The sequence below is a fragment of the Manis pentadactyla genome, chromosome 5, assembly GCF_030020395.1.
Source record: "Manis pentadactyla isolate mManPen7 chromosome 5, mManPen7.hap1, whole genome shotgun sequence".
NCBI lineage: Eukaryota > Metazoa > Chordata > Mammalia > Pholidota > Manidae > Manis > Manis pentadactyla.
Window position 1 is genome coordinate 160,742,976 of NC_080023.1, and position 72,089 is coordinate 160,815,064.

Genomic DNA, 72,089 nt, shown 5'->3' on the forward strand with positions numbered 1-72,089 from the left:
TCTTCCCCTTCCAAATAATTAAAGTATAATATTTTATGGCCTGATAAAATTTACTGGGACCCTTGGCACGTAATTATAGTGCTTCTTTAAAGGAGACCCCATAAAAGATGCATGATTAGAAAGTTAAGGATCTGGATAGAATTACAACGATGTGACAAATAATTTACAAGTGATAAACTGTCCAAGGGGGAAAAAATTCCAATAAGCTCTGATGAAGGCTAACAATTAAAATAATAAATTCCCCAAGAGCAAGGGTAAACCTTTTTTCTTGGTCAAAGGCTTACACTCCAGGAGCCACAAAGAAGAACAAGCCTTCTGGTCAAAGTCAAGTTCTGGTTTTCTGGGGTATCTATTCTTTGCATAGCTATGTATTTATTTTTGAACTTACATGCTTACTTATTTAATCTTTTTAGTAATTCATTCATCCACCAGTTTATCCTTTTTTATCTCTAGCCTTTCTTTCATTCCATCATCAATTCTATTCCTTCTTCCTTTCACCCACCCCATCTACCCATCCTTCTGTTCATTCATCTATCCATTCATCTGTGTCCATCTGCTCATGTATCCATTTATTAATTTATGCATCTACCCATTCATTTAGTTTCATTTTTCCTTCATCTGTCCATCTGTGCTAAGAAGGTTCCTCGACTGTCCAATAGAACTATACAGTGAGCCCTTAACTAATTTTACATTTTTGAATAGCCCCATTAAAAAATCCAAAATAAACATATGAAACCAATTTAAATTATAAACACACTAGTTAACAACTGTTTTTTATGAGACAATATCAGTGTTTTACTATATTTCATATACTTTTAACATAAAATATAAATACCATGCATCAATTTTTCAGTGACTGTATTTAACTCATTATATCCAAAATATTCTCATTTGAACGTGTAATCAATATGAAAGTACTAACCAGTTATTTTCCATTCTTCTTTTCATCTTAAGTCTTCAAAACCCAGTGTGTATTTAACCCTTGCACCTCAGCCCAATCAAACTGGCCACATTTCAAGTGCTCAACAGCCTCTTGTGTTTCTTGGCTACCATGCTGGACAGCCTGGTTCTAGGTCTTCAAAGATGAATCAGAGGGAGCTTCGCCTCTGAAGAGTTCATGCTCAGGTGAGGACAGAGAACTAATTCATTGACCAAAAGATTCAGTGCACATCTCATGGGCTATCTCACTTACTCTTCACATCTAAGCTAAACCATACTCCCATCTTATACTTGGAGAAGCTTAGACTCAGTGAGAAGGGATTGAAAAGTCCTAGAATGAAATAAATCGAGCATTTGAGACCACTGTGTCAAAAGGTCAGGGCAGGCAAGGATGAGCAACTCTGGCAAGTTAAAAGGGGGCTGTCCAGCACCACCCGTTCCTGGCGAGGCCAGAAATCAGGCGCCGGGCCCGCCGGGAGGTAAAGAAGGAGTCACACAACAGAAGGGTCTTCCCGGACAAAGCAGACGAACAGAAAGGAAGGGAAGAACTAGCACTCTGTTATGCCAAGGCACGCCCCTGAGTGCTTCAAATATCTCAGGACAGAGACCCAAGCAAAACACATTTAGGAGAATAAAAAAGTTTACAGACATCATAACCTTGCACCAAACATCATCCTATCCTATCACGCACAGCAAAGAGGATTCTACGACCAATTCACTGTGTGGTGCCCGAGTCTGAGGAGTGAATGATATTGCTGATGGTGACGGACGCTGGTAGCAAGCTTAACAGTATCTCTCACTGCAGAACATCTGCTCCAGTGGGCTAGCGCGGCACCTGCCCGGTTTACTGATGCCCTTGTTTTAGAGACGAGGAAAGTGAGGCACTTTTCCAAAGCATATCAGGGGTCCTCTGCCCTGTGTTACTTGCACAGACCCTCTAGAAGCATTTCATGGGAAACGGGCTTGGCCAGACAGGATACCTGCTGGCCACGGTGGGTGTGAAAGTGAGGACCCTATGATCACTGTTTCCACCGAGGTCATGTCCAGTGGGAAGAGGCACCTGTAGGCCAGTAAAGTCCCTCAGAGTTCCCAGTGCTGTTCTAGATATCCCGAGCAGGGTAAAGCGCAGGCAGAGAGGGTGAACTGCCGCTGCTAGACGGTATGGGAGGTGGCCAGGAAGGCTTCGCAGCAGAGGTGACACACTTGGCAGCATGAAGTGTGTCTCTGACTCCCCAAGAAAAAATAATCTCTTTCCTTTCCACAAATTAGCCCCTTTGTCAGGCCCGTGGAGCCCAGGCTCCGGCGGCACCCCCACCACGGCCATTTCTGCCCCCTCCTCCTCGTCCCCCCGCACAGCCGCTCACTCTGATTCCCCCACAGGCACCGGGGACGCCTGACACTTACTCAACGCCATAACGGATCAATGGAGAAATGCAATCACTTGGATTTCTGAGAATGTATGTATTTGTTTAAGAACCCCTGTCTCTCTGAGGTACAGACAAAACCCTGCCGCTTAACACCTCCCAGCAAGGCACCGTGGGAATGACGTGGAGACTTGGGCTGTCAGTAGCGATATCGATCAGACAGGCTTCCCAGCGGGAACAGGAGAGACACGGGGCAGAGGGGCGAAAAGGGGAGAGCATGGAGCCACAGCCAGGCAGAGACCGAGAGGGAGAGGGAGAGACCAAGGCTCTAGGGACACAGGAGGGAGACAGGAAAACGGCCAAGGCTGAGGGAGGGTGGTGCAGAGTTGGCGGGGGCGGGAAGCCGACAGAGCCGGCAGCAGCAGCAGGAGAAGAGAGCGGGGACAGAGACGCGCCAGGCTCAAGACTAAGTAAATCAAGAACCAGAACAGGATAGAGACCAGATGACCAATGAGATTGGGGGAGAGAGAGAGAGAGAGACAAGATAAAGGACAGGGAGAAGGGCAGGCTGGGATGTCCAGCATGCCCCCAGCACCCCGTGCCTGCTGCCCCCGGCCTTTGCTCTGCTCTTCCTTACGCCTAGAGGACTCTTGGCCCAGCTTTCCGCCCTTGGCTGAACCGATACCTCCTCGGCAGAGTCTCCAGTGGTCACCCCATGCAATGAAGGTCTGTCTTGCACCAGCCCATTGTTCTCCATCAGAAAAAGACACCTAGCTGATTTCTTTTACAGAATTTCTTAGCTTTTTATTATTCACTTGTCTATTATCCCTTCCCAGAGCCGCCATTGTCTTACCGTATCCTCAGGGCCTAGAATAGTGTCTGGCTTAGAGTATGTGGGACTTAACAACTAAGGAACAGATGAATGAATGAATGAATGAATGAATGAATGAATGAATGAGTGAGTGAATGGCAAGAAGAGCAAATCATTTCCAAGAACTCCTCTCTGGCTACTCAGGTTACCCAGGTGGAAAGATCATGACTTTGTTGCAGGGTTGGGTGTCAGTTGGCAACGCAAGCCTGTTCTCAGCACCTGTGGTGGAGACCAGGGTGGCAGCAATGGGCAGGCGTCTGTATCCAAGGCCCACGGGCATCAGGCAGACCAAACAGGACCCTGGGAAGAGTGTGGCTGGGGAACTGAGCATTTTCCGCCCTGCTCTAAGCATCCCCCACCCACCCCAGTCTTCCTTGCAGACAGAAACGGTACCATCCATGATTTTGCTTTGTCTTAAGTTGGGAATGGTCCTGTGAGCCAAAGTGCATGATACCCATGTGTGCTCCTCAGGCAACAAGAGTCCCTAACTCAGTGGGGCTCCCATCACCCCATTAGGACGAACATAGCCTCCCTCCTGCGCAAGTCTCCTTGTCTCTATGGAAAGTGCTCTCAAGAGCCATTTTGCAAGACTAGCCATTGGAAGGCACTCTGGGGGAATCTTCCAGACCAGAGCAGAGTGGTTGGGCCTCCCAGAGTGCTGGTGAAGGTCAGTCAGCTTTCTGGAGCCAGACCAGAGGCCATTACATGTACCTGTTCCTTGAGGCTGGCATGGAGGCTGTAATGGAGATCTCTGGGGTGGCCTGGCTGAAAGGGAATGCAGAGAAATGCTGGACAGCTGGGTGGGAAGGACACTGGGTTTGAAATCCCAAAGTCAGGGGACTTTCCCAGTCACTTATAGGGTGACCCAGGAATATGACTCAATCGGACAATAGCATTGGAGGCAATCCACAGCGCCCCACCACCACAACTCTCTCTTTTTTTCCTTTGACCTTCCTGCCCTCTCTCACATTTATGCATAGTAGCATTTATAGAGTAAATTTACAGTTCCAAATTTAAAGTAATTGCACTCACAGTATAAATGCCAGGTCACATTCTGCTTTCCAGGTAATTGTGTAATACACATCTTCTGTTTCTTTGAGAACTTTGTCATTGACATTGTTAACAATTACATTGATGACCAGGATTTGACTTACCAGTCTCCTACAAATGTTCTTTCAAGGGTTAACCAGATTTTTGTAGTGAGAGATACTGATACCATAAACATCTCTGCTTATACCTAGTCCTTCTTGAAGATTATTTTCTCAGGATAAGTAGCAGGGTGTGACAATAGATTAGCATATTATCCCAAAAGTTTTTTTTGGATGGTCACAAGGAACGTTTGTGTGTATGATTTTTCAACCCAACCCCACCAGCATTAGACATTAAATATGATTTTTTTTCCTTAGTTGGTTGATAGAATTCATTTTAATTCCTTTTGGACGGAATTAAGAACAAACATTTTTTTAAATGCATGTGTACTCTTCCCATTACTTTATATGTGAGTTTTGGTTTAGGAATTTGCTCAGCTCATCTCCTAATCCCTCCTCTGCACCTGTAGATCTGGGTACAAGTCACCACCCTCTGTAGAAGGTGGAATGATATATTCAGGGAACTGAGTTACAAATCATGGGCAGAAACAGGCACATGAAAAGATGTTAATCATCAGAGAAATGCAAATTAAAATCACAATGAGATATCACCTCACACCAGTTAGGATGGCCACCATCTACAAGGCAAACAACAACAAATGCTGGTGAGGATGTGGAGAAAGGGGAACCCTCCTAAACTGCTTGTGGGAATGTAAGCTAGTTCAACTATTGAGGAAAGCAATATGGAGGCTCCTCAAAAAGCTCAAAATAGAAATACCATTTGGCCAAGAAATTCTACTCCTAGGAATTTACCCTAAGAATACAGGATCCCAGATTCAAAAAGACATATACACCCCTATGTTTATCGCAGCACTATTTACAATAGCCAAGAAATGGAAGCAACCTAAGTGTCCATCAGTAGATGAGTGGATAAAGAAGCTGTGGTACATATACACAATGGAATATTTTTCAGCCATAAGAAGAAAACAAATCCTACCATTTGCAACAACATGGATGGAGCTGGAGGGTATTATGCTCAGTGAAATAAGCCAGGCGGAGAAAGACAAGTACCAAATGATTTCACTCATCTGTGGAGTATAACAATAAAGAAAAAACTGAAGGAACAAAACAGCAGCAGACTCACAGAACCCAAGAATGGACTAACAGTTACCAAAGGGAAAGGGACTGGGGAGGGTGGGTGGGAAGGGAGGGATAAGAGGATTAAGGGGCATTATGATTAGCACACATAATATGGGGGGGCACAGGGAAGGAAGTACAACACACAGAAGACAAGTAGTAACTCTATAGCATCTTACTACGCTGATGGACAGTGACCATAATGGGGTATATGATGGGCACTTGATAATAGGGGGAATCTAGTAACTTCAATGTTGCTCATGCGAAATCTGAGCATAAAATTGTATATCAATGATACCTTAATAAATAAATAATAATAATAATAATTAATAAATAAATAAAATAGAAAATGAATCATGGGCAGATTTAGAGCTTCAAATCAGACCCTCACAATGGGATTAGGGCAGCCACAAGGCCCTGTGGTATAGATGGGGACACTGAGCCTCAATAGAGGTAAGTGACTTGTCCAAGGTCTTAGGTCCCAGTTGGTACCTTTTCCCCACTTTCCCCAGCCAGTCATCTGCTGAGCCTGGCTGGGCTAGACTAGGTGGGTAATGATATTAACATGCTCTTGTGCCTCAGTCCCTGTGCTCAGCCCAAAACGTAAGTATTTCTCTTAATCCCTACAACAACACAGAGAAACAGACATTAGAGTCACCATTTTACAGGTGGAACTAAGAGAAATCAACATTACCCAGACCATTCAGGATTCAAACCCAGATCTATGGGTCCATAAAGCTCATGGTGTAACCACTACAGTAATCTCTGGATGGGAAAACATGATTGAAGGGTCAGGTAGTCAGGGAGCCATGGGGGCACAGTGAGAACCCCTTGCTGTGGAGCTGAGGAAGGCTTCCTGGAGGAGGTGCCGTGCAGATTCAAGAGCTGAGAGCTGGGTCCCACAGAGAGCATGTGCCTGCAGGAAGAGGGGGCTTGTGGGTAACTGCAGAGGCTCGGTTTTGGAACCAGATAGACCTGGTTTTGATCCTTACCTCCTCTTGCTAGCTATGTGGTTAGATAGTGATTTCACTTTATGCGCTTCAGTGTGCCCACCTGCAAAACAAAGATAATTGCTTCACCAGTTGTTGAAGGGAGTAAGGAGCACAAAACTATGAAGTGCTTAATCTAGCACCTGGCAGAGAAGTGCTCAGAAATAGTACATATTATCCTTGCTGCCAGCTCAGAACACCACCCACTTTTCCTCCCTGTCCTTCCCCTTCCACCAGCAAACCTGAGAGTGTGACCAACCAGAAGTGCTCACATACCTGTAAGCACATGCCTTTCTAACCAAAGGAAGCAACTAGAGTGCAATGGAAGCCATCAGGGCTTTGGATTTAGCCACACCTAGTTTCAAACCCCATTTCATCCACTTATCAGCTGGGACCTTAGACCTTGGACAAGTCACTTACCTCTATTGAGGTTCAATGTCCCCATCTATACCACAGGGCCAGCAATCCCTGCCTTGTAAGTTATCCTGATGCCTGAGCACATGCTGTGGACAGAATATGCATTACTCAGGGTTCATTGGAAGCCCCCAAAAGTCCCCGCTCCTCACCATCAGCACACAGGCACTGGCTGTGGTGGTCTAAGCAGATGTCCGTGGTTGTGTTAATCTACATCTGAGAGCGGCAGCCGCATCAGGGACTTCCCTGCGGGTCCCTGGGGCCCATCACCCTTCAGGGCACCCAGCCTAGCAGGGCCTATGGGCAGTAGCCTCTACCCCAGAGCCCAGCTCCTCCACATCCTCCCCCAGCTATTGCGGGAAGAAGCATGACTCATCGAGGGAAGAGGGTTGGCATCATCCCCCCCCACACATGGGGCCAGCCAGCAGGCTTGTGGTTAAAGGGCCTGCCTGGGTTGCAAAACAAGCCAGTTTGCTATGCTCTGGGATCACGTGACGATGCAGGAGCTGGGGATGGCCTTTTCTTCCCTCACCCACTGACTCCGGGCAGCTCGCTTGCAGTCACATGTGCTGCCTGGGCCTCAGTTCCCCCTGATTGCTCCTAGCTGCTGAACTCGCTTAGAGACCGAAATTGGAAGAACTACTTCCTTTTTCCTTTTTTTTTTTATTGCACCATGCATGTGTAAATATATTCTCATTACAAAAAAATGTAAAGACTATGAAATATAGCAAACTAGAAATCAGAAACCACTCTACAGCCCTCACCGCACACCCTCTGTGGCAGTAAATTTGGCCAGTGTTTTCCTGAGTACCTTCCAGGACCCTGTCTTCTTTTTGTATTAATTTTAAGTCACATAAGAAGTGTGCTAATGCTTTCTTCTTTTAAAAAATATTAGAATATTACAGAGAAGGTAAGGGTCCCCACTGACAGCTATCACCTAACAATCCTGGTCCCCTTCCAGAGACAACCACCCTAACCAGTTAAGGATTTCTCTGGCAAACCTCTGTTCTTTGTATGGTATGTATATATATTACACCCAAGTTCATAGCAAAGCCTGGGTGTGGGGAGGGGAGACATTTCCATACTTACTTTCAGACTGTATGTATCTTTTAAGTTGGCCCCAGGTTGTTCAGTTTATAAACAATATTAAAATGATTATCTGCCTACACTCCTCCTTTGCCCACATGCAGGTAGTTCCTGAAGGTTGATGCCAAGTGATAGAATCTCTACATCACAGGCACCTGTGTTTGGCTTTAATGGTTATCACCGAGTGGCCCTCCCGAGATTGCCTTTCTTATCTCTTTTCCAAGTATTTACAGATAGGCGCCCATATGCACGGAACTCATTTTCCGAGGGTTGGTGTGAAATGATACAAGAGAAAGACAAAAATTTCCTTTGCCACAATACTGAGTGTCCTGTTGAGAGGCAGCATAGAGGGTGAGGAAGGGTGACAGAGTATATGCACTAGATGGAAATGACCGACCACTGAGTCCAAACTCACCGTAGAGAGGGGGAGACTGAAGCCTGGCAAGCGGACCTGGCTTGCCTATGAGTCCCCAGGCCTTTCTTGCCAAGCTTATTCTCAGCAGCTGGGAGGAAACACATCCTCCTACACAGGAGTTAGGGGACTTTCTTCCAAATGCAAATACAATCATGTCCCCTCCTTTGCCTAAGATATTTCATTGACTTCCTATGCTTCATCTTCAAGACACCACCCAGCCTTTTGCTCTCTGCTCTTCAGAGAACACCAGGACCTCTTCTGCCCCAGGGCCTTTGCATATGCTTTTGATGCTCTCTGGAATATTTCATGTCCCTCCCCTTCCACACTCACACTACTTTGCTAACTCCCACTCTTGTCTGAGATCTCAGCTGAAGCATTCCTTTCTCAAGGGAAGCTACCTTGGCCTCCTTGACCATGCTAGAGCCCTCTTAGAATACCTTTTAGTGCCTCTATTTCTCCTTGAGAGCACTGTTCACACATGCAATTACATTTATTTGTGTAATACTTGAAAAACATCTGACTCACCTTCTGGAGTCTCTAAGTCAAGGGCTGGGTTTCTTTCTGCTGGATCCCCAGCATTTAGACCAGAGTAGATGTTAAGTATTATCTGAACAAAGAAACTACTTTACTCTTCCCCTGTTGCCCCACAGCTTTTTGGTCACATACCCTCCACATCTTTCCCTGGGTCTTCCCCTTCCAATACCAATGGGAGGCCATCCTGGACAACACACACCTTTCTGATCCCAGGAGGCAGAGGGCTGTCTGAAAACCACCTGCACTTCAGATTCACCACACCTCATTTCAAACCCTGTTTCAGCAACTTGGACTTGGACACGTCACTGCTGTTGATGGAGACTCAGTTTCCTCACCTGTAATATAGGGCAGCAACCTCTGCCTTGCAGGAATGCACGGGACTTGAACACAGGGCCTAGCCCAGCACCCTGCACACTGTGGAGGTTCAGTGTTGGGGGGAAGCCCTTGAACCCCTCTTTCTCATAGATACCCCATTCTCCATGGTCTGAAGCAGGTTTCCACACTTCTGTTGCCACACAGTGTTGACCATCTGCACACTTTCAGATCCTAGCCCTGAATCTAGCAAGGAGAGTTCAGCTCCACCATCAGTAAAACCAACCCCTGACACCACCAGATGCGGGCATTTAAGGCCCTTGTGGGGTTAGGAAGGCCCCAGCGTTCCCGGCAAGTCTCTCAAACCTGCAGCGCTCAGGTAATGGAGAGCAAGTTGGTTACTCTAAACCCCACAGCTTTCTCCCTTCAGAGAGAACAACCCTGTTTTCCTTGGGTGCTCCTGCAAGGCTCCCTATGCAGCCAAGAGATTTTTCCAGATCCCTGGAAGAAGAGTTGGTTCTTAAAGGAGGAGGAGAGCATTGGCTGAGCGGCAACCTCAGCGTTAGCCTTAGGGAGACTAGAAGTGATATTCTGCAGCCCCTGTAGGGGCATCTGCAGCCTCAGAGCCGGGACCAGGACCAAGACTCTGGAACATCCCAGAACTTTGGCCACCACCCCTTTCTTGCCTCTGGATGCGGGCCTGTGCCCTAAATCAGCATTGTCCCCGGGCTTCATCACTCAACCAATATTCATTAGCCAATATTCATTAGGTCAACATTGTGTGGCAACAGAAGTGTGGAAACCTGCTTCAGACCATGGAGAATGGGGTATCTATGAGAAAGAGGAGTTCAAGGGCTTCCCCCCAACACTGAACCTCCACAGTGTGCAGGGTGCTGGGCTAGGCCCTGTGTTCAAGCCCCGTGCATTCCTGCAAGGCAGAGGTTGCTGCCATATATTACAGGTGAGGAAACTGAGTCTCCATCAACAGCAGTGACATGTCCAAGTCCAAGTCATCATCACCCTGCCAGAAACTGGAGGTGCCTGGCTGAGCAAGGCGACTGTGGCCTGCTCCCCCAGAGCCCAGGGGCCGGTCCTGGGGCTTCTGCAGCAGCACACAAGGCCAGCTGGGGGACTCCTTTGCCAGGTCTGGGCTTCTTGGGTCTTTGGAACAACAGGACATGAAGGGTAATAAAGGTAGAAAGGAGGTTCTGACCATGCCTGACCTGCAGCCAGCCTGCTATGGGGGCTTCTCTCGGGTCATCTGGGGGCCTGGCAGCTCTCAGCAGCTCCCCTTCTCCTGTTACTGGGGTACAAGCACCCAGCCACCTGCAGTCAAAAGTTGTAATTAAGTAATTAACAGCAGACCTGTTTTGTTCTTCTTATATACCCTAGGATGTAGCACAGAGCTTGCCCTGGTAAATACTTGGAAGGAAGACAGAAGTAAGGGAGGGAGAGAAGAAGGGAGGAAGGAGATGCGGTGGAAGAAGGGAAAGAAGAAAGCAGTGCATGTCCTGCATTCTTATTTATCTACTATTTACTGGCCACTTAGGAGCCAGACGCTGTACTAGACTCCAGAGATAGGAATAAAACAGGTGAGATGCTTGCAGTCACGGAGCATCACCCTTAGTATCCTTGCAGTGCATCCTGTAGAACAACAGTCCCACAAAACACCCAGCATACTGCTCCTCTGTCAGAGAAGCCTGAGTCTGCTACAGTCCTGCCAGCCGGTCTCGGACTGTCACAGGAAAGCTTCTGAGAAGGTCTGCAATTACAAAAAATCCCGATTAACCAGGTCCGTCCCAAACTCTTTCGGCCTGAAAGCTGTTTCTTCTCAGAATTACAGCCCACGATCCTAAAGGAAGCAGGCGAGGTTGTCTCCCTCCTGCTGGGCCACGTTCCTCCTCACTCTGAGCTTATTCCCGACAGCACACCCCGCAGGCGGTCCTGCCGCCCCCACTTCGGTTGCTTGGGCTTCCTGGCACCTCTGACAGCACTCCAGGAAACCGTGCTGCTTCTCCCACATGGGACAAGGCTGCGGAGACCCCTCCTGCTGTTCTGTCCTCGGGGCTCAGGGGTAAGGAGCAGCAGCAAGAGAAGCCACAAGAGGCAGGGACTCTGAGTTGAGCGGCAGGAAGGCGGGAGGCCTGGCCTGACCCGAAGGTCCGCGCTGTTATGCTAGACCTCCAGGTTTTGGCAGAGCCCGAATCCTGCTTGCCAAGGCAACTTGGGGACTGCCAAACCCCTGTGCAGATGAAGACAAACATCAACCTCGTGTTTCTGATTCACTGACGTTCAGCCCATCAAGCTGCTGTTTAGTGAAAGCTGCCTACCTTTCAACAAAGGGGAGCACTTCCTTCGGAAATGTGGTTTAGCTTTGTCCAAAGATCTCTTCACCAGGGTGGGAGGAGGTAGGGCCTGCCTCTTGTGCCGCTTGCTGCTGCCACTTCAGAAGGAATTACAGCCACTAGGTACACCTAGAGAAACGGACTTCACCTTTCTGAGCCTCAGTTTCCTCACCCATAAAATGGGAGTGGTACTGACCCCACAGAATTGTTGAGCGATTAAATTCCTGAATGCACTGTGTAAGCCCCTGGACTGAGTAACATATAAAATGGTATACGTTATTAATAAGAGTATTAGGATTATTTCAGCATCTTCTTCATCCATATTCTAAGTTACAGGGAACCCACAGTTATAAATCTTTGAAATGCTGCAGAGCTGTGGAGGTATATCCTCACAGCAGTGACCCCCAACGAGTCCCCCTTCTCAGAATCCACACTGTGTCATCTGTGCACCCACACTGACTCAGAGATTGGACATGTGATTTGTTTTGGTCAATGAGACTTGGCAGAATCTGGACAGAAGAACTGCCTTTTTGAATAAGCACACCCACCATCTCAGAGAGACCTAGGTTTCATCCTACCCAGCATTCTCCAGAGGACACGTCAGCAAGCCACAAGCCCATCTTTTCCCTGACCCATCCCTCAAAAAGCCTGCCAAAAACCTGGCCATAAAAAGCCTCTTAGCCTGTAAGAGACACCTTCTTTGTTCTGCTCACCAGAACAGAGGGGTCCCTCTCAGGTTTAGCAATAAAAATGCTTGGACTGTTGAGTTCGCATCCCCTCTTCTCCTTTCAAGACTGCTTTGCCGGGCGGAAGGTCAGGAAGACCTAGGTCTTGGAGAGATGCCCAGGAAGCCCTGCTGAACCCTGGCCCGAGCTGAGCCCTGGCCCCAGCTGAAACAGAGCCACAGGAACCCAAGGACCAGCAGGAAAGCTTGCCAGTCATGTACATGGGTGCTCTAAGGCACTAAATCGGGGGCGGTACTTCACACAGCAGCAGATAGCTGATGGGATGGATTCGTTGGTGTTGATCCATCTTCCTGCCCACTGCATTCCTCTCTCACTATCACTCTTGCTTAATTCTTCTTGTTCAACTAGACTCTTTGGATGGGAGAAATGTTGAGCCCAAAGCCTGGTTAGGAGGACTCATAAGCGTATCATCTTAATTTGCATCAGGCACCACCCCAGGACTTCAAACTACAGAGGAACGTGTCCCCACTCCCATCTCAGAGCCCAACAGCCTGGCATTCAGACCAAAATGCAAGTGAGTTCGGGTGATTCCAGACATTCCATTAATTCAAGCTAATGGAAAGCCAGACCAGTCAGAATAAGGAAAAGTGAATTGCATCTTTTTGTAAATGGACTGCAGTTTTATTGCTCCAGAACACAAACCATAACTCAAACTAAATACTGAAGTGCTACCAACAACTAGTCCCCCCAGACAGCTCCGAGGAGGGGAATAGCTCTGTTTGCAATTGACATATTAATTGTTTGAATGCAAATAAGTTCCTCCAAAGAATCTGAAACTACCTGTGAGGAGTTGAATCTCTTAAGTGCTTTGACATTAACCTTGCAAATATTTACCCTGTAGGCAGGAGCAATCACGGAGGAAAAGAAATCTCTCATCTCTGCCTTCAGCCCAGGTCTCCCTCCTGGACTTCAGACCTATAATAGCCATGTGTTTGTTGAAATGTATCAGAACATATTTAACCAACAGTGATAGAGCTGGCACGTGCCCATCACAGCCCTAAATTGTTACTCATTTCATCCTCACAGTCACCCTATGAGGGAGGTACTGCTCACATCACCTCTTTACAGAAGAAACAGAAGGTCAGGGGTAAGCGACTTGCCCAAGGTCATACAACTTGTGGTTGAAGTTCCACGCCTTGACCTCAGTGGGCTCCAGACCTTCTCCCCTGCCAGAGTTCTTCTTTCTGTGACTGTGTCCACCCATCGGTTCATCTAAGACACAATCAAACCATCCAAAAGATCCGAAGATCTCTCAAAGCTAGCCACCTCTTTTCACCCACTCTGCTGCTACCCCACACTTGGATGAGGGCAATGTCCTCTCACTAGTCTCTCACCCTCCATGCTGTCTTCCTCCGGTCATTCTCTTTACAACCGGGGTCTTTCTATCCAAGCCTGAGAGCTGTAGCTAGTAACTCACACAGTAGAAAACTCACATAAAGTTTTCCTAAGAAGAACATAAAGGTGGCTGCTTGAGAAACTAGAAAAGCAGGAGACATGTAGGCAGGGACAGGCATCTGCGGGAGGAGAACCAGAGTTAGAATTAAGGGGACACCCAGAAATCACTTTCTTTGTGAAGGCAAAGCACAGGAGAAAGTCAGTCAACCATCTTTGCTCCTCCTCTGCAATAATTTACCTCTGAAATTGACCTCGCTCTCTAGAGGAGGATTATGCAATAAAAAAAAACACAAGTAAACAAAAACATAGTGGACAAGAACCTGAAGAATCTGAACCCTACAGTCTAGAAGACCTCCCAGTCAGATTCTTGCACACATGTCCTCCTTTACAAACACCCTTAAGTCAGTCTAAATGTCTTGTGGATCCCCAAGTGCCCCATGCTTTCTCCCACCCCAGGGCCTTTGCACATACAGTTTCCAGAGCTTGGAATACTTCTCTTTCTCGTGAGTCTCTTTACCAGCTAATTCCTACTCCTCTTTCAGGTTTCAACTTATGTATCACTTTCTCCTTAAATTCTTGCCTGAACCCCAGATCCCAGGTAAGTACACTCAAAAAATATCTCCCTAGTTAACTTATTTCTCATTTACTGTCAGCTTGTTCTTATTCTTATTTCTCTTGATGGTGGTGCTCAATTAACTATTTAGGAATGAATGAAGTATTTGTCAACACCAATTTGGCCTTGCCCATTCTATCGAGTATGGGTAAAAGAGGGGCCAAATGCCATGTGCCCCAAGGCATGCCACATAGACAGCCGTCTGTCTGGGGAATATTCTCTGATCTTAAGATCAAATAGCAGCTTGTGTTCAAGAGGAGGTCTTTAGCCTCTTGGACTCAGCCGTGGTGCGGGCTGGAAACAGAGCAGTGAAGGGAGACATGAGGAGACGCGGCTGGGAGGAGAAGCTGGGGAAACTGGAAATGGTCAGGAGCAGAGCGTGGGGAACTGCTTCCATCTTCAGCAAGTCAGCGAGGCAGGCAGCATTTGGTTCAACTCCTATGTCCTGCTAGAACAGCACTAGTTGAGGAGAACCACAGGTTGTCTTTCGATTTCACAAACACACCAAGCTCCTTCCTGCCTCATGGCCTTTGTACCTGCTGTTCCCTGTGCATAGAACGCCCTCCCCCAGGTCCTTGAAAGGCTGACACCTCATCACTCAGATCTCATTTCAAGTGTCCTGTCCTCAGACTCAGAGAGGTATATCCTAACGCCCCACCCCCAGACACACACACACACACGCACGCACACAATCATTGTATACATTACAACCCTGCTTTGTTTTCTTCATAGCACTTGCCAATGTTGAAAGTAATCCTATGTATGGATTTGTCTGCTTAGCTTATTCTGAGCCTCTCCTGCTGTAAAGTAATATTCAAAAGGTTGTGATCATATCTGCCTGTTTGCTCTTCCATCTCAAGTGCTGAACTCACACCCAAACTTGATTAGTAGGTATTGTACAGGTGAATGAATGATTTGAACAAATTTAATGTATCAAAGAACCCAGAGTGAAGTCCCAGCCTTTGAGAACTGGGGGTAAAGTACAGTAAGAGCAGAAATCTAGTAATAATACAAAGACCCAAAGTAACATGGATATCATGCTAAGGAGCAGGACTCACTCCAGACCCACCTGTGGTTTCCTAGTACACAGCCTACCTGTCAGATAGGAAGTGTCCTAAGCCAGCTTTTGAGCAGAGAAGGGCAGTGCCTCTTGCTTCTGCCTCTTGGGCTCAGAGATTGGCTGCTAGCATCCTGGCTCCCAAAACTACCCAAAGGCCTCACCCATTCCCTCACCTCCCCTGCTCAGCCTCTTCAGCCTGATGAGTCGATCTAACCCATGAGCTCTTGAGAAGGGTGGGAAGACAGCCTGGTTTTGCAAGGAAAGATTGATAATACTGCATATAAGCTTTGGGAAAACAATGTCCCGTTCATCAGCCTCAAAGGTGTGACAGTGATAACACGCCTTCAGGTTGATGTGAAATGGAAACGTCCAGGCAGCTGGAAATTACGTGACAGTTACATTAAGCATCAGACCCTGTTGTACACCCATGTTCATAGCAGCACTACTCACAACAGCTAATGTGTGGAAACAACCCAGGTGTCCATGGACAGATGAACAGATCAGCAAAATGTGTTCTCTTCATCAAATGGAATATTATCCAGCCTTAAAAAGGAAGGAATCCTGACACATGCTACGAGATGGATGAGCCTTGAGGACATTTTGCTAAGTGAAATAAGCCAAACACAAAAAGACAAATGCTGTATGATTCCACTTATATGAAGTACTTAAAGAAATTCATAGAGAAAGAAAGTAGAGTGGTGGTTGCTAGGAGCTAAGGGAGAAGAAAACAGGAAATTAGTGTTTAAAGCACACAGATTTTCAGTTTGGGGAGGTGAAGAAGGTTCTGGAGATGGGAGGTGGTGATGGCTGCACGCAAGTGTGAATGTACTCAATGCCACTGAGCTATAAACTTAAAAATGGTTAAGATGGTAAATTTTATGTCCATGTGTATCTTACCTTTCCAAGATGTAAGGAATCCTATGTATGACTTTTTTTTAATGGTTAATAAAAATAATTTTTTTAAGTAGAAAAATAATTAAATTTTTTTTTAATGAGGGCAATTCCTGGAATCAGACACACCTGATTTCACTCCCAGTCACACCACTTGCTAGCCTGTGGTTTTGGGCAAGTTTCCTATCTCCTGCATATCATCCAGGATGCGGTCCCAAATACAGAGATCCAGGCAACTCAGGCAGAAAGGGGTTTAATTCAGGGAGCAGGGGGTTTACAAAACCTTTGGAAGTCAGAGGAGAGAGAGTGAGAGTTTGCCATAGAGTTTAGATTCACTGTATGTCTGTGGTCCAAAGTCAGTAATTTGCTCCAGCTGCAGAGATCAGGAGGTTACAGGAAACCACTGCTGGCCGTCCCTGCTGCCCTCTGTGCAGGTCTGGGGCAGTTAATGGGCCCAGAGGCTCACATGTCTGCCATCATTGCTTGAAAGGAAGAATGGCTTTCTGGGGCCCTCCAGCCTTCTGCATCTTGCCTGAGTCCACATCACAGAGAAAACAAAGTCCCCACACAGACAACTCTGGAGCTAGGGAATCTGCGCAGTGTCGTTGCTGGAGTTCTCATCCCTGAGACCCAGGGAAAGCGTAGAAGGAGATAGGAATAAATCTTGACGACGACATGCATCCCATATATCTCCCTGACTCTGGGTTTTCCTGTCTTTGCCAGGGGGTAGTAACAGCACTCACCTCCTGGAGCTTTATTTGGAGCAAATGAAATAATAACACGGACTCCTAGCAGAGTTCTCAAATACTCCTAAGTCTTTCCCACCCCAGGATTTTTCCCCGTGCTGTTCCTTCTACCTAGAACACTCTTTCTTCATCGCTGACTGCTTTTACTCATCCTTCATGTCTTAGGTGAGCTGTCATTTCCTTGGGGATTCCTTTTATATTAAACCTCAATCTAGGCTGAGTCACCCAGTTATAATAATTTATAGAATCTCATGTTTTTCCTTCATGGTACCCAACATGGTTCGAACTTGCATAATGGGTGTGATTATGTGTTTAAGATCTGTTTCCCTCAACCATGAGCTCCAAGGCCAGAGCCACTGGGCCCCCTCTCCCTCCCCACCAGCAGGGAGAGCTCACCTGCGGGAAGCAGGCTCAGACCTGGACAACAGACCTACACGACCACTTCTTCCCGCTGCATCTGGAAAGACTGCGGCCCATAAAGGAGAAGGGACACATTGATGGCCACACAGACCTTGCATGGCCCAAATCATGGTCAGACCAGGTCAGAGGACAGTGAGAGGCCAGGGGGAGGGAGAAGAACCAGGGAAGGGGCACTCGACCACCCCTTCTGCCTCCCCCACCAGGCTACAGGGCCGCACAACAGGAGCCCTAAGCTGGCCACACTCTGGCCTGGGCCGCGAGTCAGAGCATCAGAACCCTCCCGTGGGAGAAAGCGTTTCTCTGCTTTTCCAGCCAAAAGAGGCATGGGTGTCACCACACCCTCCCCTGCCCCCAACACACACACGTGACCACCAGGGCATGGCAGATCTCTATTTTATAGCTAAGATTATATCAGAGATGCCAAGACACTTGCCTGAAGTGACTCAGCTAAGTGGCAAAACTGGAACTCTTCTTCCCTGATGTCCCCTAGTCCTTACGAGTCTCTGCATAACCAGGGCAGAGTGAAGGAAGGGAGAGAAGAAGGAAGAGAGGTACCTGAGGATCTCTGCTTCCCCAGAAGAATGATGTCTGTGAAAATATACACTATGGTTTCCTTCCTGCCCGTCTTCCCCCTTCCCTCCCTACTTCCTTCTGCGTCTCCCTATTTCTCATTCTGACTCTCTGTGCCTCCCTCTGCCTGTGGGTCTCTGTAAGTCTCTGCCTCTCTCTGTCTCCATACAGCTCATCGGTTGGCTGACAGTCAGCCTCTAGCCCCTGGGAGTCATGAGAAATCCCAGTGAGGAGTGATTTCTGGTCCACACCACTATCTGGGTCTTGGGAGGCCTATACTCTCTGAAAACAACCATCTAGCTTTGGAAGAAAAGCAAACTTTTACTTGTACTCAGAGCAAGGGAGACCAGAGCCTTGTCTGGGTGTGAAAGGGCCCAGACCCCAGGCACACCCTTTGCCCCAGCTTCTAGGACCAAGTGGTGTTGGCCGGATAGGCTGGGTATCTGCAGGCCAGCTGTTCCCATGCAGAGCAGAGACTCAGCCAGGTGTGGTAGGAGAAAGAGCAGGAGGTGGGTGTCCAGACCAAATGGTGTCATTAATGCCAATTAGGAAAATGTTCCATTATCACCAACTAGTCATCACCATCACAGGTGTGGCCCCTCGACACCCACCAGGACGCAACCATTAAATGCCCACCCCTCCTCCTCCTCTTCTTTCTCCATCCTCTGGGGATAAGGACTGCTCCTCTGGCTTCACCTTTACTCAGATAAAGCTCCCTGAGACAAAGAGCTGCCTTGAGAGGTGGTGAGCATCCCATCTTGGGGGATATTCAAGAGAGTGATGACTTCCTAAGTCTGGGGTAGAGAGGATCATTACTGAACCACCTTCCAAAGCCGTACCTGAGAATCTTCAGGAAAGACAGCAGTTTTTAGTATTTTATATACATATATATGTATATGTATACACACACACACAAGTATACCCACAATTCCCACCTTAAGAGAAGTACGCACCTTAATTCGGACAGATTAAAAGGCAAAGGCACGCCGTTTGAGGTCTCAGAGTCATGTCACTGTGACTCCAAAGATACTTCTGTTTTTCCAGACTTCATTCGAAGGAGACAAATGGATGCTTGGGGAGCAAGAGTTCAGGCTGGGAGACACAGACCTGGATTCAGATCTGCCACCCACCACCTGTGCACCCTTGAACAAGTCACTTCTCCCTGTAAGCCTCGGATTCCAAATGCAGACAGGAGCCCACCTCACATGGTGAAGAACAAATGAGATTACAACTAGCAGGTTACCAAACAGGCTCTTGGCCCATAGTGAACACTCAATAAATGGGTTACTGTGTGATTTGTAGTACATCAGAAATGAGGGATTTAGGAGTGACAATGGCAAACGACAGTCCCACCACCACATGACCTAGATGATACAAGAATTTTTGGCGTTAGCCTGAGCAGACAGTGCCGGAACCCCTGCCCCTACCCCCTAGGATACAATGTACCTTCCCTGGTCTGAACCCCTGGCGTCCCTGCCCTGCACCAACGATTCCCAAGATTCCCAAAGTGTTCAAGATTTGACATGAATCCCTTAACCATTAAGCACTGAACATCATGTTTTCCATCCTCAGAGGTTTCTAAACAGTAATTAGGCAGTGGAACACCCTGCTAGGGTGGTGAGAGTAAATATCATTAGTGTAGGAGGGGGTGTGGGGTAAGTGGAGGCGCTTGGAGGCTTGGCACACTGCAGGGTCTGGGCTGGCACCAGGGAGGCTAAGCCCAAACCTTACCCAGCCCCTAGCTGCCTAGCACTCTCTCTTGGGGGCCAAAATCTCTGAAGCTACAAGGTGATATAATAGAGTTCACTGGCTTTGGTATAAGAAAATCCTGACTGAATCCATCCTGCCATTGTGAATTTGGACAAAGTATCTAACCACTGTACGTTCATTTCCTCATCTACAAAATGGAAATTACTGTATCAGTCTCATGTAATCATGGTAAGAATTTAATGAGATACTGTGTGTGTGAAGCACCAAGCACTGTGCTTCAGCAATCAGGTTCTATAAACGGCACCTGCTGCTACTCAAGTGGAGCCTCCAGATTCTAAAGTTACAGCATAAAGGGACCATCATGAGGAGCCAAAAATCCCCTTTAACATATGTCTCAATCAGGATCATTGGGTGATGCTGGTGTAACAAGCAAGCCCCCAAATATCAGATAAAGCCCAAAGGTTTCTCTCTCATTCAGTACCACCTGTTTCTCACAGACAGGCAGGGAGGTTCCATTTGTCATAGTCACTCAGGATCCTAGGCTTACAAAGCCACCACCTGGGAAAGAGACAACTCTGGAGGTTCTTGCCATGGCAATTACATATTTTGACCCAGTAGTAACACCCATCACTCATTAGTTAGAACCTGTCACCTGGCCCCACCCAAACACAAAATTGTTCAGACTTACGTGTACCCATAAGGAGAAAAGAACTAGGTCTGGCACCCACCATTAATCCCTGACATCGGATGCATACTGGGGACTCACAGACCTTCCTTCAATCTACCCACAAAGCCAGATTTTTTTCTCCAATATTAACAAATCACCATCATTTCTTCCCTTGAGCACTAAAAGATAACACAGATGTGCACTCAGGAAAATGTTGCACAAAAACATTCAAATCTTTCACCACCAGAATCACAGTTGGTGCTGCAAGGCATTCAGGCACTGTGTGCGGAAGCGGACACCCACCTAGCAGATTAACCTCTCCCCACCCAGGCTCACTCTGTGCCTATACTCACTGCGCAGATACATGGTTAAAATCATCTGTGTATTTAAATTTTTGTTTTCCTCTCTTCTTTTTTTTTCAAGGCAGAATTGTATAAGTTAAATGCCTGTAAGATCTAAAACCCTTTCCTAATACAACCTCGGAGGGTTCAGTTGGCCCTCGTGGCAGAGGGGAAAGCGTCCCCAAGGCCACCTTCATTCCATTCAGTCCCCAGGCTGATGGCTGTGCCGTTGAGGGCTGTAGAGGCTCCCATTGAAGGGTGGGGTGTGGCTCTTTCCCGCTCCCCTGCTCTTCTTCCTGGACAGTACAACAGACTTTCCACAGAGGAGTTTGGTCCCAGCTCCTCCTAAGACCATGGTGAGCCATGTTATGATGAGCTGGGAAGAAGGAGGCTTATGAAGAGCCTGCTGTTGAGGGGACCAGTGGCTCTAGCCAAGAGGAGAGCAGATAGTTATGATGCTCAGAGACACAAACTTTCTGTGGCAGCCCTTAGAATCCAACATCCAAGGCCCTTGGTCAACTGAAGTGCTATGTGTCATCATCCTGGGGATACCTAGGTTCTGGAAGTTCTTTAGAACTGTCAAAATCCAGCTTGAAGTGAGGCAATTTTCCAACTATAAGACACTACAAACCATATTCCATAGCTAGTGTTTGCTTGACAGATAGATAGATGATGATAGATAGATAGATAGATAGATAGATAGATGATAAAGATAGATGTAGATATTCTCTGAGCCTCAATGTCCTCGTCTACAATAAGAATGGGCATTTTAACAGTTACCATAGTTACTTTTCCACTTGAAAATGACTTGGAGCATTTATTGAGCACCCACTATGTGCCAAGCACACAGCTAAGGGTTTTATCTCATAATTTCACCACCTTTTAAGAGAGGCACACTTTTCTATTTTATGTATAAAGAACTGAAGCTCTCAGAGGTAAACTGACTCTCAAGCCTGGTGGATTCTGGACTTGAGTCCTAATACGTCTGCCTCTGAAGGCCATGTCTCTTCCTCCCCACTCTCTTGGATGTGCCCTGGGAAAGAAGTCCTATGGCCTCCACTTAAATTTCAAGCCAAGCAGGGAGGAGCAGTGGATTGGGAAAGAGGGTAGTACTGCCAGGTTGGTCCTTGAGGACCAGTCGGTGTTGGAAGTGGCCAGGAAAACTGGAAATGGGGATAAGCCCCACCCAAATGCTTGCTCTGAATCCACTGGTCCATTTCGTCAGAAAGAGGCTCCTATGCCTGGACTTGTTTTAATTGCAGGTGCAATCACCCTACTGTGCACACAGATTGGGTGTTGAGGCACAGAGCATCCATGCATGCTGTGCTTGATACCTTCTTCCACAAGCAGCTTGACAAATGAGTGAATGCTGGTGAGCTTGTGCAGCCGTTGCCCCTGCCCATTCCATCTTGAAATCCTTTCCCTCCTTCCCGTCTCAGGGTCGCACCAATGTAGGTCTTACTGCCCAGTCATTTACAAGTTTCCTGACAGGTTTTCTGGCTACTGGCCTCTCCTCACATCCAACCCAACCTTACTAAAAGCCACCACGATCATCTTCTTAGAATGCAAAATTGATTCCATCTTATCCAAATTTAAAACAAACAGAAAACCTTTAGTGAATTCCATTACTCTTGGGTCAAGTCCAGACTCCTAGTCATCAGCTTCAAAGTCATTCATAATCCAGCTCCTTTTAACCTCTCCAGCCTTATCTCTCTCCTACTTCCTCATGAGCATTCCCAGCTCTGTTCACACCCAAGTGCAGTGTTTTCTTTTAGGCTTCCAAGACTTTATACAAGGTCTCCCTTTGCCAGGGCGCCCTTTTCCTCCGTTACCACCTTAGTGAAGCCCCATTCAACTGCAGGAATAGAAATCATTAAAATATGAGTACGCAGGATCTTCACCCCTCCCTACTTCCTTAGGAAACAGAATCAGGGAAATATCCTTCACTGAAATGCCTATAGGATGTAGACATAGGTAATATGGGGGAGAAATATTTTTTAAAAATACAGGAATACTGACAGTAGGGGAAGCTCATGGTATTGAGAGTTGAGATTGGAAAACAGAGGGATTTTGCAGGAGTCTCCATGTAAAAGATACTGAGTAGGGACAATAAAAGGAGAGACATTTGTAAGAACAGCCCTCTCCATTTACCACTTCCTCCAGAAACTAATTAGACAAAAGGCTTAAAATACTTTCAAAACTGATGTTTACTTTTTTCACCATCTCTTGTGTTACACCACCAAAATCAGACTGAGCCATGTGGGATGTCAAGATTTATCCAGGTTACACACTTCTTCGAGTTTAAATGAAGCTCTTGAAGCTTGCCCCCAACACCTTCCCTAACCTAGAACTATTCATTCCTCTCTGTTTAAAGACATGCAATTTTACTATAAAGCCTTGCTTTAAGTCTTCATATTGGGATACCTTATTTGATTATGTATTCTTTTTGGCTTCAGTTCTGATGGTCCTGAGACATCAGGGATGGCCATGTCTTCACCATCTTTGAATCTCCATTTCCCAGAACAATTTCCATTTTCCTGGCATATAAAAAGTGCCCATCCATTCTTGTTGAATATGCTACGACATTTGGGCTGTCACCAGCTGAGCCAGCACCCAAGTCTCACCCTGGCCAGTCTGAGGTGGGACGCTCTGCCACGGAGAGGTCAGCCTCACTCCTGGCTGCCAGCACTTTCAGTTCTGACCACTTCTGGCTGAAAATGGTAAACAGAAGTTAAAAAGAAAAATGAACATTCGGAAACACAGAGGAGTTATCCTGTTTGCTTCTAAACATGTGCCTTTGCGCCTCTTGTTCTCACAGCCCAAGTTCAACCAGGCCCAGTAAAAATTTGTCCAACCCTCACTCTGCCTGGAAGATCAAATCCCAGCAGGGCACATTTGCCATAGGCACACATGCAAGCATCTCTAGAGCGTATGGGAAAAAAAAATAACTTCCAACACCAAGTACCCTTCTAATGGTCAAGCTTCATGCTATCTGTAAGTCCGGAAAAGTTTATACCACAGATCGGTTCCTTCTCCTCCCTGGGCCTCTGGTATTGCCTGAGTGTCAGAAGGCTCTCGAACATATGCTCCCTTCTCATTTGCTCACTGAGTTGAAGGGCTGGTCTCTGGGATAGTCCATGAAGCTCAGGGTGGCGGTGCAGAGAACTGGACACCAGACAATTTCTTTCATCCCTCTCTCTTCAGAGGAATAGAACTCAGGCACTTCCTCAGCCTCAATAGACACCAAACAGAAAGGGAAAGTTGGAAATACCCATGGGAGAGCTGCCCAATAGATGGCACGAGCCTCCTAGAGAAATACCCTCCCAGGACGTTTGAATGGATCTAGAGCTTCTGCATTGCTGAAGAACGGAGACGAGATGGATATAGTCCTTCCTCATTGCCTGTCTGTGTGTCTGTCTTTCCTGAAGTTATATCTCCTCTTCCAGGGTTGCTCCTCCTGCCTTAAGAGAACCTGCTCATGCTTTTGAGGAAGAGAATAGAAGGGAGGCTTCAGGTTCCACGTTGGTGTCACTTAGGTTGCCAGCCTCCAAGCAGGACCAGCTGAAGCCCAGAGCTCCCTGGGTCTGTGCCCTGCACACCCATGAGGTCTTGAACCCAAATTTGACTTCACCACGGGGCAGCCACGTAACTACCAGCATTACTTCACCTCCTAGAGCAATGGTTTCTTTAAAAAATATATTTCAGTGGCTTGTCCTGGGGATTCGATGAGATCACGCATGCAAAATGCCTGGCAGATAGTGGGTCCTCGGTAATTATTAGTCATTATTATTATTATTACTATTAAAAACCCCAGACTGCTTCATTGTGGAAACTGCACCAGGCTCTGCTAGATTTCCTCGTCTTCATCCCCATAACTGAACTTCCTCTTGTAACTTTCTCCACATCTGTCATTTCTGCTCAGTGTCTGTCTTCCCTCGTGGCTTGTGGACTCTAGGAGTGGATCACAGACCATATTTATCTTGTTCACCATATCCCAGGTGCCTAGAATCATAATATGAGCTCAAAAAAGTATTTTCAACTTAATTCATTTACATTCCACCTGTTCCCATCACAGCTTCTCTTTGCTGAAGTTTTTCCCCATTTCCGTGTTAACTTCAACCACTGCATCTCTCTGCCAATCCTACATCTGAAGAAGCCTAAACTCTTCAGCAGTGAGTGTGTGGATGTCACACATATCAACAGATAGATAACTGTGTCAATAAAGGTTTCTGAGGCCAAAGAGCTCTTGGGCCTTTCCTCTTCAGGTCCTGAAGTGGCCTCTGGAAAAAGGAGCAGGGCCAGGCTCAGGTGGGCTGTTCAAAAGCTTGGAAGTCCCCTCCCTTGGAGGAAAAGCAAGCGTGGTGATCAGTTTTGCAGAACACTGGCAAGTACAAGCCAGGGAGAAAGAAAAAAATCAGTGTACCAGATAATCCAGCAACCTTGAGGGCCAGGTTTATTAAACAGAGACTCAGGAAGTTGAAGTCATATGCCCAGGGCACTTACAGCTCCCTGGACACTAACTGAGATGCATTTGAAAGAGAGCATCTTGGTGGGCTGGCAGCTGAGCACACTGACCACACCCCCACCTCCCATGCTGGCACCCGCTTCATAAGGACCTGGGTGGCATCTGTGAACCAGGGTGTGCCATGCCATCTGGCTTAGCCCGGTCAGATGTCAGACCGAACAGCTCAAGAATCTCTTCCCCTCTCAATTGAACCCCTTCATTCTGAAGACACCCTATCCTGCAGCTCAGTGATGGTGAGGGAGGGACAGGAGTCCATCCTACCCTCTGAGGATTCAGACCCTGCAGCCATGACCTTTAATATCCCACCATTGAGACAGTGGGCTAGTTTACCTACATCAACAGAGATGGGGTGCTGGGTATGTCCTGGGGCCAGAGGCCAGACACATTCCCACAACTTGATCTATGCTTTCACTGCCTGTCCCCCAAGCTCTCTGGACTATTCCCACTACATTCCACCCCCCACCCCCACATCTTCTTTCTGCACCCAATCTGAAAATATATGTGTTATTTAGTGTTTAGTACGTGTTCATAGCAGAGTATTGACCTGATCACCATATCTGGAACATAGAGATGTTTTATTGATGCCACATAGAATGTTTTAAGAAAATCTGAATGCTTTGCCAACATGAAAATTTGCAGGAGTTTATGTAAAAGTCCAGATTTCTTCCTTCCCTTGAATCATTGGAAAACTGGAAGTTCTGAGTTCAGCTTCTCACATAGTATCAGTTGGCTGGAGCTGAAAAACATCTGTCCCTTTTAAGTCAGGATATTTTCCCCACAGAATTTTTTCCTGAAATGAACCTGCTTCACTCTTTGGCTACCTGGCCTGAGTATGTTTGTGTTTAAGACTTTCTGTTCTACTGTTAACTCAAAAAATGTCCATTTTACAGAAACAAAACTGAGGCAGCAAGAGCTTAACAACTGCCAAGGTCACTAGAGGGTAGCATCCCCAGGGTCTCCCTGATAACTGCCCTTCAGCAATTCCTAAGGGTGGGCATAAAGGAAGCCCCCTTACCCTACCCTGTTCTCTCCCTTCCATGATCCCACTGTGCCAAGCCTAGGGGCCAGGAGCTATGACGCAGGTAAAGGATGGACCCTCAGCACAGGAGGTTTCCTCCCCTGCAGGTGGCTCATGGGAGTGGAGCTACCACCACCTCAGGCCAGCTCTGAGGGCTTCTCGGTCCTTACGTACCCTCTTGGTGCCCAGCCCCCCAAGGCAGTGGGGGCTCTGAGCTGGTAGCACAGTCCTAGTCCTTAAGGCAAGAGTCTCTTGTGCTGGTGGTGCACGTGTGAACATACACATACACAAATACATACACACACACATAAACACACAAGCCACAGGTACATGCATACACAAACACATACACATATATGAGACACACAGAGACACACACACATGCACACATACAAAAACACTCATGCATACACAAATATGCATATACACACAATGCACATATACATATATACTTATACACAGAGACACACAAGCACACACATACATATGCACCCATACAAAACATTCATACATATATACACAAACACAGATACACACAAACATGCACATACACACATATATACACACAAAACTCTGAGAGAGTAGAAGGTGAGCAGTGAGAGGGTGGAGGACAGAAGGGAGGGAGGAAGAAGGGAAACCAAAGGTTTAAAATCACTGTACAGTGAGTATTTGCTCTGCGCCAGAAATAGTGCTGTGTTTTCCATGCTTTTATGTTATTCAATCCTCTCAACATCCCTTTGAAGTGGGAATATTTTTATTTCCTCTTTTCAGATGGAGAAACAGAAGCTTAAAGAGATTAGACAACTTGCCCCAGATCTCACAACCAAGATAATTCACGATGGAGCTGAGATTTGAACTGCTGCGTCTAATAGTGTATTCACAGTTGCCAAATTCTCCTTATATGCCAGACTCTGTACTAGGCCTTGAGAAGACAAAAGTGGGAACACATTCTCGGTAGCTACCCTTACAGGGTTCCCTCTTCAGGGGTCATGTGGGGCAAACATGATACAAATAATCACACAAATAAACATGTGATTACCGATATGATAGGTACAATAAAATGAAAGCTCAGAACATCATGTGTGGTTATAATGGAGGGGCCCTAACTTAAATCTAGGGGTGAAGAAGGCCTCCCTGTGGGAGTCACCAGACCCCCAACTGGTCTCCCCATATCTGGTTAAACACCTTCCCATGATCCCTCTCCCGGGAGGAGGGCATGAAGCTCCTGTAACCTCAGATCAGGAAGACTATTTCAGTAACGGTTTTAGAGACAACCTACCTTATCCCACATAAAAGCTTGCGGATGCAACCGCTGAGGTCTTATGTAATGAAAGCCTGCTTGCCCTGGCCCATTCTGGGTCACACCTGCAGTCCATCTCTGTGAGCTGTGCAGGGATTTAGGCCTACAAGGACCTCACTACCGCAGAGCACCAGGCTCCCTGGGCTGTGCAAGACTGGTGTTCAATAGCAACACCATGTGGACAGGCCCAGGATGATACTCCGCTGCATTGGTCAGAATTTCTAGTCCTGCACAGAATGGGCCCCCTGCTGACCGAACAAGACCCCAGCTGCTCCTTGGAATTGGGGGATTTATGCTAAAACATAGGTGGGGACTCAAGTGACTGACGGGGAGAAATGAAGGAGCAGTGACCCTAGTGTCCCTCAAGTGGGTCAAATGGTTCCTAGTGGCTTCAAATGAGTTTCTAATTGCGTCTGTCTTCACCTTCCAGACCTGGTGCTCCCACACGCGGCTAACATCTTTCCCAGCAGGGCTGCACACAAAGCCCTCAGCAGTATAATGGAGAGAGAGTGGGCTTGGTCTCAGATAAACCTGACTGTGAATCCCAGGCCCAGCACTTGCTAGGTGATAAACCATGGGTCCTTCCCTCTGTCTCTGCTAGAATCAGTTTTCTTAAAGATGGCATCTTCTTCATCAGCCATTGTTGAAGGTGTACTGGTTTCCTAAGGTTGTCATAACAAACAACCATAAACTGGTTGGCTTAAAATAACAGAAATGTATTCTCTCACCATTCTGGAGTCCAGGAGTCCACAGCAAGATGTTGGCAGGGCCATGCCCCCGTGCACAACTCTAGAGAAGGATCCTTCGCTGCAACTTCCAACGTCTGGCGGCTGCTATCCTTCCTGGCTCGCCTCGCTCCATTGCTGCATGGGAGGGTAAACAAGGTTACATATGCAGAGAGCGAGGCATGTCCCCCAGCTAACTTTACTTGCAGCTTAATCTGAGTTTACTGTGCCTACTTTTGAAGTCCTTTTTTCATTCACCAGTAAGTCAAAGTAATCTTATCAAATCAAAATGGTCATGTCACTCTCTTGCTTACAGTCCTCTGTGGCTCTGCCAGTGCCCTTAAGAAAAAGTACGTCTTTAGAATAACCTACAAGTCCTATATTATCTGGCCCAGGTTGAACTTCTACTCTTCCATTTACATTTACCCCATTACATTACTCCTTCTATACCAAACCATTCATTAGTCCGTGAAAGCTCCATCCATATTCACACTTTGAAATCATGTCCTCTTATTTCTGTCACTCATACTCCATTCCCTTCACCAGAGAAGCATTTCTTCTCATTGTTCAAGACTCATCTTGCATCCTGTCCTTTGTGAGGCTTTTCCAGGCACCCCGAGACCTGGCTGTGAGTTCCCCCAAAGGTCTGTATGTGACACCCTGATGATCTGTCCATACCCCACTGCCATTTTCACTGCCTCTTTGTCCTCTTCCAGCCTGGGCGCTCCTTGAGGACAGGGGCTGGACTTTATCCACTCTCATCCCCAGGGCAAGCCCGGCTGCTCACGGACCTCAGCAACACTCGCTGAAGTGGACATCACATCTGAGCAGGTTCTGAGGACTCTCAAATCCCCCAGGAGAGGAGAAGAGAATAACCAAATCCCCTCTGATACCTGTGACGTCGCTTAGAACCATGAAGAGCGCTAAATCTGAGTGGCTCAGGATGCCAGGCTTCACCCTCCAGCATTTCCCACCCCTTGAAAACTTTGGCAAACCTCTTAACCTCTTGATAAATCCTCTTTTGTCATTCTGAAGTAACATGCGCATGATTGGAAATGTCATCTGTTTTAACCCTCTCAACGACCCAGGCACTTGAGCTCCATTTTACAGAGGGGGAAACTGAGGTCCAGAGAGGTTAAGTAACTTGCCACTTTACTACCAGTAGTGAGCAGCAGAGCTGGGATTCAGAGCCAAGCTCCCAAGCCCAGACACTTTGCTTATTCATTCATTTCTTCATTCAAGAAAAAAATCTTTATTGAGCACCTATTATATACTAGGATGCCTCTAGATGCTGGTACACCAGCAGTAACTGACAGAAGCAAACTTCACGTTCATTTCCGCTCTGTCACACTGCCTAAAACTGATGGCACAAATGAGAGAGGGTCATTCCCAGCTTCAGAACGAAGGTAGGAAGGTTCCCTAGCCAGTGCTGGCCCCGCCCGCCTGCTGAGATCCACTTCCTGCCTGCTGGGGAGGGCAGGGTGAAGTTCTCCAGCACCTGGTGGCTGGGCTGGGCCAGGACAGAGAGTAAGAGACAACGTGGAAATGGCAGGTTGCAAATCTGCTCTCCCGCCACCTGGAGCCCACTCCGCGCCTGTCCCCAGCCATGCACAAAGGCAATAGCTCAAGTTTACGACGTGCCGCGCGCAGGTTGCCGAACTACCATCATCCGTAATGGGTTGTTGTTTTTATTTTCCATTTATAGGGAAGCCTGAGTTACTACCTGTGGTCACCTCGGCCATTAAACTGCTCCAGGGGCTGAGATTTACATATCAGCCATGTGACCTGCAACAAGCTTAGAGGGAAAAAAGGGACGTTTACAGTCTAATTATAGCTGGTGATTGATACATAGGGACAGCAGAGAGCAGCCTCATCAACCCCAGAAAGCCCTCGTCCACAACGCCCTCCTGAGTGACGACCACGGTAAGCCCAGGCCAGGTGCTCCGGAACGAAGGACTGCAGATAAGGAAACAGGTTCACAACAAGTGGGCAAACTTTCCCCCCTGGGGCTGGCTGGGGAGAGCAGGGAAGTGGACGGGAAGGGAGCGGGGATGGGGCATCCCTCACTCCTCTCCACCACCTTATCCAATTAATATAGTAATTCAGTCCATTACCTGAACAAAGGTTGCTGACAACCAGTTAATAACATGCTGCCGCCTACATTGCTTTCATTCCAGGATCTCAAAACACGTTATAAATAATTAAATGCTATTATTTAGTGATTTGTGTAATCAAAGAACTTTACAGCCATCCCTTTGTTTTCTTTCACTAAGTACAACTCAGCACCATGATCTCAAATGAGGAAACTGAGGCACAAGAGCTGGCAAGGGTCACGTGACACTTCACCACAGCTCTTAGTGCCCACCCTTCCCCATGGGCTCAGGGGCCACCCCTCAGCTTGAACCCACTCCAGGCACAAGGACTGTTCCCAGTTAGAATCAACCTCATTCCCTTTGGGCAGGGGGAAGGATCCCCACAGAGCAAACCAGCCACCTTCCATCCTGGCCTCTACCTTGACCCCATCTTACCATTTGAACCCTCCATCTTGAACATGGTCACAGTGTTTAAATGAACTTTTCCACATGGTTTAGTAGAGGGAGATGGGTTTTGATCATTAGAAGCAAAGTATATGTTTCCACCAAGTGTCCAAAAGCCAGTGCCCGCTGTGTCCATTTAGATGCAGCGTCCTGAAAGCTATCGTTTTCTATTTCCTGTGGCTAATGTGCTTTAGGGCCCAAATTCACATGTGTGGGGGGCCTTACATCGAAAGAAATGTTTTGCTATCAGCTGCTGATAGGACTGTAGAGCTCAAGCCAAGATCCACTCAGGACAAGGACTGTGAGAAGCCAAGATCATGAACATAAACCATCAAGCCCCTCTGCCCTGCACAGTCCAAGAGGCACAGGGTATGACTAAGGTGCCCCAGTGGGCCTTGGACTGACCTCTGCCAGGATACAGGTGTTGAAGATCAATTGTTTGATTACTACCTCTCTCCTCCATCAGCCTGAACTCCTTCTCTCAGGATCATTCTTAATCTCAGGATAGTTTCTTAATATTCTGAACAATGCTATGTAATAATTACTATTATCCACATCTTGCAGATGTGAACACCTAGGCTCAGGATTTACCCAAAACCACATGATAGTAAGTCATGATGAGACTCAGTTTTTGGCCCAAAGTTTCATGTTCTTCTCACAGCCCTCCAGTTAATCCACCATCCAGACCATCTGACTAGTAGTCAGAGTAGCCATCTAACCAATTCAGATTCCCAAACTCACCTCTGTACCATTGCTCTCCAGGATCAAGGCCACATCCACAGAGTACAGAGCAAAAAGGAGAATTGGCAAATATCCTTGTTGGACACCGAAACCAGAATTTTGGGGGCTGAAGGAGAATTCTTATCATTAGCATGATTGCCGACACGATAAAATTAATTAGATGGTGCCTATTTCTTCACTGCCTTGAGGACATTTAGCTCAATCTGCCTGTAAGTGAAATGACAGATCTTAGCTAATCATCTCGTCTGTAAGGATGAAGCAACTGTGCCTTGTCTATGATCTGTGCCTGATTTTCCCTCATCAAACATTTATTGGGTACCAGTGATGAGCCAAGCCCTGTCCTGGATGTCAGGATGACACAGATAGCTGAGACAGTCCCCACCCTTGGGAAGTTCCCAGTGCAGAGAAGCCAAGGTGTGCAGTTTCCAGGAGGAGGGCCCCAGGGAGGCGGAGGCGGGATGGGGAATCCTGCAAGTCCCGGGCAGGCCAGTCATAGCTGCAGTGGGGATATGTCCTCTGCAGCCACCAAGCAGAATAATGAGGACTGCAAGGACTTAGATTTCTCTTTCCCTCCTTAGAGTCTGGGGTGACCACCCTTAAAATCTTTCTGCAATGACTAGCTGTGCTCATAGATGGGAGGCTAATTGTGATGCTGGCCTTAACGCGCCTGCCGTCTTGACCTCACGCCTCTGCTCCTTGTGAGAGTGCGCACATTAGGCTCTTGTTTTCATCCCCGTGATGATGTTCTTCCTTAATTGAGGAGGACCACATTCCCACCAAGGGGACACATTTTTGGAAGCCCCATCAAACAAGGGGGCATTCCTCATTTAGGGCAAAATCTAACAGCCTCGCATCTGGGGTTTTGGGGACTTGGACCCAAGATTGGCTGACAGCCAAGTATCACCTCCTATTAACACTCAGCTTGGGCATCTAGCAGCTTGCCTACCTCAAGGTGAATCTATTAATTTACATTTTTACTCAATAAACATCTGGATCTAAAAAGCTGACCACAGGATTTGACACCCTTATCCAGGAAACTTAGTCCTGGTGCACTACAGCCTCTGCTTGCCATGGTCCTAGAAGGCACCTCAAGGTCTCATGCAAGTTAGAGTCCTTGCAACCACCCCAAAGATGCCCAAAAGCCCCAGATAAGCACACCGCCGAGCACCAGGCCAACCGATGCTTAGACTCTCACAGAGACAGGTTACTCTAATTGCTCCATGCCTCAGTCTCCCCATCTGCAAAATACAATTGCTCTGGTTATTAAATTAGATCATCTATGGCAAAGTACTTTACCCAGTACCTGGGAACCTGCCAGGCAACTGCTTTGACACCAAATAATAATTGTTTGAATTCTGAGCCATTGAGACATTGAGGAAATAAAGCTGAGATGAAGTAGACGGTGGAAGCAGTTACCTAGCTCCTTCAGGTAGGAAGCACCTACAGCCATGCCTTTGTTATTCAGCCAGACACTTCAGTTTGCAGTGTGCTATTGGCCATCACCATTCCACTGCAATGTCAGTTGAGAGGATGAGGATTCAACATCTAATTTAGTTGCAGGAAAGCACTGATATAAACAGAAGAGCAGAGTAATTGAGGACTGTCAGCTCTGCTAGCCATTAGGTGGGTCTTCAGAGAGATATCGATAAATCCCCAGAGAAGCTGATGCATTGACAACATTCACGGCTGTCAGAAATGGGTCAGAAATGGGCCAACACACTCCCTCTCCTTGAGGAGCTCACAACTGGGAGGAGAATGCAGCCAAGTGAGCACATCAGTGGAGGGCATTGAAAATACAGCAGCCAAGAGCTATGGAGGCCCAAAAGAGGGTTGCAAACTCTATGAAATTTGAAAGACTTCAGAGAAGAGGTGACATTTGAGATGGGCTTTGAAGGATAAGCAGAAGATCACTGAACAAATGAGAAGAGAACATTCAGAGAGGTAGCATAATGCAGTACTCAAAGCCATGGACTAGTAGAGTTACTTTGTGGGATTCTAGGTTAGGTCGTTTACTATCATGGTGACAGAGACAGGTTACTCTAATTGCTCCATGCCTCAGTCTCCCCATCTGCAAAATACAATTGCTCTGGTTATTAAATTAGATCATCTATGGCAAAGTACTTTACCCAGTACCTGGGAACTAGCAGGCATCCAAGAAATGTCAGCCATTATCACTACGTGCAGAAGGAAAGGCATGAAAGAGATGAGCAAGTCAGTGTGGCTTGGGGCTTTAGGAAAAATTGAAGGGTGGTAACTGCTCAGTTTAGGATTTGGGTATTTATCCCATAGTCAGTGGGGAGAACCAAGTGGTTTCTGACCTGTATGCCACACCAGATTGAACTGGAGACCATAGCTTGAGCACCATGTTATGGTCCTAGAACACCAGAGAGGAACAATTGACCTTGGGGCTTGTAGACTGGGATGGAAAGAAGGCGAGGGATTCTGAAGGTGTCAGGAGGTGGCACCAACTGGTTTTGGTGACTGTGATGGCCAGTTTTATCTGTCAAATTGTCTAGGCTACAGTCCCCAGTCATGTAATCAAACAGTAATCTACAAATTGCTGTGAAGGTATTTTGTTGATGTGATCGAAGTCCATAATTAGTTGACTTTATTAGGTATGGAGATTATTCTGTATAACTTGGGTGGGCCTGATTCAATCAGTTGAAAGGTCTCAAGAACAGAGCTAAGCTTTCTCTGAAGAAGAAATTCTGCTTGTAGGTAGCAGCCTCAGCCTTGCCTGAGAGTAGCAGCCCACCCTATAAATGTCGGACTTGCCAAGCCAGACTCCACCAACACACCAGCCAATTCCTTACAATGAATCTTAACGCTTATCTCCTACTAGTTCTACTGCTCTGGTTGAACCCTGACTTATACAGTAACTGATTCAAAGTAAGGGTAAAAGAAACCACATCAGTCCTAGAGATTCCTCACAAAGCCCCGGACATACGGTTCCTGCCTCATCCTTGTGCCAAAGTCCATAAAAATCTCCCTTTTATGCGGTTGCCTTTTCTGGACAAGGCAACATTCCTGCCTCAGTTGGCAACTCTATAGAGCAGATCACGGAAGTTCGGACTTATCAACTCTGACATATGGATCATGCTCCGGGGTTGAGTATTTTTGTTTTGTTTTGTTCCCAATATATAGAGTTTTATACGGTTTCTTTTATGTTAAGCTGACTCTTTGATCTCCCCAGGAAAAACTTCTCCCCCCTGGAGTTTCTTTTAATCTACAAAAATCACTGACCACAGCTGCAGACAGGGAAGGGTTCTGCAAAGAGACCAGCTAAGCAGAGTGAGTGAGGGTGGACACAGAGAGATAACTGGGAGCAACAGTGTGTTTCTCTTGTTTCTCTGAGGCCCCTGCAATATGTGTCGGGAGCTCTCTGCAGGCCTCCCAAAGCCCACGCTTCAGAATGCATGGCTAACGAATGGGAAGGGGAGATAGAGTCTCGGTTCATTGTGCCAGGCTTGTGTCAGACACAGACTGCTTTAATCCCGGCCGCAGCCTGGTCAGGTAAAGATCACTATCTGTACTTAGCAACTGGGGAAACCAAGACTCAGAGAGGGACTTAGGTTGGGTTCCCTGGAAGCAGACCCTAAGACGAAGCTTCCTTTTATTTGGATACAATTTCAAACCTAAAGGAAAGTTGCAATAGCAGTATAAGAAACTCGTATGTATCTTCTATCCAGACTTGCCAGTCTACTCTACTTTGCTTTATTCTCCCTCCCTCTCTCTCTTTCTCTCTCTCTCTCTTTTATGAGTGGTTGGAAAGTAAGTTGGCGACATCCTGCAGCTTTACCACTACTGTTTCAGTGTTTATGTCCTAAGACCAAGGACATTTTTTTACATGAAATTTAACACTGTTACAATACTATTACCTACACAGTCTATATTCAAATTTTGTCAATTGTCCCAATAATGTCTTTATAAGCTACTTATTTTTCTTGGTTCAAGATCCCACCCAGGATCATGCATTGTATTTAATCTCCATGTCTCTTTAGTCTCCTGGAAGCAGAAATTTCCCCTATGTCTTTCTTTATCTTACTTGACCTTGACATTTTGGGAGAGTATTGGCCAGGCATCTTATAAAATGTCTATCCATTTTGGTTTATCTGAGACAAAGATGGTTGACAGCATTCCCAGGAAGAAGTGGTGGGGTAGTGAGGAATGGGACAGGGAGGAAAGGAGGTCAGCCTGGGGACACTCTGAAGCAAAGATCCTTGGAGCCTGAGTCTGGCTTGGTCCCACGGGGAATCTGTGCAAATAGTGTCACACCTCAGAGTCGTCCTAACGGGGGGACAAGCTACAGAATGTATAGCCCCTGCTCCCAGCAGTGGCTTCCAGTTCCAGATCTCCAGGCACAAAGGCTAAGGAAGTTCCCGCAGCCAGAGGGCACACTTGCTGGCTGTTGGCTGGTATGTACAAAAATGGGAAAGGGATTTGGGAGAATGAAGTTGGCACACTGACAGCATATGCTACAAAGAGTTTGACTTCTCCAGAATCACACAGCTGATAAGGGACAGAGTTAGAAGTCCAGAGTTAGAAGTCCAGCAAGCTCTGTGCCATTACCTCCTTGGGAAACTAAAATCAACCAGAAGCCTTGGATAATCCCACAGCCTAGAGAGGCAATGTGTCAGGCATCACTATTTTGCTGGAGAAATAGGATATTTTTAAAAATTAAAGCAGCGTCACATTGTCTCTGTATTTTAGATTGTATGTTGTTAGTTTTTATTTTCTTACCTTCATTATTTTTAGATGTACAATGAGTTTATATTTACCTGATGGTTAATAAGACAAAGGACAAAAATGCAAAATATTCATGTGTCCACAGGGTGGTCAGATGGCTGGCTAGCAGCATCTGACACCCTGGGCTCTACCTGGGTCCAAGCCCTAGCTATGCCAATCACCAGCTGTGTCACCTCTCAGAATATCTGTTCAGCATCTAGAAGGGATAATAATAGTGCCAAGCCAGGAGGTTGGTTGAGAATTAGATGAGACAAGGTTTTTAAAGGTCTTAACATAGTGCCTGATACAAGGTGAGTCCTCTATAAATGTTAACGGTTTTACTAACACTTTTGGTTGACCCAAGGGGTGTGGCAGGTCTGCCCTGCTCTCATCTGATTCACCTTTGTCCTCACCCCCTTTCATTCGCTGTTCAGCAGGGACCTGCCTGACACACCGTGATTGCCTGCAAAGCATGTCACAGGGGGTTTGACAAGAACAGTGTCATGTGTCAATTGAGACAAAATTGGGGTCAGGGGATAGAACCCACAACACAAAGCTCTAAGGACATAGAAAAGTGGGCTGGTCACACCTGAGATGCTACCTCTTGCTTAGTTTTTAGTCTCTTGATGAAGAATCAGCCCAAACACTGAAGACCATGTGGAAAAGCACAAAACCCCAGGCAGATGCTTCTGCTGCATGTCACTCCCCTCCTCGAGGCATCTCAGTAGCTCCCCATCATTTTACAACTAAAGAAGAATTCCGTACAGGGTCTTCAAGGCTCTTCCTGTGCCTCCCCTTCCTCCCCAGTGCCATCTGCCACCTCTTTCGGTGGTCACATATTCACAGCATTCTCCTACGGGCTGCTCCTTCAGAGCCACTTGCCTTTCCCAAACACACCAGGCAGGTTCACCCTTCTGTGTCTTTGCACAGTGTTTCTTTTTCCTGTAAGAAACTTCCCTACTGTGGTAGGCAGGTGCTAAAATGACTCCCAGTGACCTGCCTTCTGATATCCTTGCCCTGGTATAACTCTTCCTTGTGAGTGTGGACTGGACCTAGCAACCTGCTTCTCCGGGGCAAAGTGATGGGATATCACTTCTCAGATTAGGTTACAAAAAGACGCTGGCTTCTGCCTTGTTAATCCTTTCTTGCTTTCTTGGTCTGATGGAAACTCATTTCCATGTTGTAGAAAGACCCATGAGACAAGGAACTGGGGGAGGCCTCTGGCCCAGGAGGAGCTGAGGTGCCCCAGCCAGCAGTGCATGAGGAATTGAATCCTGCCTATATCCACAGGAGGGAACTTGGAAAAGCAAACTCCCCCAGGTGAGCCTTCAGATGAAACCTGAGAACCAATCAACACCCTAAATGCAGCCTTGTGAGAGACCCTGAGCCAGTGGATTCAAGTAATGCATGCTCTGACTCCTGACCCACAAGACTGTGAGAATAAATCTTTGGGTTTTACAGGTCTATGTTTGGGATAATTTGTTACCCAGTCATAGATAACTAATACATACACCTTTCAACCTGGCAAAGTCACATTCATTACTCAGGTACTACTTGTCCTACGAGGTCTTCTGTGGCTTCCTGCCCTTGACCTTGGTTGGGTTAGGTGTCCCTCCTGACTGGTGCCACAGTGCCCTGTGTTTCTGCCATCACAGCTCCAAACACATTACACTAATTTCCTGGAAATTTGTCAGCCTCTCCCTCTGGAGTGTGAGTCCTTTGGAGCCTCAGACTCTGTCTCATTCATTTGTAGCCTCCTAACCAGCCCAGTGCCTGACCTAAGAACAACAATATCTAACATTTATTGGGCACTTACTGTATGTCAGGCTAATTTTGCCTTTCAAACTTCATCTTACCAAGTCTCCAACAAGCATTATTATGTCCATTGTATAATGAAACACTGAGGTTCAGAAAGATTGCCCACAGAGCTAATATATGGCAGAACTAGATCTTGAACCCAGGCGGTGTGGCTCCAGAGTTCCAGTGGTCTGTAGGAAGCACTTGTTGACTGACCAACTGAAGACCTGCTGTGGGGCTGTAGGACTAATGACGGACCCAGTACAATCGGCCATTCATGCATCTGCCACACAGAGGAGCGAGAGCCCCACAGAGTGTCGGAGATTGCTCAGGAACAGCAAAGTCAAGACTGAGAACAGCTGGGTTTGGATTTCCTGGAAAGCCTGGGCCAGAGGCCAAGACTGAATCCAGGGAGCAAAGTTGAGTGACTAGGTTAGGTCAACAAGCCCATGGTGAGCTGCCCAGGGATCAGTGTGCCAGAGGCAGGCAAGACCACAACAGGGGCCTGGGGGTGGGAGTCAGACATCTGCAAGGCCCAATCCTCTGAAAACTCATAAGTATTTATCCATCTAATCAATGCCATTGAATTGATTGAGCACCTACTGTGTGTCAGGTACTAAGGTGGAGGATATAGCAATATATGCACCGAACAAAAATCCTTGTCCTTGAGTTTGTGTTCTAGTGGGTTGGAGAGATGGGCGATTAAAACAAATATGTATATTATAAAGTAGAAGGGTTTGAGTGCTATGTAGAAATAAAGCAAGAAATGGGGGGACATTAAAGAATAAAGCAATAAAGCCTGAGGGAAGATGGGGATGCATGCAGTGGGAAAATTATCACATGTGGAAAATGTAAAGAGCTGGGCAATAAATGTTAGCATTAGGATTCCCACTGTGAGAAGGGGGCATGTCTCAATTTGTCCTAACGTTAATTCAGGAAGCTTTAGTGGTGTCCCCTATCTTTAGTATCAGGATTCAGTGAGTCAAGCTTGTGAGTGGTAACCTGGGTTGGTTCCAGTGGCAAACAGATTTCCAAGCAATGAGGAGGATTCAGGTGGGTTATGGGCAGCCATAAAAACTAATAAGGTCTTCTTGTGAGTACGAAGTCCAGGGAGCAAGTGGATAGAAAGCTCAGAGTTCCACCTACCTAAGTCAGCAGGACACAAGCCAACAGCTGGGACTCTGTGTGGTGGCAGAGACAGACATAGGCTCCAATCCCATCAGGCAAGAAGTCTGCTGCTCAGGGGAGCAGAAGCAGAAGCTGAGACTTGAAAATGGGCAATCAGATCGAGGCAGTGATGGTCAAGGGCTCCCCAGGGGCCTCGCTGGGTGCCCACCAGCCACACAAGTGACTCCAGCCCTCATGCAGGCTCAGCTGGGACCTCCAACAGCGGCTTCCCTGGTGAAAACACACAACAGAAAGTAAAGCTGAGCTGGCAACCGGAGATGCCGTCCTGAATCCCTCCGGCCACATTCTGGAACAAGTGCCGTCAGGTGCTCTTAGGCTGACACTATGCATCACGGTCAAGTCTAGAGCCTAGCCTCGTCCTTCTCCAGGCTGGATCTCCTCAGCCTCCCAGGCCAACCCCATGGAGCTCGACTTTGACACTCCTAGGTATGGTGCCAGAGTCACCACAGGTGCCAGGTTTGTCTTGGAAGTACATGGTGGCCTTTCCCTCCACTGTCCCTTTCTTGTCCTCAGCAACCTCTGGGCGGACTTCTCAATGGACACCTCCTAAGGACGAGGCACTGTGATTGTGCGGTCCACAGAGCACCTGGACATAGGACCTACACTGTCCACTTCACAGACGAGGCAACCGCAGCTGCATGATAATAAGCACACTGACGAAGGAACCATGGATTCCAAACGGATTCAAACCAGGTCCCCATGATTCCAACCCATGCTCCCTCCATGAGTCCACACCGCCTCCAGCCCACATCCTCATCTGTAAAATGGGTTCACTCATGCCTTCCTCGTACAGTTGCCTTGTAATTTCAGTGAGACTCTGCAAAGCCCTCAGCACAGGACCTGGAACACTGAATGAGTGTAGCCAGTGGTAGTAATAGAAGCGGCATCACCCCTTGGCCTTCCTGGGAAATTCTGCTCACTGCTTTGAGAAAAGTAAAAATAAAAACAGGCCAAGAAGGAAATGGGCATCCTGGGAATCCTTAGTTCTTTCCTGCAAGAGGGACGTGCTCCCCTCATACCTTCAACCAGGCAGGTGGTGCTCAGTGGTGAGAATCAGCACTGCACACAAGCCAGGAGCATTTATTCAAGAATTAAAAGCCAGCCCGTATATGGCCCTACTATTAAACTCCCTGTGGGTGAGCTGGGTTAACGATGGGCCCTCGTGTGATAAGCCATTAATCTCCACGTGTAATGCAAGAGCCGTACAACTTACTTCAGCCCTAATCTTCCATGAGTTACAGCCTCTTCTCTGATTCACAAAACAAATCAATCACACCTCCCAGGCTCTCATCTATTTATTACTGCTTTTTAAATGCTCGGCAAGGAGAGCGTGGAGGATGTTGTCCATCCTTCCCCAGCTCAGCCGACCTCTTCACGCCAAGGGAAAATGGACTCCATGCCCCTCCTCGGGTCACAGGCCAAGGTTAGGTAAATTCTGAGGCTTACAGAGAACTAACGGTTTTGCATCTACAGCATCTGAAAAGAGCCTCCCTCTCACTCACCATAGGGGCTGGGAGTGTAGGCCTGACTGGGGGGCAGGCCTGGTCATCACCCACTTTCGTCTGGAAGGCTCATCGGTGTGTTGGATTTAAAGCATGGCCACAAAGTCTTTGACACTGTTCCCACTGAGCGATGAAGCCTGTACTCCCTCTCCTTGAATCTGGGTTGGCTCGTGACTCTTTCAATCCATAGGGAATGATAGACATAATGCTTTGTGCCTTCCAAGGCTTGTCATAAAAGACCATGCAGTCTCCATCTCATTCTCTGGAACACTGTGCCACCATGCAAGGAACACGCCAGAGTGGAAATGTGCAGTCCCCGCTGAATCCAGCTTCCGGACATCCCTGCCAAGACACCAGGTACATGAAAGGAGCCAATCATGGTATCGGATTCTCCAGCGCCAATCAAGTGGCATCCAGACCTTGCAGCCTTCCCAGCTGAGGTCTCAGACATAAGGATGCAGAGTCAAGCCATTTTTGCTTTGCCCTCTCCGAATTCCCAGCCTGCAGAAGCCCCGAGCATAATGAAACAGTTGTGTTCTAAACCATGAATCATGGGGTGGTTTGTTACCCAGCAATGGGAACTGTAACGGGTGCATAGCTGCAGCTGATCAAGAGGAAGGCACTCACTAGGTGCCTGCTCTCTGCCAGTCACTTGGCGCATTTTAGTATTTCCACCAAAACCCTACAAGGTGGGTGTGACTGCCCCTACCCTGCAGAACTGGAAATGATGGTTCTGAAAGGCAGGGCTGCACAGCACAGCCAGTTCCCACCCAGGAAACGGACTCCAGCCCCCACCTGTTCTGCCCATGCTGACTGCTCACCTGAGTAAAGCAACTTTACCTGAGTTCCCTGTGTATTTCAACTATTTTGCCAGAACTTACCAACAGCTCAGGAGTTTCGTTTTACATGTCTGAGTAGTTCAGCTGTTTTGCCTGATTTTCTTGGTATTTTAGCCATTTTTACCTAAATAATCTATTGAAATTTGCCCATTGGCAGTGGGTGTGGTGAGAGCATGAGGGCTGTGGCTTCTTGACCACAAGTTCAGGAGCTAGACAGGGGTGGACACCCCACAACAGGCTCCCAAACTTGGGGCCTCAGGGAGGCTGGTAGTGGGAAGGGCCAGGAGTGTGAGGACCGCTGGGCCGGCCACTGAAGACGTCCATGGGAGCGACCACAGGGCAGGTGGACCTCCCACATGGCCTCAAGAGTGCTGGAGGGCATAGCTCCTACCTTCCCCCTGGCAAGTGTTGGCTGCATTTCACTCCCCAGTCTTCCTGTAGGGAAGTTGCTCAAACACAGCTCTATATAAAACCAAGGTCCAGCCTCTTGGCCCTACAGTGCACAGTCCCTACAAGTGGAGGTCCCAGAAAGGGGCTTTGGGTAGGCATCGGTGTGGCTGCCTGATCGTCATTCAGAGTGGAAGTGGGGGGCAACAAGACAAGAGAATGGACTGGCAAGGTGAAGGTGGTGCTGATGCCAGCCATTAGGCAGCAGCAGCTGAACTTAGACTGCAGATTCCCACCATCCACCCACCCACCACCCTGCAGCCAGAGGAATCTGTTAAAATCAGTGAATCAGATCATATCCTGCTCCCACACCCCCTCCCCTGATTAAAGCCCTCTAACAGTTTCTCCCACACGGGGGAAAAAACACGCCCTCTTTGGCAGAGATTCCCAAACCAGCACATGCGTCAGTCACCTGCAGGGCCCCACCTTAATTTCTGGCTCAGTGGGTCTGGGGTGCAGCTCGGGGATGCGCATTTCCATCAGGCTCTCAGGTGACACTGGCACTGCCGATCCAAGAGCCACACTGTGAGGGCCATGGACCCACAGGAGCCAGTATGTTTCGTCTTATGCTTGCCATTCCCCAGTCTAGCTTTGTGCCTTCCAAGGCTTGTCATGCCCACGCCACAAAAGGCCCCGCTGGGATCTATACACCCACCTGACTCTTTCCTGCTTTCAGAGCATTATTGTTCTGACGTCCCTTGCTCCCAGTCCCGGACCCCTTCTCATCCTCTGGGGTTCTCTTAATACCATCTCCTAGTGCAGCTTTCCCTCCCCACCCTGCCCAAGGACACCCCACCTGTTATTCCATCACTGCATCCTGCATGCTTGCTTCTTAGCACCATCCAACATGCAGTGGCTTTATGGCTGTTTGTTGGGGTACTACTGTGGGGTGGAGGGTGAGCTTTTTCTATCTCCACCTTTAGATTGTAACTTGCCAACCAGGCTCTGTCTTAATCGCTACTGTCATCCCAGCACACTGCTCACTGTCACATAGTAGGTGCCCAAAAATGTGTTCAATAGGTGCATTGCCTTATTTTATTCGCATGACAACCCTGAGAGGAACGGATTGTTAAACCCATTTTACAGATGAGGAAACAGGTCCAAAGAGGCGAGGTCATGTGTCCAAAGTCAAACAGCGAAGCACTGAATCCAAGTCTGTGGATTCTGGAAGTCTTAACCGACACTCTCTGCAGATCTTGGAAGGAGAATAGAGGGGCAGAGCTACTGAGGGGAATGGTCTGGACGTGGGGTTCTGGAGAAGCAGAACAGGCAGGCTAAGGAGGTAAGCAGGAATGGCAGCTGGCCCAGCCCTGGCCTCCCACGGTGATTCAGGAAGCCGCTGTTCTGGAGCACTGAGGGGCTGTAGCAATTCTGCCTTTAGGTGTGAAGACATTTCCACCCCCACCCCACAGACTCCCCTTTTCTGGTCTCTCATTGGTCTGGGCAGTAGGTGGAGCAGACCATGGGCCCCAGGAAGGGGCAAGGTTCAACGCAAAGGCCAATGCAGGGCATGAAGTGGGGTGAGCTGAGGCAGGCTGGGAACAGGGACATGAGAGAACATCACCGTGGGCTAAATCAGGTTCTAAAAGCCAAGGTTCCATAGTCAAGGTTCTTAAACGCCATGGTGCGGATTTCATGGCCGGTTGTGCAATGACCACCCAGGGTTGCTCCAAAGGGCGGTGGTCCAGAGGCCAGGCCCCCTTTGGGACTTCAGCCTGGCCTCATGCCCACGGCTGGGTGCTGTCTGGGCAGCAGTCATGAAAGTCCGGAAGACTTCCTGGAGACTGTGAAAGGAGGGAACCTACCAAAGAAACCTGTAGGGTAGAGGGAGGGAAGGAGGCGTGGCCTCAGCCTCCAGCTCCCAGGTCTCAGCTCCAGCCCACAGGAATGGCAGAAATGGAGTAACAGGCTGTGAGTTCCAGGGGAAAGGAGGCCTCCCACAAGGGGCTGGTCAGAGACAGAGGCAATGGACAGGTGCACAGATAATGCCCAGAAGGTAGATACTCCCAGAAGACAGTGCATCTCTCTTGAGCAGCATGGAGTCCCCTTTCTCCCTGTGGACCAATCCAGAAGCCAGGCCTATGAACAAGCGGCTCTGGCCAAAGGCAAACAGGGGCTGTGAAAAAGACATTGCTCATTGTCTGTGTGCATGCATGCGTGTACGTGTACAGAGGCACCTGTGTGCATGTACACATTCACAAAACAGGAGGAGGAGGAGGTGAGGGTGGGGACAGAAACTGTACCCAATTGACTCCAACAGTGGTCGGTAAGAAGCAAAGACCAGTCCAAATCTATCTTGAATCAATCCATTGGTATTTATTGAACATTACCATGTGCCAAGTATTGCTTTGGGCCCTTGGGACACAGTGGGAAGTGGTGCAGACATGAGGCCCTGGCTTCATGACACTGGGAGCAGAGTGGACAAAGCAGGTGACAAGTGTGCCTATTGGTGAGAGCACTAAACTGAATAAGGAGAAGGCACAGCACGTTGCAGGAATGCCACCAGAGGGTTCCTCCAGACTGGGGCATCAGGGAGGCCTCCCTGAGGAGGAGAGATTCAAGAGGACAGCTGATCAGTAGAAAATAAGGAGGAAAGTGGCAGGGATGCAGGACAGAGGGATCAGAGTGTTTGCAGAGGAGAACAGAGAGCAAGAGAGAACAGGAGATGAAGCCAAGACAAATTAGAAAGAGTCTCGAAGAAATAAAAGTAGTAATTATTACTCTAAAGCACACACTCAAACTAGTTTAACAAAATGTTGCCTCAATTATATCTACCTTAATGAACAGATAAAAGCACTTTGTAATTAGTTCTGTAATTGGTTATGTGAAAAGAGATGCTTCTCTGTGTTCCAAAGCATGTGGTCGTGCAGACAATTTATGAGAAAGGAGGTGTTTCCTCAAGTTCTACAGAACATCGTCCTAAAGAGCTGTCACATTCTCATGTCTTGTAGACATCTTCTCCTCACAGGCTAGATAAAGGTAGACTTTATCACAATCATCTGGGACTGGAGACCAAAAAATTAAGAAGAGTTTTTACTCCAGATGTGAGTGACTCTAGGTATAGCAGAGACTCGGAACAGTATTCAAACCCCACTTCTGTCTCTCGCAGGCTCTGTTGCCTTACCCTCTCTAAGACTCGGTCTCTAAAAGGGGATGTTAATGATAACCACTTCATTGAGGTGTTATGAAAACTAAGCAAGGTCACGGGCACAAAGTGCTTGGTGCATAGAAAACATTCAATAAAAGCTGCCTGCTCTGTGGACCCATACATATTATGCTAATTTGCTCTTGCTGGTATAACAAATTACTACCAACTTAGTAGCTAAATAATACATATTTATTATCTTAGAGTTCTGTGGGTTAGAAGTCTGATGGGTCTTCCAGGGATTTAGTCAAGGTGTCTGTGGAGCTGTGCTCCTTTCCAGGGCCACTAGGAAAGAATCCGGTTTTTGCCTTTTCCATCTCCTGCAGGTGGGCACATGTTTGTCTCACAGTCCTTCCATCTTCAAAGCCAACAATGTTGCCTATGTCGGACCCTTCTTCCCTATTCACATCTACCTCTGACCATAGCCAGGAAAGCCTCTCCAGTTTTAAGGATTTATGTGTTTACACTGGGCCCACCTGGATAATTCAGGATAATCTCGCATCTCGAGGTCATTAACTAAATCACATTTGCAAAGTACCTTTTGTCTTATAAGGTAACATATAACTGGTTCCAGAAATTAGGATGTGAGCCTTCCCTTTAGAGGGCCGTTCTTCTGCCTACCACACATGTATATATTACCCACAATCATTTTTTTGCAAAAAGTTAATGCAGTGCTAGTCCTCATTACTAAATACACCAACTCTTCTACTCTTCTCTTCCTGTGTCCTCTCCCACTTTCTTAGCTGTTTTTGCAGATGAGTTCCTTTCAATATTAGGTGTAAGTTCATTGTGCAGTTATTTTTAAAATGTTGGGCGCCCCTAGCCCCCTTCCTTTTAGAGGCACTCCCAGTCCACATGATGAAAATCACTTTAAAATATATTCACACCCTACACCAAGTGTAATTTTCACATTGCTATAAGAGTTGGACTGAGCTAGTTTTTATAATGTTATGTTTCATATACATTTAATTAAATGTTCGTTCTCATTCTCTGCTTTTTTTTTTTTTTTTACTTATTTGGATCCGAGTGATTTCCATAGGTCCCTGAAAAGCTCATAGATCCACAGACACTGCACCTTTCAGACTCGTGAATCAAAGGGCCCTAAATGAATGGATATTCTTCTGAGGCTGGGGAGCTGGAGAAGAAGAAAAGGGGAAAGAGGAAGAGAAAGAAGGCAAGAAGGGAGGCAGGAAGGAAGGAAAAGAGAAAGAAATAGAAATAAAGAAAGAAGGAAAAGAGAGGGAGGGCATTTGGTAAGGGAAGACGTGAAAATGCTTAATCTAGAGTGCAAAGAATGCTTCGGGGTGCCTCTATTCCTCTACGGTTGCACTTAAAAGTGTGTGAATATTTTGGGGTGTCCATTTTCCTGAAGGAAGGAACCATGACTTTCAGAAACCAAAGAAGCATTATTCTGAGATCAACATTTGCAAAACAATCCTTAAGAAGCACTGGAGCTCACTGGATTCTAAAATGAGACCCAGACCTGGTATGCATTCCATAACCTGTCCCTCCAGGGTGAAAAGATGGGTGGAAAGGGTGGTCACCAGCTCCCAGCAGGAACCTCTTTAGGGCCTGTTTGAAGCTTGCTCCATAGGATTAAGGCTCAGGCTCCTGGCGACTTGCAGACTGACTATACACCTTCTCCCCCGGGGTAGAAAGAGCCGCTCCCCAGCCACACCTGTGGACATCCCTCCTTGTGGTTTGGCTGCCCTACAAAGATGAGCTATGACAAACCACCCTTCCCCCAAGGCACCTGCAGCCCCCAGACAGTATCCCCAGAAAGTCTCAGTATCACATGGGGGCGACCAATGACCGAAATGGCAGGTAAACCTTCATCTTCCAGGACCCTGTATCCCCTCAAAATGGACCCGCTAAGACATCATGAGCCCTGTCTGGATAAAGATCCCTGTCCCCTGCTGTAAAAAGGCCTCGTTCTGCTCTGTTCGATTCCAGCCACGTGTAGCCAGTGAGCATTTGAAATGCAGTTGGTCCAAATTGAGATGTGCTGAAAGTATAAAATACACACTGGATTTGCAACATTTTTAATGAAAAAAATATATAAAAATCTCAATAAATTTTATATTGATTACCTGTTGAAATGATAATATTTTGGATAATTGGGTCAAGTGGAAGACATTGTTAAAATTCATTTCACCTGTTTCTTTTTTAAATATAGCTACTAGGAAATTTAAAGTGCATATACAGCTTGCATTGTATTTCTACTATATACTCAGATCAAGCTTATTATGCTCTGTATGACCATATATGTCCCATAACCCGGGCCAGCTTTATGTGGCCACCATCACAGTCCAGTAGACCAGACCCCTTGGGCCCCCAGCTTCAGGAACCTTGGGAGAACTTCCCCTGGACTTTATCACTAGGTCGACAAGAACTGACACCAGTCCCTATGGTCTGGCCAGATTCACAGACCCGAGCTGGCTGCTCCCTGTTCCCTGTCCTAGCTCAACCCCTGAGCCTTGTGCCCAAATGAAGACATGGGCAGCATCCAGTGATGTGAGGTCAGGCACTGAAGCTAATCTCTTAACAGCAAGGGTCACCCAGGTAGGGTGACCCACTATCGTAGTTTGCCCTGGACTGAGGGAGTCTCTGGGTAGGGGAACTCTTAGATTTAAAAATAGGTCAGTCCCAAGCAAACCAAAAGAGTTAGTTGGTCACCCTGGCACCAGGTATGCACATGAGACCTGGTTCTTGGGGACCCTAGATGTCTACCAGTCAGATGTCTGAGGATGAGAAGGACACATAAAATTCCACCTGCTGTGGGCCTTAGCTGCCACTGCCTCTCTGAACCAGAACAAACAAAAATCCTCAAGCTGCACCCACTGAGGCAGCAGCAGGGAGAGGAGTGGGGGAGGCCCTGTGGCTATGCTTGGGATCAGTCTTTAAGCCCCTCTTTGGAGCTGCCCCGTGATTACCATTCAAGCTTCCAGGAACTCCCTGGGGGCAAGATCAGGGTACTAGTCATCTGGCTCACAGCCCTACCACAGGCCTGTCTTGGGCCAGGGGACCTGCCCACTCCCTCTCCTGCAGCTGGGCCATCAGTCACAAGCTGTGACCCCAGAGGATGTACGGTGGGGCGGGTTTCCTACCTGTGGCTTTCTCTCTTGAATTCTGTGATGTACCCCCATTTTACATTAATCAGACATTACCAGCTTCACGATCATCAATCTCTCAGTCTCCTTGAACACATACCAGTGTCTTCCACACAAGTCACAGGGGGAGGAGTGGGGAAGGAACAGAAACTCACACACTCTTCTGCTTCCCTGTGGATTTGGAGATTAGGGAGGCTGATACCCAGGTGGGAAGAACAAGAGGAGTTCCATGCATCCATTCCAGCAGTCACTGTGCACCTCATATGCGGCAGGCACTGAGAAAGGTTCTGGAAATACAGCAGGGAACAAAGCCCCTGCCCTCATGAAGCTTACAGTCTCATACAGGAAACTAATGATAAAGAAGGCATAACGACAACAGCAAAAAAAAAACCTTAGATGTGAGGAGAGCTATGGAAGGAGAAGACTTGAGTGCTCAAGAACATATATCTGGGATCTAGCCTGGTCTGAGCAATCTTGGAGGACTTCCTTGAGGAGGTCACCTTAAAGTCAAAACCCAAAAATGAGCAAAGAGTTAATTTACACTTACCTCTGTGCCCTGGACCTGTAAGAATGGAGACTCAATGAACAGATAGTGAATTCTAGAGGGGTCCCCGCAAGTGCTTCTGGATTTGACTTCTTCTTGGCTAACACACTCAGGCTTCAGAGCAGGTACTAGGCTGTCCCCAGTCAGGACTGATTCTAGGAGCTGGGGTGGGAGTCCTTACAGGAGGAACCCAGGGCCCCCAGGCCTGGCTGAATAAGAAATAGCCCCAAGAAAGAGCACAGAGCTTAGACTAAGACTTTGGGTTCTGGAGTCCAGCTAATCTGAATTTGAATTTCAGGATCACCACTCACCATTCTTGCATCACATCTCCACGTCTGTTTCCTCATCTGCACAATAGCACCTGTTTTATAAAGGTGTTCACGTTACAAAAGACATACACGGAGAGAGCTAAACAAGGTGTACACACTAAGTACTAAGTCAAAAAAGGTGAGGTTTTCTGCTGGAAATTATTAGTGCTTCAGTAAAAAAAAAAAGATAACAAAGTGCTGTGGGAACTGACTCCCACCTATCATTTATCTTGCAGTAACAATTATTTAAAAGAAACTGTAAAACTGGCATAACGCCACATCGTGTCTCAAAATATTGGAACTGAGCCTCGAAGGGTGGATATTTGACTCCAGAGATCAAGGAGAGGTTTCCAGGCAAAGGAGTATGAAGAAAGGCACGAAGACCAGAAGGGGTGGGGCACATGTAGGAGCAGCCCCGGGAGGGGAGTATAGGGGAGATAGCAGAGAACTGGGGCTCAAGAGCTAGGCAGGGCGGCGTGGGAGGACTGCAAGGCAGTGCTAAGGAGCTGGGCTTCATCCTACAGGCAATGGCCCGGCTATTGAAGATTTCGGAGCTGGGGTCTGTGCGGGCAGAATGGAGGTTGCCTGAGAAAGAAAAGCACAAGGCAAGGGATCACGAAGGAAGCTGCCTGAGCATCTAGAGTGAGGCTCAGCAAATTTCCTGTGTCGGGCCATCCCCAACACCCCCATCAGTGGCTCGCTCAGTGCTGTTTCTTGGCATACACTATTCCCTCTGCCTGGAATTCCAACAAACTTACCCCCAAAATTAATCAAGTCATTCATTCATTCATTTACTCAACTAGTATTTATCCCTCTGTGTCAAGTTCATAATCTCTGCCCTCATGACATTGGTGGTCCTATGCAAGAGTTGGCAAAATTTTTTCCGTAAAGGGCTGGAGAGTCAATATTTTAGGTTTTGAGGGTCAAAGGGTCTCTGTCACAAATACTTGACTCTGCTACTATAAAGAAAAGTCACTGGTGGATACTATATAAATGAATGAATCTGATTATGTTTCAATAAAACTTTATTTATATAAACAGATAACAGGGCAAATTTGGCCCAAGGGCTAATCAATCCCAACAGAAACACAATGTGAGCCACAAACACGAGCCATTACATTTTCAAATTACATACATAATTTAAAATTCACTAGTAGGCACATTTTAAAAAGAAACAAGTGAAATTAATTTGAATCATGTTTTATTTAATCCAAAATGTTACCATTTCAATATGCAGTCAATATAAAAACTTAACAATGAGATAATTTCCATTATTTTTTATATACTTAGATCTTTGAATCCCAAGCTGCATTTTACACTTACAGCACCTCTCAGTCCTGACTCATCACATTTTAAGGGCTCAGTGGTCACATGTAGCCGATGGCCACCACCCAGGAAAGCAAGGGCCTAGGGGTGCTGGGGGCTCCTGCTGGGAATCGACAAGAGGAGAGGACGGGAAACTGATATCAACTGAGGCCATGAATTAGTTATGATCCAAATCTAGCTCTTCTGCTGCTTGCTGGGTAGCTTCAGATGTGGTGCTTAGCCAATCTGAGACTCTTTCTGGCTCAAAGTATCAAGTGAGGGGTGGGCTTCAACTCCTAGGTCTGTATGTGGAGATTCAGATTCAGAGTTTGGACAATGTGGTCATCAACTTGGACTCTCTTTGCTAAAATTCACCTTGGATAATGCAGTCACGTTGTGAAGATCAGGGTGACGCTCTTTGTGGCTACCCCCATGCTCAGCCCTCCAGGTGGCTTCAAGGATGTTTCTCTGCTCTTGAGGGGTTGGCGGGGTAGAAGGCGGGGAAGGAATAGGAGAGCCACCCTCCCCAGCTCCCCGTGGGAGGGGTGCCCTCCACCTTGCACTCACATGCACGCACATGCGTAAGCACCCAGGAGCCCGGCTGTTCCCTCCTCAGCACACAGCCAGAGGTGACAGCTGTGGTCTCAAGCTTGTCGGGGAGCAGGACGTGGGAACAGAAATAGAGTCCACCTGAGTCAGAGGGTGAGTCAGAATGTTCTGGAGAGCTTCAGAAGGGAGCAGCAGGAGGGGCTGACAGTGAGGAAGGGAGCCAGGCCCCCAGGGGAGAGGGAGGGAGGATGGGCAGCTTTCCCAGGCACGCAGCCAGAGAAGAACGTCCTGGGAGGAATAGGGTCTGCTGCCTCGGCTGATCTGTGTTCTGAAGGAGGGCCTAGGCCCGGGGGGTACAGAGTGGAGGGGCATTCGGAGAAGGAGGTGGCCTTCTGGGGGCCCAAGCAGGGAGTGATTCAGACAGTGGTGTATGGAGGGTCCTGAGCACACAGACACCGCACAGACGCCGCACTGCCCTGGGTCCCAGCTCAGCCTGGTGAGGTAGGACGCGTCTTGCAGCCCACCTGCCGAGGGAGAGGAGCGCTGCTAATGCTAGTACTGACCTGACTCCTGAGGAGAGGCAATGAGGTGTCCTGTTTGACCCAGGGTGGCCCAAGGGGGTGGGGCTGGCTCCCACGGCACAGGCCCTGAGGGACCTTCAGGATCTAGGTCCAAGCGGCCCAGCCTAATTCAAGCACATGGTCTGTGCCATGCTGCTACGTAGGAACTCCCAGAGAGCTGGCCACACCATCGGATCTGGGCAGCAGCCTGGCAGCAGCAGGTGGGAGGATAGAATGAGGACCTCTCAGGAGAAGACAGACCAGCAGGTGAGGGGCCAGCCTAGGGTGATCAACCCCAGGCATGGTGTCCTAATGGCCACAGTGAGGCCTCTGGAGTGTCCCCACACCACAGTGCTGAGTTCGAGTCACCTCCTAGACACACTCAGGCTCTCAGCAAAGGGACCAGGGGTCCCTAAACCATAACTAATTCTGGGACCTGGGATAAGGGACCCAGAAGGAAAAACCCAGGGCCCTTGGCATGGGTAGAAGGTGCCAAGGGGCAGAAGTGGCTCCTCCATCCCAATCCCAAATTGCCCAATCTGTGCCCACTATGTTCACATCGCCCCATACAACTCCTCCGCTTAGTTTGGGGCCCCCCTAAAGCAGAGCTTGAGACAAGGACTTTGGCACAGGCAGTTGACTTGGGGAGTAATCCCAGGAATCAGGAGCAGGGACCGGGAAGGGGAAAGCCAATCAAAGCGGACATTAGTGAGGTCATTATGGAGGTCAAGGGGCTTGAGTGAACCAGAACTTCTGAGAAGTGTGCAGAAGGCCCCAGAATGTCCCATTGGCAAACCAGGAGGCTGGAGCCGTTTATCCCCACTTTCCATCCCCTCTGACTGAAGGTGGCCCCAAGAGAGTTCATATCCTGCTCTCCTGCTCCCTGTAGCTGTGGGGAAAGCCCTGGGACAGGAAGCACCCTGAGGGTGGGAACCAGGCAGCTCTCTGTCCCAGAATCAGAATAGATGGGGCAGAGCCTGAGGCATCTGCTAGCCTTCCTATGGCTTCTCGGCTGCACTTGGAATAAAATGCAGAAGCCCCTGCCTATTTTTCCAACTTCCTCTCTCTCCCACTCCCCCTCACACACCACCCCACAGCTGCCTGTATTCATGCACAACCAGCTCCTTCCCAGTCCCGGAAACAACCACACCTCAAGGCCTCCCCGGGGTTCTTCCCTTTGCATGAACCTCCATGGCCAGGCTACGTGGTCAATGCCTCCTCACCCTCCAGGTCTCAGCAAAAGCACGCCCTCCTCAGACAGCGCTCCCCTGCCCACCCTCCCTGCCATCCAATCCCACTGCACCCTTACATATCCCAGCAGTGTGCTGGTAAATGCTTAACAACCAGCTCTCAAGGAAAAAGGAAAGCTCTAATTTGTTGCCTTTGCCAGTTTTCATGCTATAGTGACTCCCACCAGGTCAGTGTCAGGCTGACAGCGTGAGGTTACTGATGGGGAGCTGGGGAGAGAAACCCAGTGACATACTATCAGGGGATATTTCCACTATATGGATACAACAGAAGACAATAACCTCAAAAGCATAGATCATAGGAAAATAATTAAGCACTGATGCATTTTATTTTTTTTTTAATACAATTTATTTAATTTCCCATTTGAATAATTCCTTTTTCCAAAATGGCTGTGTGTAACTCCGGGGAAAGGAAATCCCAGGGTAAAATACCTCTGTAACCGAAATCAGTCAAAAGGAGAAATAAACTTCAAAACCCATTTATTGCTTACAAACTGCAATCTGGGGACTTTCTTCTCTCCTGCTCTGGCAGAAGCAAGCAAGACCTCCCCCTAACCTCTCAGGTTCAGATAAGCCTTCAGTTGCCCAGGTAATTACACATTAATATGGGGATGAACTACTATCCTCCACCCCTGAAGAATGCCTGTTGATATGCAGATGCACTAAAGCCAGGCAAGATATTCTGGAAATATTACAGATTTACCCACACTGTGTTTAACAACCAGCTCACACAAAACTTTGAATTTTTAAGTTTTCTCTCCTGAGCTGATGAGTCAGCTCCCAAACCACTTGATATCAGCCTGTTCTTTCCCTCCATGTACCTTTTAAGATATGTAATGATTTTTTTCTCCTCGCTGTACTGCATTTATGCCCTTGAGAACGACGGGTCCATACAGTGGATGCTCTGATGGATTTATTCTCAGCTGTGTCTTCAGATCCCAGCACAATACCCAGCCCACAATAGAAATTCAATAAATATTTGTTGAATGAATGTATAAATGCATGAATGAATGGGTAAGTGAGGTCGATGGGTGTCATAGGGTTGGGCATCTCTCTCATGCCCCCGAGAGAGAACACTCACCTTGAGGACCCACAGTGGGCCCACAGGGCTTGCTGGGGTGCTCCCAACAGGGTATGGGGAGCAGAGCAGGCCAGAGGTTCCTGACAGAAGAAACCAGGCCGTGTGGTAGGAGAGACCAGTCTGGAGTCACTGCTGAAGGCTTTGGGGATCTACCAGGGGCAGCCTCTGCTGGGGCTGTACTCCTCCACACAGCCCGGCTGGCGCACAGCAAAGCACACCTCTCAGACACATCAGGAGCTGGCAGAGTTCTCCTTTCCAGCCCTCCTTGTGGGACTTGGCACGGGAGAGCTGAGCAGGCCCGGTCTTCTCGGACATATCTGGGATCCCAGCCATTCACGAGCCCTCTGCCAGCTGTACCTCCACGCTGGGGTGGGCAAGGGCCCCAGGAGGAGCGGCAAACTCGACAAGCCTGTGCCTATTGGCTCCCCAGTGTGTGACCCACCTTCTGCCAGACCCTCCTGGCTGCTACCTTTAACACACAGACATGCCTGACTCTACCTGTCTGTCTGCAGTGCCCAGCATGGCACCCTGCACAAGGCAGATGATAGAGGATGCTTGCAGCATGAATGAGCCAATGAGTAAGGTGGCTTCCCAGCAGAGCAGATGTGAATCAGAGGCACTTCCCACTCAGGCTAGTCCCCTGCCTGGTACTGGCAAACAGCACAGAGATGCCAAGACAGCTCTACCCATAACTGCTGCAATAGGGGGTGGTAGCTAAGAACCAGGCCCTTCACCCAGCCTGGGGTCCCCTCCCAGCTCCTCCGTACTCTAGCTTAGGACTTCAATTTGTCATCTGTAAAATGGGAATAAATCATTATAGGTTGCTGGGAGAATTAAATGAAATGATATGAGTAAGGGGCTTGCAAATTTCCTGAAACAGAAAGATCTCTTGGAGCCAGGAACCGTCCCAAGCACTTTATAAATGTTAAATCACTTCACATCATATTTGTATGCTATGCTGCCTCTCACGGTGTTTTTTTTTCTTTTTGTTTGATTGGTTGGTTTGCTTTGCTTTGTTTTGCATTTGCTTTTGCTTTTTGTTTTTATTGCTACTGTTACAGAATAGTTTATTCCTCTCTCTGGCCCTCGGTATTCTTCTCTGCAGAATGGGGCGTTAGATTAAATGGTCCCTGATCCAATATTTCCATTGCTATCAAGCTCTGATTCACCATCTCTTGGTTCACACCAGCTTCAGACCTTTCTGATTCCCTGTGTGAAAGCGGACACCACTGCAGGGGGACCTAACCCAGTAGACCGGCCTCTGTGGTCAGGAGAATGTGGGCCTGTGGCCTCCTTGCTCAGCGGCAGGGGCTGCGGACCCACACGGCCATTCTCCCCCCCACCTCACATGTACGGTGGCAACTCAGCTTCCGCCTTCCCATCTGAGAGATCAGCCTTGGGAGAGGAGAACCCAACACTGTCAACTCCATTCATTCTTCGGTCAGTAAGTATTTACTGAGCACTGACCAAGCACCAAGGTGTGTGCGATGCTTTGGCAACAAGGCAGAGAACAGGACAGGAAGATGGCTGCCTTCATTGAGTTAGTCTATTGGGAAACAAAATAAACAAGTCAACAGGTAAGCAAACAAGCCAATTTCAGAAAGAAGTATCTTTCTGAAAGATATGAAGCTCTGAATGGTGTAAATCAGGCTAATCAAAAGAGTGGCTAGGAGGGTAGTCAGGGCAGACCTCCCTGTGGAGGTGACTTAGGAGTAGGGACAAGAATAATGACAGAAGCCAACTGTGGGATGAACGGGAGGGGGCTGGGGGCTTGGCCTGTTAAAGGAGCAGCCTGGCTGGCTGGAGACCAGGACATGGAGGGGCATGGCCGCAGAGCTCAGCAAGGCAGCAGGGACGGGCCAAGCAGCACCTGGCGGTCGGCTTAGGGAGCTTGGATTCTCTTCTAAGTATATGTGCCTGTACACAAGACCTGCCACTTAATTTGTGGGACCCAGTGTGGAAAGGAAAGACCCTTTTTCCAAAAGTATTAAGAGTTTTAAGCTGGCAAAAGCAGAGCGTTAAGCCAAGCACAGGGCCCTTCCAAGCAGGAGCCCTGCCTATGGAGTCAGCCTTGCCTGTACAAAGCTTCGTTGGCATTAACACAACCTCTTTAACTTGACAAATATGTATCGAGGGCCCCAAATACACCAGGCTCTGTGCCAGGCTTTGGGCTTATGATAAAGGGAATGATCAACCCAAGAAAGTCCCTTTGACCTTGATTTTCCCATTGGAATTCCTCCACCACACATAGCAGGCCAGAGGACTGGCCCATCATCACATATTTGATGGTGGTCAGACCCACAGAGGTTCAGGCCATCCAGTGAATGGACCTGACTTGATTCCTTCCTACTGATGGGAACAAGTATTCAGCATCTGCCGGGTCCCTGTACGTATGTATGTCCTATACATACATTAGTTCACTGCATCCCCCCAGCACCCGTCAACAAGAAGGAAAGCGGAAGATGAGACACCAAGCTCAGAGAAGAGCATTAACTCTCGCAAGGTCGCACTGCTTGCTGGGAAGTGGGGGAACTGGGACATGAACCCAACTTTCATTGACTCCAGAGCCCCCCAGGACCCGTGCAATCCTTACTCACATATACCATGTGTTCAGATGACTGTTGAAACTAAAGATTCAGGGGCGACCTTAAATAACTTTGAGAGTAAGTAATGTCTACCGAGGGATTACTGTATGTCAAGCCCTACACTAAGCTTTCCACATAGATTTTTTTTCCTAAAAACAACCCCTTTGTGCATATTTCCTGGTGGAGAGACTGAGATTCAGAGAGGTTAAGCATCTTGTCCAAGGCCTCCCAGCCAACACGCGGTGGAGCTGGGGACGCCAGGGTCTGGGTCCCTGCCTCTCTCCTGCTCCTCTCCCTCTCCTCGAAGGCCATGCACAGTTCTTGCTGCTTTGGACCCCCTGGCCAGTTGGTCATTTTCTTGTCGGAAAGGTCAGAACTCAGCAGTCCAAGGAGCCAGGCCCAGAGAGAAGGTCTGGGGGTTTGGCCTGGTGTCAACATCAGGGCTGAGGATTGCTTCACACCCAGCTTTAGAGGAACAGGAAAGTCTGACTTCTCCCCTAACCATGGGAAAGAGCTCCTGTTCTAAAAAAAGCAAGGCCGGAGCCATGAGTGTGACTTGTCAGGGCCCTTTCTGCCACAGCCTTTCCCGTCGTCTTGGCCTTCTGGCCAATGGAGAGGGGCTATCTTGAAAGAGGAAGGCTTGCCCGCTCTTGGTTTTCTGACCAAGGATCTGAGGGACTTCCCTAAAGAAAAGTGGCAGGCAGGAAGGTTCTGGGCCCGGGTGTGGCCCTGGGAAGGCTTAGCGTCTGCTCCATAGTGCAACTTTGCAGGGACCCTCAAGCCACGACTGGCAGCCTCATTCTACTGCCCAAAAGGAAGCACTGGAGCGAGGGCAGAAGCCTTACAGAGGCCTTCTGGTGAAGCCCCTCATCCCTAAACCACAGAAAACCCAGGCAGCCAGGGGAAACAGTGGCACGGATGCAGGGGCCATCTAGTCCCAATTCTGCTCAGGTGTGATGGACCCCAGGGTCCGGCAGAAGTTGTGTCTGGGAGAACTCAGGAGGAACCCCACACCACCACTCAACAATTATGGGACCCTGGGCAAGTCCACTAACCACTCAGGGTCTGCTAATGCCTATTTCCCCAAACTAAATGATATACCTGTATTAAGGAGCAGATAAAAATAATAGGGAGATATATTTCTTGATCTAAGTGAAGTTGCAGAAGCAGAAGAGAGAAGCAGAGATGGCCAAGCTCAAGTTCAATATGGCATCCAGCTGGGTTTCCGAATCTGGGTCTAGGTTTAAAAAGAAAGAATTACATGCCCTTTTCTACCAGAACTCCTCATTCCCACATTCCTAATGCTCATTTGTCATATCTCTAGTGTGAGTCTATTTTGAGTCCTTGGACCTCAGAGAATGTCTACCTATTCCTTTACAATGAAGTCTCCAAAATTCCTAAGTCTCAGTCTTACTTCTGCAAAACCTCGTAAAGGTGCCTCCACTTTGGAGGGCAAAGGGAAAGTCTGAAAATGGTCAATTTTCATATTCTTTATAAAGAGCCAGTTTTTTGCTCCTTGATGTTAGTTGTATAAAAATTAATTATCCTTATCTTGCGATACTTTTTGTTCAAAACACTGGTAGCGCTTTGTGCGTTTCTTGGAATGTGAGTCTCCATTTTGCATACTCAATAAAGTTTTCTTAAGGTGTTTTTTGAAATTATCACTTACTGAGCATTTAGGGCCCCATTTAAAAAATTAATTCATGTAATCCTTACAAAATTCCTTATTATAAAGTGAAGAATGAGTGTCGTGGCTCAGAGTATTGGATGTGAAGTCAGGCATTCTGGGTTTCCATCCAGACTGGAGCCTTTCGAGCTGAGTGACCATGGACACGTTACCAGGCACTCTGAGCCTCAGTTTCTCACCTGTCACACGGGGCTGGCAGTGGCACCTGCCTCGTGTGGCTTTGAAGATTAGGTGAGATAACAAAAACACACTGCACCCGGCTCATACGCGGGACCCAACAAAGACTGACTTTCATTATGAGTCTCCTTTCCCTTTTTAGGAAACTAGGGCTTCAAGAAGCTAATAATTGGCCCCAAATCATATACCTGGAAGTGATGGGATAGGGATTCCAACCCAATTGTTCTAAAACCAGTCTACTCCTGTAACTATCAGAGTACAGCACTGGGTGATTAGCACCTGCCCAGCACCAAGTAAGCTGTGAATCAAGAGAATGTCCTCTCTTATCAGCCATCCAGCATGGGAACAGAGCAGAAGTTAGAGGACGGCTTCCAGCACCTTCCCCATGTGGGCCTGGGATCAATAAGCTTCAGCCTCTCTTCACTGACCCAGCTTAACGTGCCAGAAACCACATCAGCCAGCAGACTGACCACACATGCCTGTCTGCATGGTTGCCTTTTATCACTGATGTCATGTTCTGTAGATTTACTTCTGCTGAGGAAATGGGCCTGCTCCCTCTGCTACACTGAAACATATGAATATAATGTTGAAAAGGCACCCTCAGAATGCAGCTCAACAGCTCAACACTGCTTCAGGCAGCAACATCAGGCAGAACAGAACTGTGACATTAAATCTACTTGCCATCCCTGAGACAAACCCAGAGACAAACAAGAAATCAGATGTTATAATCATTGAAGTATTCATTCTGATGTGCAAAAGTGCAGGGCGCTGTGGAAGCACATAGGCTGAGGCTGTCAAGGAAGGCTTCCTGAAGGAGTTAACATGGTGCTGGGTCTTGAAGGATGAATAGGAGTTGCCAAGCTAAAAATAATAATAATTATTAATAATAATAATAAGGCCTGCACCAACAGAAACAGAGGGGTTAATGGCACGGTGGGATGTGGTTAAGGAAGATCCCATCACTGACATCCTTGCTTCTTCATTCATTCAAGAAAATTAATGAACCCAAATGATGCCAGACCCTGTGCTAGCTGACGAAAAAGCAAAGCTCACCCCAGCCCCCAGTAGCTCCCACGTGACCTGTGAGCAGATCATCACCAAACAGTGTGGGACATGAGACAAGGATGTTCCTGGGGGATGGGGGAGAGGAGAAGGGATTAAAGCTGCATTGTGTATGGAAGGAGAGAATGGGCTTCGACTTCCATATCTAGAGGTAGAATACGCAGGATTCTGTGGCTGAATTTTTCTCCAGGGATGAGGGGAATCTGGAAGGCTGTCAGATCTCCAGCACAGGGGGTCAAGAGGAGGGAATTGAGGGAAGGGAAATGTATTTGGGGAGTTAAAAACTAGTTCTGCTTTAGAATCAGCTTTCTAAATTTGCGAGTCTAGGAAGCCTTAAACTAAAAACTCTTTGAGGGCAAGAATTAAGATTGTAGCGCCCTGACCTCCAGGACTGAATGTCGCTCCGGGTGGACACTAGGTGCTCAGTGAGCACTTGATCACTTGACTTGTCCCACCTACCGAGCCTGAGCTTCGGTCCGGTCTTACTCTGCAGAGCGTGGAACCGGGTTCACAAGCCCACCTTCAGCCAACGCCCCACCCAAGCAGTGACTCCGGGGCCAGTACCAGAAGCTTCCATGTGTCACAGGATGACACAAAACTGTTTCTCTTTTCAAAAACCGAATTGCTCCCAAGAGTGAACGTGTGAACGCTTCCGCCGCTCTCATCTCAGCAAACAGCTGCTACCTTTGTGTGGCAAATGCAGTCTCTTCAGAACAGTGCCTTTGATTTCCTGGAAAGACAAATCAGGCCGCACGTTTTTGTTCTGAATGCGACTCATCACGGGAGGAAATTTTCGGCAGTTTGGATGTATGAACAAATGCATTTTTTAAAAAAAACAAAGAGTTCACGATAAAGCATCATCAAGGTTTCTGAAAGTGATGAAACCAGTTCTCTATTCCTGTCCCTACCCTCTCCTCTGCCTCATCTTCTTCTGGCTTCTCTGAGGTCTTTCTCTGGAACAGAATCTCATCTGCACTGCCATTTGCGGATCTTACGGGGCAGCTCTTCTGGCCTCAGAGGGCTGGTCAGGCTTGGCAGTGGCCTGAGTCGCCTCTCCACAAACAGCGAGCTTCAGAGTAAGCCACGGGCTCTTCTCTCCTTAAAGGATATGTCTGTAAAGGATCAAAATGGAGAGGTGTTAGTGCCAGCATGTGTCTGAGATGCAGCCCCTTACTTCACGGCCCTGTCATAGCATTGGTGGAACTGCCCCAAAACAGTGGGTGTGGAGAAACAGACCCAGGCATGAGCATCAGGCTGCCTGGGGTTCAACTCCTCTCCCCAGGTGGGGGATCCTGAGTGGGCACTTCACACTCGCTGGACCTCTGGTCCACTGGGCATAGAATGGGCAACAGTACAGCCTAGCTGCCATCAGAAGCCAGCGGGTGAAAGAGTGTGCAGCTGACCTGCAAACAGCGAAGCAACAGGTGGACGTAGGGTGACCCACCGTCCCAGTTTGCCCGAGACTGCAGGGTTTCCCAGGATGGGGCACGTTCAGGGCCAGAACCAGGAGAGTCTCTAACAAACCAGGACAGTTGGTCACCTATGTGTCTTCAAATATAGCACAACCCCCTTGTGACAGGATTAAGGACTAAGGTCCTCAAGGAGGAGAAATTAATTTTCTGGGAAAAATAAACACTTGAATGGTTCCTTGAACAAAATATTCTGAGAACTTTATGAGAAGGTTTATCGGGAGGCTTTCTCATTCTAATTTAGCCCCCAGGGGCACCCACAGTCAAGCTTACGTAGTGATGGCAGCACACACCTCCCAGGCTGATTTTACCTTTACATCTACTTCATAAATAACTACCATTTCACTTTCGCTGTCCAACAGGCCACCCAAGAGCTTAGTGGCTTAAAACAAGAGTCATTTTTCTAGCTCAGGATTCTGTGGGTAGCAACTTGGGCTGGTCTCAGTTGGGCAGCTCCCCTTGGCTGGGCTCAGCCACTGGGATCTTCAGCCAGCTGAGGGCTGGCTGGTCTAGGATGGCCTCAGAGGAACAACTTATTTTGCTCCACAGGGTCTCGCCTCATCTGGCAGGCTGGCCTTGTTCACATGATGGCTGGGCAAGGTTCTGAGAGAATGTCCCAGCCCACAAGGCCTGTCTCGAACCTGGCCTGCCATCACATCCCCCACTTCTGCTGTTCAGAGTCAGTCACAGGCCAGTCCTGATTCAAGGAATTGGGATGAGGGTGAGGAAACAGACTCCATCTTTTGTTGGTGGAAACCTCAAAGATCCATTTCAAAAGAATCAAGATACAGGAGGGGTGGAGAGCAATTGACAACAACGCCTTTCTGATTTATTTTATAAAATACAGAAACAAGAAACTTCATGAAATAATAAGTCATTGTCGCATCACTGCCAGCTCCCCACCATTCAAGCAAGGCACCTTGGAATTCTCCCCACCTGCTTCTCTGGCTTCCCCCAGACCCAGCCACCACCAAGCCCTGCCGCCTCTTCTTCCTGAACATGCCAACCATTGATCAATGATTAAGTTGGCAACGAAATTTTTAAAAATCTCAAAAGAGAAGAGAAATAACACTTACAGATTGTTTAATGCAGAGAAATACTCTGTTTGCTCTTCTTAGGTTTGGAAAATACCCATAGTGGTAGCTATGGTGAGCAATGGATGACAGAACTAATCATAGAGTCCCTCTGGGCATGGGACATCTGTCACCCACATAGGCACAGAGAAGAAAGGCTTGAGAGAGGCGATGGCCATCTCGGGCCAGGCCTCAGTCTCTCTGCTGTGGGCAACTGCAACATCCCCCTCATAAGACTCCTTACTTCTATGCTTGGCCCTCCAACAATCTCTTTCCCACACAGTAGCCAGAGTGATCTTGTGTGTATGTGTGTTAACCAGTATTTGTTCTTTTGATTGAGGTAAAAGTTACAAACAGTAAAAAAAAAGGCACAGGTATCTGAAGCAAAGAGTTTCATGAGGTTTAACAAATGTGTGTACCTGGGAAGCCAACATCCCAACAAGATGCCGAACTGCCGCACCCCAGCGAGTTTCCCCATCGGTCCCCACTCCCCAAGGGCAAACACTGCTCTTAATTCAGCCCTCATAGATCATTTTGGCCGCTAAAGAACTTCAGATGAATCACACACTAAGTTTTTTTTGTGTGTCTGACTTCTTTGGTTCAACGCAATATTTTTGAAATTCATCCACACGGTTGGATGAATCAAAGCATGTTCCTTTTATTGCTGAGTAGAAGTCTGTTGTGTGACTATCACAATTTGTTTATTCATTCACCTGTTGGTGACATTCATGTTGTTTCAGTTTGGGACTATTATGAATAAAAAACTACTGTGAAACATTCCCATTCTTTTCTGTGTGTATGTTTTTATTTCTCTTGGGGAAATCCTAGGCGTGGAACGGCTGGGCATAGGATAGCTGCATGCTTACCTTTATAAGGAGCAAGCAAACAACTGTTCAGAGGGGTGTACACTTCATACGCCTCCCAGCACAGAGCAAGAGGTCCAGTTGCTCATTTATGCCCCAGTACCTGATATTGTTCCTGTCTTTAATTTTTGCTTTTCTTGGGAATGTGTAGTGAATAGTATCTCATGCTTTTAATTTGCATCACACCTTTTCATAAGCTTCCTGGCCACTTGTATATTAATTACTTTGTGAAATGTATTTTCAAGTTTTTTGCCCAGTTTTTAAATTGGTTATCTTTTTATTATTGACCTTGTCACCATTCTTTACATATCCTGGACTCAGGTCCTTTATCAGATACATGTGTTGTGAATATTTTCTCCCAAACTGTTGCCTGCCTTGTCATGTTCTTACTGGTGTCTTTTTTTAAAATAAAGTATAATTGATATACAATCTTAAATTAGTTTCAAGGGTACAACACATTGTTTCAACAGTTATCCTTATTATAAAATCCTACAGCTACTGTCTGTCAACATAGGAAGATGTTACAGAATCATTGACTATGTTCCGCATGCTTTACTACTATCCCCACGGCTGGCTTACATTATGATTGGGAATTTTTGTGTCCCTTTGTCCCCCTCAACCTCCTACCCACCATCCCCAACCGTCCGCCATGGTAACCACCAATCACTTCTTGGTGTCTATGAGTCTACTGCTGTTTTGTTCATTCTGCTTTACTTTGTTTTTATATTCCACAAATAACTGAAATAATATGGTCTTTATCTTTCTCCTTCTGGCTTATTTCACTGAGCATAATACCCGGTAGATCCATCCATGTTGCTGCAAATGGCAAGATTCCTTTTTTTATGGTGAATAATATTCCACTGTGTGTACGTACCAGAGTGATCTTTTTAGGTGACACATCAGGGCAGATCATTCTCCTGCTTTAAAACCTTCAGTGCTTTGCCAGTGCACTTAGAACAAAATACACCACAGCCTGTATGATCCAACCTCTATGGTCTCCACAATGCCGTCTCCTGCCCCCTTGCTTCTGGAGCTGGGAGACTAGCCTCCTTTCTGTCCCCCAAGTCTGCATCCCCAGGACCTGTTTGTGGATGCTCCCACAACCGCCAGCCAGCCTTTTGCTACCCAGGATGGGTCTGGCTCATCCACCGCTCTCCCCTCAAATGTCCCTCCTTAACAGCTCCTTTCCTAATGTCCCTGAAAATTACCTTGTTTGCATGTTTGTCCCCCCAGCTGGGGAGCAGTCTGCATGAAGCAGAGACTCCATCTGCCTTATTTTCTGTGTATCTCCAGCATCTAAAATAGTATGCTCAATAAAAGTTGGTCAAATGAGTCAGTAGACAGATGAATGACAACATTAAAAATTGTAAAAGAAAGACGTGTGTTTGATCAGAATAAAGATAGATGCCACCTCTGACTCAATAGAACTGTTCCTACCATGTCTATGCAGGTAAGTGGAATATCTAGTCTATGCAGTTGGGCTCACCAACCATGAGCTGGCCAAGGCCCCTTTTTTAGCAATTCTTCTGGGATATGGGAGAATTGGATGAGCTAGGAGAAAAAGTGAAGGAAGGAAATAGAGTTGTTAAAAGAGATTCAGAACCCCATGCTGAAATCAGCCATTGCATCCCTGTAACTTGCAAAGATCTGTTGTAATTTACCTATGTCTGTACCAAAGCAGTGCATGACTGACTCCCAATCCCTTGTAGAAAGATGACACATTTACTTCCTCTCTTGGAAATCTTAGGTTGTGTAGAAATTGGTAGAGAGAGGTGGGCAGCCAGGAGAAGGAAACTAGGCCGGGTTAACCATTGTCACTATGCAAAAGAGAAGAGACCCACTAACATCTAAAGGACGTACCAGCCACCCACTTTATTCATCACTCTCAAGAAAGAACATGCACACACACACACACACACACACACACACACACACACACACTATGAGAAAGAAACAAAACCAGCTTCAGACCACGGAGCCTCAGACCACTGAGCCAAATGACCTTTAGTTACCTATCAGTCAGCTGATGTGCTCAGCTTTCATCATGTACCAAGCCTTCTGCTCAGCACTGGTATCACAGCAGAGAAGGACCCTCTGGGCTCAGAGCCTGTCCTCATGGACCTGTGGTGTGGTGGGGCTGTGACTCTGCCCAGGTGCTCAGCCTACACTGCAGTCGAAGCTGAGGGTAAGTCAAGGATCCTGGCTTACACAGAGAGGGGACACCTGCGCTGACCTCGGAAATTGGCAGAGACTTGCCAGGGGAATGGAAGGCAAAGGTACACTATGATAACCCCCCCAAGCTTTGGCTTTCTCACATGTAAAATGGACACAATAAGTCCCACCTTCCAGGGTGGGTGGGAGTGACAAATTTTAAGTACCGATAATGCAGGCCGATAAGTGAGCACTTATTCTGTGGCAGCTGCTAGGCTAAGAACATATTGCAAATTAGCTCATTAAATCTGCATCACAACTCTAGAAAGTAGCTGCAAATATTGCCCCCATTTTACCAATGGGTAAACTGAGGTTCCAGGAGGTTAGGACAGCTACCCAAATCTCTGGTGACCCAGGTCTGCCTGGCGCCATGCTTTGAGGCAGACACTCTGCCACCTCCCTAATGTAACCATGAAAAGCACTCAACCCAAAATAAACCATCAGTGAATTTCGGTTCCTTTTCTCCCCTTGTCCCCTCCTCCCCTTTCCTCCAAAGAGGAAAAAAACAACAAAGATCCCTTATGTGCCTTGAGTTGGTTTCTCTGGATTCCATGAAGGCAGTTTGTCTGGATAAATATAGTATTTGAAAAGACCTAAAGGGGAAACCAGAATACTGAGAATCATTTCCACCTCAAGAACAATAAACTAAATTCCTGAGTGCATCTGTACCCTCAGTCCTTACCCAGGGGAGGTTCTGGGGAGGAATGCTCCATGCTCTGCTGCTCCCTGGTCTGGAGGTCACTGAGTTTAAGGCCTGGCTGCCAAAGCATTCCAGTGATGCAGTTCAAAAAGTAGTCAGGCCCCTAAGGTGCTTGGAGTCAGACGTGCCCACAGTCTCCTGTGGCTTGAGTTCTAGAAAATGCCGCTCCAGCAGCTGCTCCACCGGCCCCTTTGGAGGACTTGGCACTATCCCATCCACCAAAGCCTCACCCCACGGACCTGGCTTTGCCTTCCCCTCTTTGACCTGTGCCCAGCCCTTTCACTGTATTCCAGGGTTTGACCTCATAGATGTATTCATTCACCCACTGGATTTATTCATTCACTCATTATCAGGGGCCTACTATGTGCCAGGCCTGCATCCATGCATCTGTCAACTCCCCACTATGCTGATATTCTGAGTGTGTTTGCAGATAAAATTGGAGGAGACCTGACTTCTGGCCAGTTGTCACATCTCTCACTTGGCTGTGAGCATGTGCCACCAGCTGTCAGCCAGCCTCCTCCCTACACTTGAGTAGAAAGCTGCAGAGGTCACTGCCGTGGGACCGTGATGCTGAGGTTACTGGTATGGTATCTCTGCCTTCCCTGTCACAAATGAGAACAATCAAGAACAGCTCCCCAGGTTGATCCAAGAGCCCAGGAGACCTGCCCCCAGCAGGCAGGAGCTGGGCTTGCTTGTTCTCTTGCAATGGCAGCAAGACTCAGTGCTTACTGGGCCTCAGGGGGCCCTGGGCTCCTCAGATACCTCTGAGAATCAGTCTCTGGACCGTACTGCTTGTCCTGACTTACATGCTCATCTGGGCCAAATTTTTAGTTCCCAACAAAGAATCAAGTGCACAGGGTTTGGAGTCAGCCAAACTTGGGCTCATAGCCTAGCTCTGTCACATTCTAGCTTGGCAAACTTGGGCAAATTGCTTCATGTGTCTAATCTGCTGTTTCCCCAACTATAAATAGGGATAGTAATAATAACAGCACCTACTTCACAGGGTTGATTTGATGTCTAAATGAGATAATGCACATGGAGGGTTCAGCCTAAAATTTCTCAACCTCAGCACTAGAGCAATTTCAGGCTAAATAATTCTTTGCTGTGTGGGGTTATTCTGTGCATTATAGGACATTTAGTAGAATTCCTAGCTTCCACCCACTAGATGCCAGTAGCACACTTCCCCCTCAGTTGTGACAACTAAAAGTATCTCTGGACATTGCCAAGAGTTATCTGACATCATTCCTGCTTGAGAACCATTGGGTTAATCAGTGCCTGGAAAATATGCTCAATTAACGTTAACTATTATTATTGTTACTGCCTGCTGGAACCCACCCTGCTTGAATGATCTCTGACTCCAATCAGATTTTGTCAGCATCACCCCATGAGAGTTATTCCTGATCCCAGTCTTCTGTGTACTAACAGGAAACTGATTCAAGACACCCAGAATTATGGCACTACCAATAGCCTGACAATGCCTAGAAATGTGCTGTGACATATTGAACAGGTAAGACCTGTCCCCCTGGGAACATCACAAACAAAAGAAGAGTGGTAGATAGAATCAAGAGGGGAGTTTCCTGAGGCAACTTGAGGTAGAAAGAAAATGGAAATCAATGTTAAGAAGTTTTAAGAGCAATAGGAAGATGATACTATTCAACCAATGCAATAAGACATGAAAAGAAATAGAGGTGATGGTATGCTGTTAATGTTATCAATGTAGGTCTCAGAATCCCTTGATTATAATAAACCCCTTGATAAAAATAAAATCCATCTATGAATATAAAAATGCCTAATCCATGACCTGGCATATGGTAGGCCCTCAGTGAAGGTCATCTACAACTGTCATTCTCTTTGACTTACTAATTTGACAAGAAGAATGCTCAATCAGAGTGTCCCAGAATATCAGAGTTAAGAAGGACCATTGCGACAACATGACCAAGCCCCTTAATTTTACAGCTGAAGACATTTACGTGGAGAGAGGGGAAGTGGACGGTACAGAGCCACATGGTGTGTAAATGGCAAAATCTAGAAATGGAACTAGGTTTTCCAGACTCTACAGGTGACTGTAGAGAGTCACTTAGACATACACATCTATGCTGACTTGTCCTGAGTCCAGCACTTAGGTTACCTGGTATCAGACTCAGTGGCTAGAAGACATATGAGCAGGTGCATCTGGACATATGGTCATAGGCCACCCCTTATCCTCTGGCCTTCGAACACTCCAAACTATTACCCTGCCACCTCTTGACTATGGCTCCCTGTGCTCCTGATATTGCTTCCATGTTTATGTCTGTCTTCTCCCAGTTCTCCTCCCCACAAAGTCTGGTCATAGCTTGTCAGTATCACCTGATCCCATGAAAAGTAAGCCCCTCATTATTTTTTTTATTGTCTCATCTCTGGCAACAACTATCTCATAGTGAGTGCACACTATGTACTAAGAATTTTGTATACAATATCTCTCAATATAGTAAAGGTTATTACTAATACCTCCATTTTGCAGACAAAGAAACTGAGGCCCAGACAGTTTCGTGTGTGGGAAAGGAAAGCTAGAGTGTCAATGACATAGAGTTAAAAGACTAACAGATTAAATCACTAGCTGTGGGGAGCATGAGTGTCCTAGAGTAACAGGTGGAGGTGTTTGGATTCCTGAAGAGAGTGAACTGGTTTAGTCTGAAGGCCACAGGGAGGTAGGTGGTGGCTGGTGAATGCTTTCTGGGAAGAACTAATCTCCCAGAATTGTGCTTTTTCCTTCATGTCTGGTAAATAGATTCATTGAGGAGTAGGGTGGTAGTGGTGTGGGACTCCTGGTCAGTGGGATTAACAACCAGGCAGCATCTCTCAGCTGCATCCAGCCCACCCAGAAGCCCACATCCCACTCAGAAGCAGGCTTATGCTATGGCCAAGTTCCTGTTTGTCCTCACCAGGTCCCCAAATCACAGGCTGGGTAGGGATTATAAGGCTCTGCCTGTCTTGATGCTAGACCTCCAGCTCCTGACCCACTTCTGACTAACCCATCTGTGGAGTCAATCAAGTCTATGACCCATTTCCCACGAGGCTCCTCCCCAACAATCTTCCCTGTGGTCCTTCTCTGTGCCCTGGAGGACCTGCAGCCTGCAGGCACTAGCACCGCCCTTCTGGACAGCTTCACCCAGCCCAGCTCTCACCTGGGCGTTGTCCTGTACTCCACCTCTCCTCTCCCTTCTTAGCCCAAGTCTTCTGACTGTCTGCTCTGGCCTAGAAATGTGTTTCTCTCACTTAGGTCTTTTTAATAGCTGCTCTTGTTGATCCAATTTTGCCTCCTCTCATATACTTGCCCCTCAGAAATGCAAATCTGTTCATATCGGGTTGCTGCTTAAGCACTTGCTACAGATTCCCTTTTCCTCTAGGATAAAATCCAAGTTCCACTGGTTGGGTGTCTCCTGCTGAAGCAGAATATATCAGTCTATGATTCCCTCTGTCTGGTCAGTCTAGGGAAACTGGGGTTGCTTAAGCTAAGCGCTAAGACTTCCTAACACTTGGCCCTATGCACAACAACCCTTAAATTTTAAAATCTTACACTTTAAAGAGACCTTAGATCAACTCCTCACCACCACAGATTCACTCTTTTCCTGGCTGTTTACCAATGACAGGGAGCTGGCAACAACGAGGCAGCCCATTCTGTTGTGTAAATGAATTTTTTATCATAGGGTCTAGAACCTTACGCTTGTAATACACACAGAAGGTGGGGATTTTCTTCCCATTACAAACAAACCTTCAAATAACTGATTAATTCCCTTGAAATACCCATGCTTTGATGTTATTGCAATTTTGATCCCAAATGCAGGATTTTGTCTCTTTCCGAAACAAATATCTTCTACCATACAAAGTAAGTTTAGATTCTGAACTGTATCATCAACATGATACTCCAAATAGCTCTTTTCAATCAAATGTTTGCTCCATTTGCCTAAGACAGCCAGTTCTAGATTCAGACCACCCAAGTTTAAGTACCATCTGTGCCACTTACAAGTTGGTTGGGTGACTAACTTCTCTGAGGCTCAGTTTCCCCATCTGCAAAGATGATACCTACTTCTTACAACTATTATGAGGATTAAATAATATATATAAACCACTAAGCATGGTGCCTGGTCTATGTAAACATGCAAAATGTTATCTTTTGTTATCATAATGAAAACCTTTATCTATGATGTCAATGATGGCTTTCAAACATTTTTCCTAGAATCCCAGTATTAAAAATAGAGAAAAACAGTATTGCTCTGATGGTAGCATGGGTGGGGTGTCCCAGAGTCCCATTGTCTCTGTCGTTCCCTTCCCAGTTCCTCTTCTTGGTAGCCCATAAGACACCCTCTTGGAACCTTAGGACTCTGCCCTGTCTACACTAAAAACTAGCCATCTATGTCATTAGTAAAGTGCACCATGAGGAAAGTCATTTGCAGAGACACATAGAATGTACATGAGTTTCCTGTTGCTGCTGTGACAAACTTAGTGGCTTAAGCAACCCAAATTTATTTTCTTACAGTTCTGTAGGTAAGACATTCAAAACAGATATCAATAGGCTGAAATCGTGGTATGGACAGGGCTTCCTTCCTCCTGGAGGCTGTAAAGGAGAATGGTTCCTTGCTTTATCCAGCGGCTAAAAACCGTCCACGATCCTTAGCTCATGGCCCATTCCTCCACCTTCAAATCCTAGCAATATAGCATCTCTTGGACCCTACCTCCATCATCACATCCCCACCTCTGGCTCTTCGGCCTCCTCCTTCCATTTTTAAGGACCCATGTGATTACATTAGTCCCACCTGGAGCACCCAAGACAACTTGATCAGCTTGACCAACCATTGATTAGCACCCTTAATTCTATCCGCAACCTTAATTTCCCTTTGCCATGTGACCTAACATATTTACAGTTCTCAGGGATTAGGATGCGGACGTCTTTAGAGGACCATTATTCTGCCGGCCATATCTTGTCACTAGAGACCTCCTTGGAGATCAGCCTGGATAAATTATTCTGCCAGTGTCGTCACTGCAAGGGAAGCTGGGAAATTGATCATGTGACAGCTTCAGTTTAATGGTTGACAGGTTACACATCTCACCAAGACCCACAAAAGAGAGAATTTCCCCAAATTAGTCCAAATGGTGGAGAGATGAAAATTAATAACAATCCACAGCACTAATCCAGGAAGCTTAGTTTGCAAGAGAGCAATAATGATGTTTTAGAATTACTAATTCTTTGCAAATCTATGATGGCTCCAAACTGAGTCCTACTTCCTCTTCTGAGTGCACATAACCCTTACACCATTTGAATAATCACTTCTAGTTCATTGCCAGAGACTGGCTTTCAGCCCATAATTTCTAGAACCCAGGTTTTGAAAATCAAGACAAGACGTGCCCATTCCCAGTCTTCTGGCATCTCCCTCCCTCCACTGTTCTTCAAATAAGACTGACAGGGATTGCACAAAAACTTTTGCAAGTCCTTTCAGGACCCTGGGCTATAATTCATGTGGGATTGGAGACTTGAATTAATTAAGAGCAGTGAGGTGTGCCTTTTGCCTTTCTCTTATCTTGAATTTCAATCTTTCCAGATTAAAGGCTTTTGCCTTGATGAATTGAGCAGCTCTCTCAATTCTCTCTGATAACTGTCAACACTGCACCATTCTCCTACGCTGTGGACTCTCCTTCCCTCCCTGCCATCTGTCTCCAAACAGCACAATAAAAACCCTTTTCTTAATTTTCAGTGGTTTTGCAAAGGCCTTAGCTCTTCTGAAGTTTAGCCTTTCGGACACAGTTCTCACAAACATGGGTCATTTCCCCAGGCATTGGGCTGCGTGGCTTTTCTTAGTATTTGTGTTTTGAAAACACAAACCCATTAGAGGTGACCCTATGGAACCACATTTCTTTCTAGTTCATCCACATCAGGATTATACAATGGAAGTAACACGGATGCTGGAATCAGATTCACAAGGACTTGAATCCCACCTACATCTCTCATTAACAGTGTGAGCTTTATCTGTAGAATTAGGATAATTATAGCTACTTGCCATCTTAGAGCTACACAGGTGGGTATCTTTGTGGCGGTCCCTTGTGGACTTGCCTTTATTCAATTTATCTTGGACGTTTTCCCTTCAGTGAACATAAGGGTTTTGTCTGTGTGTCTGAATTCCTGCTATCACATCACTTAAAAACAGATGGACAGATATCCACCACATTTGGAGAGCTCTCTGAGATAATCCAATATAAAATAAAGACTATGTGGCACATAATGTTCCCTCTGGGAGAGCCAGGGACATTTCAAAATATATATAAAGTCATCCTCTAGAACAGAGCCATCCTTAGAACGTGTGGGACCCTGAGCAAATTGTTTGTGTGGAGCCTGACAAATAATCAATTGAATTAAAAATATATTTTAAAATTCATAGGCCCAC

The 72,089-nt window shown here is 47.2% G+C and overlaps 1 long non-coding RNA gene across 2 annotated transcripts; it reads right to left on the reverse strand.

The window, feature by feature from the left end:
* Positions 1–6,276: 6,276 nt before the first annotated feature.
* LOC118920841 (uncharacterized) lies at positions 6,277–31,785 on the reverse strand. Of its 2 annotated transcripts, XR_005028095.2 has the most exons (4): positions 31,500–31,785; positions 28,225–28,359; positions 11,480–11,623; positions 6,277–6,452 (listed from the first exon to the last, which is right to left on the reverse strand). It is a non-coding gene; the product is annotated as an uncharacterized LOC118920841 (long non-coding RNA). The 2 variants fall into 2 exon arrangements; XR_008997951.1 differs by lacking the exons at positions 6,277–6,452; positions 11,480–11,623 and adding an exon at positions 22,917–23,364.
* Between the last annotated feature and the right edge of the window lie 40,304 nt (positions 31,786–72,089).